Here is a 60,948-nt window from a genome sequence, read left to right as displayed (position 1 = left end):
GTAAATAGTAGAAAGAAGGCTTATTCCCATTTAACAAATGAATTCTGGGTCACAAAGAAGTTGAGTATATGAAAGCTAAGCAACGAGCAGAACTAGGCTTTTAAATTTTGAAATTTTTTAGATCAGTAATTCTGTAGACCAATAATAGATCAGAAACATTGTATTATGAAATAATGCTTGCCAGGATTTGTGTTAAAATGTTTGTGCTTTCCTAGTAAATATCAGACAGGAAGGTGAGAGAACAGCTGATCATTTTCTGTACCTATCATTTACTAAAGGTACATTTGGTGTTTAAAAAATATAACCAAGCCAGTTTTTTTAAAATATGTTTTTGTTAGAATCCAAGATGGCAGCTGACAGGGCAGCAGTGAGGGAGAGAGTGTGAGTGACTGAGGGAGTGAAAGGGGAGTGCATGAATGCATGGGGCATGTGTGTGTATGAATGAGGGACAGTTATATTCCGCAGACCTTTTGGGGGCTGGCAGACCAGGCTCCCCTAGCTGGGCAGCCTCTGCTACTGCTGCAATCTCTCCTGGGGCAGCCGGCTCCGCCACAGAGGCTGTGCCATTTTGAAGGGGAGAGCTGCTGTGACAGGGAGCCCAGCCTCACCTCCACCAGGGGAGCCCTCAGACACCACCTAAGAACCTACAGCCACACTGGCCAGGGACCTGCTGCCTCTGCTGCAAACCCACGAACACCGAGACTCCAGCCTCCTTGGCTGCTGGCTCCTAAAATGTTTGCCCAGAGGGGAGACAAAATGACAGCCAAATAGGCAGACATGTCCTGAGCCTTCTCATGGAGCAGATAGAAGAAACACCTAAATCAAATAACATCCACCTGGACCTGGCGAGTTAGACACAGCTAGTGACACAATCCATGGCCAGAAAGGACGCCTGGAGAATGGTAAGATCAGGGATCTGGGCTGGAGAGAGAGAGACATGCAACCACTGGGACTAGAGGGTCAGAAGGAAATTGCGCTGCACCAAGTCCACATCCCATTGGGACACACGTACACTTGACTGTGAAGGGGGTCCACGGGGCTGCTGGGAGCCAGGGAATCTAGATCTAAGTCCACAGGCATGGGAGGCTGCGCCCCGAAAGGCAGCCTGAAGTTCTGCACCGGCCACGTAGAGCCAGGGGAGAGAAACGTGCAGCTGCGCGGTTGCTCTGTCTTTATATTTTCCTCTTTTACTCGCTAAACCCAGTACATAGTATCTTTCAATTACAAACACTCACCAAGGCTGCAGTGCAGGTGGAGGTGATTTTGTGGAGACTGGGGAGCAAAGCAGGGAGAGGCGACCAGGAATCCAGCTCTGGGACAGTCTGGTCCCTCCAACCCTATACAGCCATTTTTCTCCTGAAAAGCCAGCTCCTCCTAGCAGTGCAGCCGCACCTGGCCTGGAACTCTGCATGGAAACAAGGTTTCTGAATAACCCCAGGGAGCCTTCGGGGATTGGGTCGAGGGGCCATTTGGTCCCAGAAACTAATACAGCAACACCCCTACCCAGAGCCTGTGTCAGAAATAGATGCCTGTGTAAATACAACTGAAAGCAAATAGACAAACAATGTGGGAAGATAGGTCCTGCGTGCCTGAAACCAAGGCTATGGAGCAGACACAGAAGAGCAGTGGATCAGATGGTGCTGAAATCCTAACAGGAAACTGCGAAGTGCCAGAAAAGACAGTGGAGAGGGATCTTAAACCAGTCCCCATGGGGCATTAAAACAGCTGAAATGAACAACACTTCACTACTTCACTTTTTTATCGTTTACTTAAGGAAGAAAGGGAAAAGAAAAAAAAATTTGTTCACTTTATTTTAATTTTGCAATTCTTTATTTATTATTATTTTTTAACCTTTTATTTTTTGGATTAGTGTTCTACATTCTATTTTTATTTTTATCATTATTTTACTTTATCTCATTTTTTCCTTTTTGCCAACCTTTTCTTCCTCACTGATTCCTTTTTCATACTGTTTTTCTTCTCCTGTTCCTACTTTAGTTTTTCTCTCTCCTTTCTTTTTATTCCTTGTTAAAAATAGATCTTCTTTATCTGCTTTATTGACACATTACTATTATAGTAGTCTCTGTTGGCTTAATCATATATATAATTTCCTCTTCCCTGCTCCAAGTCCATGCACCCTTCTCTTTTCTCTTTCTTCACTAGCCAATTTTTTTTCTTTTCTTTCTTTTTGTTTTTGTTTTTCCTCTCCTTGCTTGCTCTCTTCTTTCCTTAATTGCTTTTTATCCATTCAGCCACTCGATGTCTTTTGGTTGGAGCATTTAGTCCGTTTACGTTTAAAGTTATTATTGAAAGGTACTTGTTTGTAGCCATTTCTTTTTTTGTGTGGCTGTTTTCTTTCTGAGCTTTTTATTTCTTATTTTTATACCAGTCCCTTTAGCATTCCTTGCAATGCTGGCTTGGTGGTGACAAACTCCCTTAGCCTTTTTTTGTCTGTGAAGCTTCTTATTTCCCCTTCAAGTTTGAATGATAGCCTTGCTGGATAGAGTATTCTTGGATTCAGTCCTTTGCTTTGCATCACTTTGTAAATTTCAGTCCATTCTTTTCTTGCCTGATGTGTTTCTGTTGAGAAGTCATTTGACAATCTAATGGGAGATCCCTTGTATGTAACTTTCCGTCTCTCTCTTGCAGCCTGTAAGATTCTCTCTTTGTCCTGAACATTTGCCATGGTGATTATGATGTGTCTTGGTGTGGGTCTTTTCGGGTTCACCTTGTTTGGGACTCTCTGGGCTTGTGTGACTTTTTTCTTCCCCACCTCAGGAAAGTTTTCTGATATTATTTCTTCTATTAGGTTTTCTAATCCTTGTTCATCCTTCTGTTGTTCTGGTACTCCTATTATTCGTATGTTGTTTCGTTTCATGTTGTCCCAAAGCTCCCTTAGGCTCTCCTCCTGTCTTTTAATTTTTTTCTCCAATTGCAGTACATTTTGGGTGTGTTTTGCTTCCTTGTCTTCTAATTCACTAATTCGGTCCTCCGCTTCTCCTAGTCTACTGTTGATACTTTCAATGGAGTTTTTCATTGCAGCTATATCACTCTTCATTTCTTCTTGGGTCTTACTTAGGTTGTTGATTTTTTCATCTGTTTCTTCTAGCTTCTTCCATATGTTATCGATTTTTTCATCTGTTTCTTCTAGCTTCTTCCATATGTTATCGATTTTTTCATCTGTTTCTTCTTGCTTCTTGCAGAGGTTGTCAATTTTTTCCTCCATCCGGTTTATGCACTCTAGGATCCTTATTCTGAATTCTTTATCTGTCATGTTGCATGCCTCTGTATTACTTAGCTGCTTTTCTGGAGAGTCCTCCTTCTCTTTCCTTTGTGGGTTTCTTTGTCTACCCATGTTTGATCTCACTGACATATCTAGACGTTGAGTTGTTCAGTGGTTGCTCCCTTGGTGGCAGTGACTCCTTGGTCTGTGGTTGCTCTTCGGGCGGTTGTGGTAGCAGCTGCTCTTCAGTTGTCAGCAGCTCCTCTGGTGGGTGCTGTTCACAGTTGTGGTGGCTCTTCTGGCTGGTGGGGCGAGGTTTCACGTACAGCTGCTGTTCCTCAGCAGAGGATGTGGTGCTCAGGAGGTTGCTGTTGCTTGGATCTGCTGCGTTGATTTAAAGGCACAAAATACAACACAACAAGGCACCACGTACCAGGCACTATACACAAATATATTCACGATATTAATAACCCCAATTAAAGGTGACCACCTGAATTAAGAGAATTAGGGGATAAGGAAGAAGGAAGAGAAAAAGATAAAAGAGAGAAAGGAAAAGAAAAGTAGGGACCAAAAAAAGGGAGTGCAAAAATGAAGTTGGGAAAAAGGAAGGGGGAAAATAAAAGTGAGAAAAGAAAAGAAAAAAAAAAGAGCGAAAAGAGAGAATGAAGTGGAAGAGGGGAAGAGACTTTTTATATGAGGAGAATACTCCTATAGAACAGCCATTAATCCCAACAAATTCCAGCAACAACTCCCTGGATATGAATGCAAACTAGAAACAACCAATACTATAACGATGAAAATAGAATGGTGAACACTAATCCCAAAATAAAATAAAGAAAAAATAAAATGGCACTTTAAAAAATGGTAAAATGGTAGCAGTAATAATACTGGTTAAAAATAAGAAGGTAGTAATTAAAAGGGTAAAATCAGGTGATGGAAAAAGAAGAAAAGAGAAAAAAAAAAGAACAGAAAAAAAGTGAAAAAAAAATTGGTTTCTTAGTTAAAAAGTGAAAAAAGAAAAAAAAAATTGCAGTAGTGAATGTCCTTCGTTTCTTCTATTCTTCAGTGTGGCTCGCCTTAGACCTTCCAGGTATTCAGGAGAGTGTTGAGTTTCCCTGCAATATACTGTTCCTCTGTGTTGTAAACCACAGTCCTTATTTTAAAGCATGCCGCATTTATTTCCCAGACTGCCTTATTTTGTGTTTAGCAAAGAGTCAGTTTGTGGGTCAGCCTCTGGGTGGCAGTGTTCTGGGGTTGGCCTCTGAGGCTATAGGGCCTCTCTGCCCAGTGGAAGTTCACTGCCCAGAGCTGACTGCGTAATAGTTAGTTACCGGCGCTATGTTGTTGCTGGGATTGAAAATCCCCCTATAGGCCAGACCCTGTTAACTCCCAGGGACTGATCAGGTTATCTTAATCCTTGATCTCGTACAGGGTGGAATCTGGGTGTGGCTGTGCTCCTTGCCTGGGGGCTGGGGGGAGGAGACTCACTCTCAGGAGCGGGTGGCTGCCCCAGTCCTGGGCTCAGGGGTGTCTCAGCACTCAATTCACTACCACCTCTCCCGGCTCCCCCTCTTTCCCCAGTCTCTCCCCAGATTCCACTCCTCAGCACACTCTCCCTCTTCAGCACAGGTGAGTGTCTGTATCCGAAATGTCCCATGAACAGGATTCAGTGTAAACAAACAAACAAATGCCGGCCGCGGAAACGGGGAGGGCTTGGTTTCTGTAAGCTTCTTCTCTTACCGGGACTGCATGGTCAGGTCAGCTCTTCAGGCTGCCCCCTTTAGGCTCAGTCCTCCGTGATCACAGAACCCAGCTCTCAATTTCCCTGGCGGCGCCAGGAATCCCGCGGTTCTCCTTTCCCCCGTCAGGGGCTGTGCCTGTCCCAAGGGACGCGGCTGTCTGCCACGCGGTCTCCCTCCGACTCTCTGGGCTCAGAGGTCAGGCAAACTTTCCTGCCCAAATCCCTGGTTTTTTTTTACCTTTCCAGGGGAGTTCTGCTCTTCCCGGCTGCAAACCCTCTCACCAGCTGAGCAATTTCACCAATTCAGTGTGAGTGTTACTAGCTTCAGCTGCTCGCTCCATTTGCTCCGGGACACGACCTGGGACTCATCTGCCTATATCGTCGCCATCTTGGTTCCCCCTTAATTGCTTAATTAGTTTCACTCACCAAATTCAAGCCTATTTGCTCTCTACTCTCTTCTCCTTTTCTATAGACGAATATATAGATAGAAAGATTAAAGAAAGGGAAATTTTTTGATATTTTGTTTTTTACTTTTCTTCTTATCCAATCATTCTCTTTTTACCACTTCTATACTGAACCTTGGCCATTCTCCCATTCATTCAATTCCTTTATCTTACTTTCTGGAAATAAGCTCTTTCTCTTCAGATTCAGTTCCCTTCTTTTTTTCTGGGTGTTTGTTGTTTGCATTGCTTGGGTTATTTGTTTGTTTTCTCCCCATATATGTATGGGGAGAAAACTCCACCTTCTTTTTTCCCCCTTCTTTTTTCTTCTGGTTCTTCACTCTCTTACCCTTTTTCCTTTTCTCAATATCATTTTTGTGCTCTTTTATCTCCCCTAATTCTCTCTTCTCTGGTGTTCACCTTTATTGGCATTATTGGTGTCTTGAATACACTTGTGTTTTGTTCCCCCTGTGTTGTGTCCTGTTGAATTGTATTTTGTGCCTTTCGGTCAACATGGTAGAGAGTGAGCCACATAACCAGACACCCTGAGAGGAACAAAAATGGGGAGGCAAAAAAACAGCCCCCATATGAAAGAAAAGGAGGAATCACCAGAAAAGGAAGTAAATAAAATAGATACAAGCAATTTGTCAGAGAAAGAATTCAGAGCAATGGTCATAAGGACACTGAAAAGGATGGAAGACAAGTTCAACAACATATGTAAAAATCAAGAGGAAATGAAGAAGAACCAGGAGGAAATGAAGAATGACATAGTTGCAATAAAGAACACAACAGAAAGCATCAACAGTAGACTAGAAGAAGCTGCAGACTGCAACAGTGAGCTAGAAAACAAGGTAGTAAAAAAAACACCCAAGCAGAGCAGCAACTGGGGGGGGGGGGACAAAACATAAAAAGCAGGAGGAGAGCCTAAGGGAGCTTTGGCACAACACAAAACGAAACAACATCCACATAATAGTGGCGGCTGAAGGAGAGGAAACTGAGCAAGGAATAGAAAACCTGTTTGAGGAAATAATGACAAAAAACTTCCATCATAATTAAATTGGCAAACACCAATGGCAAAGTAAGAATCTTAAAGGCTGCCAGAGAGAGACAGACACTTACCTACAAGGGATCTCCCATTAGACTATCAACTGATCTCTCAACAGAAACACATCAGGCCAGAAAGAAATGGGATGAAATATACAAAGTGATGGAAAACAACGGGCTTAATCCAAGAATACTATAACCAGCAAGGCTATTATTCAAAATTGAAGGTGAAATAAGGAGCTTCATAGACAAAAAAAACAAAAAAAAGACTAAGGGAGTTTATTTCCACCAAGCCACCAATGCAAGAAATGCTAAAGGGACTACTGTAAAAAGAAGAAATAGGAAAGGAAGAAGGAACACCAGTATAAAGAATAAAAATGGTGACTAACAAGTACCTATCAATAATAATCTTAAACTTAAATGGATTAAACGCTCCAATCAAAAGACATAGGGTAGCTATACAACCGCTATATCTGCTGTCTACAAGAGACCCACCTCAGAACAAAGGACTTACACAGACTGATAGTGAAGGGATGGAAAAAAAATTTCAGGCAAATGAAAAAAAAACCTGGGGTAGCAATACTTATATCTGACAAAATAGACCTCAAAGTGAAGGCCATAACAAGAGATAAGGAAGGCCACTTCATAATACTAAAGGGAGCAATTCAACAAGAGGATATAACTCTGGTAAACATATATGCACCCAATACAGGAGCACCCAAATATGTAAAGAAACTTCTGGAAGATATCAAGGGAGAGATCAACAGCAATAAAGTCATAGTAGGGGACTTCAATACTCCATTGATGTCACTGGATAAATCCTCTAAACAAAAAAATCAGCAAAGAAACATCAATCCTCACTAGATCAGATGGAATTAATTGACATCTTCAGAACATTTTACCCCAAAGCTACAGAATATACATTCTTCTCAAGTGCACACAGGACATTTTCAAAGATAGACCACATATTGGGACACAGGCAAAATCTCTTCAAATTCAAGAAAATAGAAATCATATCAAGCATCTTCTCAGATCATGATGGCATAAAATTAGAAATCAACTACAATAAAAACAATGAAAAAATCAAACACTTGGAGGCTAAATAGCGTGCTAGTAAACAATGATTGGGTTACCAAAGAGATCAAAGTAGAAATAAAAAGAATCCTGGTAACAAAGGACAATGAAAACAAACAAGCCAAAATCTATGAGACACAGTGAAAGCAGTCCTGAGAGGGAAGTTCATAGCATTACAGTCCTAACTAAAAAAAAAACACCAAGAAAAAATGGTAATAAATTATCGAACCCTACAACTTAAAGAATTAGAAAGAGAGCAATAAGAAAAGCCCATAGTAAGCAGAAGGTAGGAAATAATAAAGATCAGAGGAGAAATAAATGACATAGAGACCAAAAAATACAATACAAAAGATCAATAAAACCAAAAGCTGGTTCTTTGAACAGATAAACAAAATTAACTAGCCAGGCTTACCAAGAAACAAAGAGAAAGGACTCAAATAAACAAAATCAGAAATGAAAGAGGTGAAGTAACAACAGACACCACAGAAATACAAAGGATTGTAAAAAAAAAAAAAATACTACCAACAACTCTACTCCATAAATTGGACAACCTAGATGAAATGCACATATTTATAGAAAAATACAAGCTTCCAAAACTCAATCAGAAGAAAAATATCTGAATAGGCTTATTACTGCCGATGAAATTGAAGCAGTAACCAAAAATCTTCCAGCAAACAAAAGCCCTGGTCTGGACAGATTTACAGGGGAGTTCTACCAAACATTCAAAGAGGAACTAAAACCTATCCTCCTCAGACTATTCCAAAAAAATTCAAGAGGATGGCACACTTTCAAGCTCTTTCTATGAATCTAGCATTACCCTAATTCCAAAACCAGATAAAGACACCACAAGAAAGAGACCTACAATATCCCTGATGAACACAGATGCTAAAATCCTCAACAAAATGCTAGCAAATCAGATCCAGCATTACATTAGAAAGATCATACACCATGACCAAGTGGGATTTATTCTGGGGATGCAAGGATGGTACAATATCCGCAAATCAATAAATGTGATACATCACATAAACAAATTGAGAGACAAAAATCACATAATCATATCAATCCATGCTGAAAAAGCATTTGACAAAATCCAACACCCTTTCTGACAAAAACTCTCAGCAAAGTGGAATAGAGGAATCATACCTCAACATAATAAAAGCCTTATATGACAAACCTACAGCCAACATCATACTCAATGGGTAAAAACTAAAACCATTTCCCCTAAGAACAGGAACAAGACAAGGATGCCCACTCTCACCACTCCTGTTCGACATAGTACTGGAAGTGCTAGCCATAGCGATCAGAGAAGAAGAAGAAATAAAAGGCATCCAAAATGCTCAATTAATATTTGACAAAGGAGGCAAGAGCATACAATGGAGTCAACACAGTCTCTTCAATCAGTGGTGCTGGGAAAATTGGTCAGATACATGCAAAAAAAATGAAACTAGACCACCAACTTACACCATACACAAAAATAAACTCAAAATGATTAAAGGACTTAGATGTAAGATGGGAAGACATAAAAATCTTAGAAGACTCCATAGGCAGCAAAATAGCAGACATATGTCACAGCAATATCTTTACTGGTACAGTTCCTAGGGCAATGGAGACTAAGGAGAAAATAAATATATGGGACTACATCAAAATAAAAAGCTTCTTCACAGCAAAAGAAACCATCAACAAAACAACAAGAAAGCCCACTGCATGGGAGAACATATTTGCCAAGACTTTCTCAGATAAGGGTTTAATCTCCAAAATTTACAGGGAACTCATACAATGTAACAAAAGGAAGATAAACAATCCAATAAAAAAAAATGGGCAAAGCATCTAAATAAACACTTTCTGAAAGACAACATACAGAAGGCTGAAAGACAGATGAAAACATGCTCAAAGTCACTAATCATCTGAGAGATGCAAATCAAAACAACAATGAAGTACCATCTCACACCTGTCAGAATCAATAAATCGACAAATGACAAGTGCTGGCTGAGGATGTGGAGAAAAAGGAATCCTCCTGCACTGCTAGTGGGAATGCAAACTGGTACAGCCACTGTGGAGAACAGTATGGAGATTCCTCAAAAAATTAAAAATGGAGCTCCCATTCAACCCAGTAATCCCACTTCCGGGAATATACCCCAAGAAACCAGAAACACCAATCAGAAAGGACATATGCACCCCGATGTTCATAGCAGCACAATTAGCTGAGATTTGGAAACAGCCTAAGTGCCCATCAACAGATGAATTAAAAAAAACTGTGGTACATCTACACAATGGAATACTACGCTGCTATAATAAACAAGAAGGAACTCTTACCATTTGCAACAGCTTGGATGGACCTGAAGGGCATTATGCTAAGCAAAATAAGCCAATCAGAGAAAGACAAATATCACATGATCTCACTCCTTTGTGGAATATAATGAACAACATAAACTGATTATCAAAAATAGATCCAGAGACTAAGAAACACTGAACTGACCGTCCAACCTCAGAGAGAAGACAGGGGAAAGGGAGGGTAAGAGATCAACCAAAGGACTTGTATGCATGCATATTAGCCTAACCAATGGACATGAACACTGGGGTGATGGGGGCTTGTCCTAGGGGGCAGGAGTGGCAGGGCGAGGCAGTCAATTGGGGAAAAAGGAGACATATGCAATTCTTTAAACAAAAGAACTATAGCAAGTAAACAGATAATCAAAGACATCCAAATAAGTAAGAAAAAAATATGTTTTTATTGATTTCAGAGGAAGAGGGAGAGAGGGATAGAAACAAAATTGATGAGAGAGAAACATTGATCAGCTGCCTCCTGCATGCCCCCAACTAGGGATTGAGCCCACAACCCAGGCACATGCCCTAACCGGGAATCAAACTGTGACCTCCTGGTTCATGGGTTGACATTCAACCAGTGAACCTCACCATCTGGGCCAAACCAGTTTTATTTTCTAAACATTTATAAGCCTTTAAAAAGCCTTATGTGTAAAAATTTAGTCTATCACAAATATTGCCAGCACCATGATTTTTAAAGGGCAATAAAAGAAATTTTAGTTATGTGGTTAGCTGCACTATATCAGTTTTTCCCTTGCAACTTCTATCAATAAAAAGAAAATGTGGTCATTGAAGTTTCCGGAGTATATTAACCTAGTTTGACTTTTCCCCAAAGGTATTGGAGAAAGCCAATGTTTTCTCAAACTGCCCTAGACGATTAGACTTAATAATAACCAAGAGCCAAGAGAAATACAATTTTGTTCCAGAATGGTTCAGGGAGAAGATTCCCCTCACAGCAACCATGCAAATAAAAGCTGGCCCACAGTTTCATGTCCTAGATGAAATGGGGAAGTGGCGTGGACATAGTTTAACCACAGTTGAGACACTTCTCAATACTATCCCTCTAGTTTTTCATCAAGATGTTCTTGTGCATCAGCATGCAACAGCAATGACTCCAGCAGGGCCCTGGAATCCACAGCTAGCCACACTGTGTTCAGAATCCTCAGTAAAACCATTCCCATTTACAGCTGGGGAAGCAGATGCCCAATTATGGGTGGAGGCTAATGGGTGGCTATGGTCACAGTTAGGGACTGCCACCACTTTGGTTTCCTTAGTATGAAAGAAGCAAAAGGTCCATGGAAGTGACTTCAGCAGAAAGTCTGATGCTTACCTTTGGTGGCGATAAAGGTCAAGATGGCAGCCAGGATGTTAAGAACATGATGCTCCCACTAAGCCACATGGATGTAACCCTCGTTGCACCTGTTAGCTTTCTTTTCCTTCGTTATTGCTTACAGCGCCCAACCCTTCCAGGCACCTGAAAATGCAAAGGTCAGGGAAGAGGCTGCAGGGAGGTCCAGCCAAATCCATCCAGGCCCATATCCTACTAGCAGTGGCATCTTCCTTTGCCAAGCGAAACAGAGCTCATCATTTTAACTGTTTTACACCTATTATGGATTAAGACAGTAGAAAAAACTTAAATCTTCCCCACCTGATACACCAGTGGGGCAGGAAGCAGAAGAGAAAGGGTGAACGTTTTATATGAGTAGTTAAGCTCTGTGTCCAATATGATGGCTATCAGCCACATGTGGCTATGAGCACTGGAAATGTGGCCAGGAAGACTGAGAGACTGGATTTTCAAGTATATTTCATTTTAATTCATTTAAATTTAAATAGTCACATGTGGTTGGACACCACTGAGTTGGAGAAAGAGAAACCATTGACCCAGCAAAATAGTTGTTATTTCTCTGCCATCATTGATGTCGAGTTTCTCCTCTGAGTCTCATAGCATTGCCCGTTGTGCTGGAGGAGCAGGTAATATTCCTGCATTTTAAGCAGACATATAAAGGATAAACAGGCTCCTTTAGAGTCATTCGGTAGTTTGTAACAGAAGCATGCTTCCAACTCACAGGTTATGACAGCTAGCCCTGGTATCTGTACAATGATGACGACAACAATACATTAACGACATAACCAACATGGACGGCTCGCTCTGTCAGGGAACTCAGGGCTTCCCAGCAGCTGCACGTGGTGGTGCTCAAGGAAAACAGTACTTCAGACATGGCCCACGGAGGTGGGGAGGGGGCTGGGTAAGCTGCACCCCTCCAGCGTGCCATCTGAAACCCTCCGTTACACTCAGTTTACATTCTGTAATTAAGATAAAAATAGAAGGAAAAAGGAAAAGTGTAGGTATTCAATGTTGATTTGTAAAGAACTTTCAAATGTTTCATGAAAAACTCCAGCTTGCTTTCTTAACCATGTCGTTGTATGTCTGAAATAGCGATTCAGAATTCCACCCTTTTACAGGTGTTCCTGGAACCGTGCGTGATGCTCACCATTATGTTGCCAGCCCCCCAGGTACTGCTCGTGACCTAAGGCTGGTGGCTGGCACCTCCCAGCAAACTGCACATTGGCACACAGATCGGGAAGCTTGGCAATGTCTTATTTAATCCTTACAGCAATCCTATTACTATTAGCATACCCATTTCAGAGGTGAGAACATTGAGACTTAGAATGGCCCAGCGACCTCCCAATGGCCAAACAGCTCTAGGAAGCTGCTGGGTTCCCATACAACTGTCTGGCGCAGAGACTGAGTCCCACAGGCTGCCAGCTGTCAGTCCTGGGCTTCATAATTATTAATATGAGGAAATATCACAAGGAAGGCGACGTAAGAGCAGATTCAGAGAGCTGCTCTGAAAAATATATTTTTAAAACAACATCTTGATAAGATGAAACTCAAGAGACCTTTCTAATTGTCAAAAACACAAAATACAAACTAAAATGGTTCTGGCACATTCACAGCATTTCTCAGATTTTAAACATAAAACACTGACTGGCTTGTACAACTTTTGGCTTATGAAAACGGAAAGGCTGGCCAGTAACTTTCCAGCAACCACAGCACTCTGACCCGCTATGGCAGCCCCTATTCACATCCAAGTCTTGCCACCCACAGCCCCCTCAGTGTTGGTGGTGTTTGCTGGGCCTGACTGTGGTTGCTTCTTTGACTCCAACACAACGCTGTGAAGGCCTGAGGTAAGGTTTGTGGTCCTGCACATGCCCTCCAGCCAGCCCCTTATACCAGTGATTTTCAACCTTTTTGTCTCACGGCACACATAAACTAATTACTAAAATTGTGCTGCTCACCAAAAAATATATTATGTTTTTAGCTGATCTGAAAAAATAGGTATAATTTTGGTTGTGTCGGCTGCTGTCTTTTTGTTTTTGTTGTTAATCATCACCTGAGGATATTTTTTCCATTGATTTTATAGAGAGAGTAGAAGGGAAGGAGGAAGAAGGCGAGAGAGAGAGAGAAAAATCAATGTGAGAGAGACACATCGATTGGTTGCCTCCTGTATGCATCCAGGTTCAGGCCCAGGGATGGAACCTGCAACTCAGATACATGCCCTTGACCCAGAATATAACCCATGGCCCTTTAGTGCACAGGCCAATGCTCTAATTACTGAGCACACTGGCCAGGGCAGGTATTGCATGTTTTAAATTTTTTGTGGCATACCACCTGAAAATTGCTGCCATGTACATGTCACAAATACATATTCATATATACATGTGCATACATGCACACTAACCTATATGCACACATGTGTATGCATGCATTTGCACACATGTACACTTTCAACACCAGTGTACATAACATACACAGATACACAATACACATGCACACATAATACACACCTCTATATACACATATATATACACACATACACATGACACATGTGTGCTCAAATCCATGCATGCACACACACTGTAAAGATACATGTGTATATGCACATGTACATGCACAGATCCATGTACACACACAAAGATACATACTTCTGCACATACACATGTAGACAGACACACTTATCCAATACACCCACACATAGGCATGTACACAGACCTGTGTACACATATACACGATACATTCACACGTATGCACACACACATGCAGCTCTGGGCAGGCTGGCCCTCCGGGAGGAACTGTGTCCATGCAGTCTGAACACCGCAGGACACAGCACTCTTTCTCTGACCATTGTTCTCTGCACAAAGACAAACTCCCAGCCAAGTTCGGGCTTTCTTTCGTGATTTGCATGCAACTTCCATCGGAGCGCTGCTGGAAAGACTCTTGGACTTGACAGGCAGAAACTGGAAGAAGCTGCTGTCACTTCTGTGAGTTGTTGCAGATGTCCTGAGTGGGTCAATGGCAAGGCCCGGACATCAGAGGCCAAGCTGCCTTGCCCTCCCGCAGGTCCTCTGTGAGGCCTTGCACAGCCTGCTGCTGCCATCAGACCCCATTCTCTGCTGTGCTGCTCAGAGCCGGCCCTCACGCTCGGAGCAGCCCCTGCCTCCCCGGGCTGTGGTCACAGCCTCCAGATCCTCTCTTTTCTAGACCCAGGAGCCTTGGAAGAACAAAGACTTTTATGACAAGTTTTATTAGCGACGCCTCCTGTGCTCACTCTCTGGGACAGGTCAATGCTATCAACCCCATTTCACAGAGAGGAAAACAGCCCAGAGAGATCAGATGCTCCACTCAAGGTCACACAGCACGTGTGAGGCAGAGATAGGACAATTAGCCCCAGCCTATCTGTTGGGACAAAGCACAACGATTTGTGATACAGGACTCCAGGGCAGTTGCTCTGAAGGTCCTGGAAGTCAGGCCTTAGGAAGCCAGATAGATATAAGCATGGGGGCAGCATACAAAGTTTTATTTCTGGGTGACACCCCCCAGCCCGCTCTGACCCACCTCCCACCACCATCTCTCTTCTTCCCTTGGTTCCACTAGCTGGTGGAATATTCCAGTTGCCCCCGTGTAGCTAGGTTGCAGCTTAGAAAGGACTTCAGCAGCTACAGGCTCTTCTGGTGTCACCAGGTAGAGTCCAAAGGCCGAGCAGAGGAAACTAGATTCTATTCTGTTGACTTCCCCACTCACGATGCTGGACCACACGCAGCTCCCATTGAATCTCTGGCCCCTCACAGGCAGGGGCGGGGGGTGTTGCATTGACACTCTGTGCTCCTCTCCTTGGTCCCCCAGCTCTTGGTTTGCGGCTGAATATAAGCAAGAGGTGGTACCTACTTGTAAAAAGGAAATAAAAGAAGAAGGCGAGGTGAGGATGACAGCTGGGCAAATGAGGGAAGCACAAAAGCCACAGGCCGCAAACCTCAGCTCAGAAAGCAGGTCCCCCGAGTCAAAGCACAGGCTCTGCCGCCTCTCCCAGGGAGCTGCACGGCTGGCAAGGCAGCCCAGGCGCCGGTGGCCTCATGTCCTGGGAAGGAGCCCAGGCCCGCGGGTGTGCACCGTGGAGCTTGTGAATTTCGGTTGCCAGGGGCACGTGTGCTTGCCAAGTCTGATTGGGTCCTTCCAGATTTGGAGGTTCCCAAGAATATACAGGCACAGGACTCCCAGGCTTCTCCACACAGATTAAAGGTGCATTGGGGGGTCATCTGCAGGAGCCCTCAAACGTCCTCCTATTTAAAACAATGTCCTTCCTCATCCTCCCAGTCTTTCTTCCTGAAGATCCTCCTTCAGCCTCAGACGCGTTGGGGTGGGAGAGCATGGGGTGCAATTGTGACCCATTTCAACTCCCCAATATCCCAACCCTTTCCCTGGTTGGGCACTTCTCTGTATGAGTCAGCTCAACTGCCATAAGCAATAGCACAGGCTGGGGGCTAAAGCAACAGACACTTATTGCCTCACAATTCTGGAGGCTGGAAGTCCAAGATCAAAGTGTCACACACACACACACACACACACACACACACACACACGCACGCACACACACATGCCATAGTGGCAATGTGCAGATGGCTGCGTGCTCACTGTGCCTCACATGGTCTGTCCTCTGTGCGTGCATGCCTTGTATCTCTCTTTGTGTCCAGCTTCCCTCTTCCTTATAAGAACACCAGTTAGATTGAATCAGGTCCACCTAATGGCCTCATTTTAACTTACTCACCTCATTAAAGGCCCCATCTTCAAATGTATACACATTCTAAAGCACCGGGAGTTAGGGCTTTGGGGGCTGGGGGATTGCAATTCAGCCCATAACACCTTCTTATAAGTCTGAATAGGAGACAGAGTCAGATTTCCACAGTGGAAGCTTAAGATGCCCTGCTCTCTCTGTTCCCGCCTCCCTTGCCGCTGGGCTGAGCGGGGGGGGGGGGGGGGGTGGACTCACACTCTGCTATTGGAAGCTCATGCTCTGGACGTGGGGTCTGAAGGAAGTGAGGTGGGCACCAGGGCAGAGGGGCTCTCACTCCCATTGGTGCCATGGGCAGCAGGGCAGGAGCAACCAGACCATGTTCCTGGCACAGAAGAGGGGAGGGGAGGCCATGTCAGTAAGTCTGTGTTCCTGCCCTAGCACTGAGCACAGTGGTGTCTGGTGCTTAGTTCAACTACAGAGATTCCAGTTTCCACAGCATGGTTTTGGGCACGGTTCCTGGCTGCTTAGCCTCAAACTCTGGTTCTCTAGCCCCCCCTGTAATTCTGAGAGCTGCCTGAATGCTTTCTAGTGAGTTCCCTTTCTGCTTAAAGCAGCTAGAGCTGAATTCTGTTGCTTACAGTTGTGAAAACTCACACAGAGGGGAAACTTTTTACTTTATAGTCAGATCTCAATCTGACTTTAAATAAAATAAAAAAAGAGAATACAGTCAACTTTCGTTGTAATTCAGGGACAAAAAAGACTTTTGACATAACTATTAATTGCATTGCGTATCAAAAATAAATAAAAGTTTTACCTCTGGACCAATCTTTATAAAACACTTCCCCTCAGGAACCTGTGATGGCTCCCTATTGCCCATGGTTTCAGCTTTAAGCTCCTTTGTTTGGCTTTGAGAACCCTCCGGAGTATAATTGCAGCCTGTCTAGCCCCTCTCACACCGACTGCTGAGGCCGGCTGCGGTTACAAGGGCCTCCGCTTAGCGGTGAAGCTCACAGGCTTTCCCGTCAGGCTGCTCGGGTTGGAACACAGGCAATGCGACCTTTGATGCTTGCACCCTCTCAGCCCCAGTCTCCTCGTGTGCACAGCAGAGGTGATGATGGCCATGGAAGGCAGTTAGCTTGACCTCTGTGCCATGCCAGCAGATGAGTGTGACCAGCATGTGTCAACAGCAGTTGCAGGATCAGCAGCAGCATCACCTGGGAACTTGCTAGAAATGCCAGGCTTGGGCCCATCCCAGACCGGCAGTGCTGGGCCATTGGGGATGAAGCCAGGGGACCACGCTCTGGGCTAATACTAGTTCCATCACCACTGCTGACAGCTGGTTTAAGAACAGTCATGACTAATGCCAGCAAGACTCAAGGAAAAAGTTGCCGTGGCTTCTAGAAAAGAAGCTCCTTGCCTCTCGGTAGAAAGCCATGGGACGCCGCCTCCCTCTCCCCAGGAGGGCAGAGGATGCGCTGCTCTCCTGTCTGAGGGGAACTGAAGCCGATGCGTGGGGCGGGCAGGACGAGGAAGTACACTGAGAAACGGGAGCTGGAGCCAGACTATGACAAAACCCTGCCCGCAGCCCACCCTACGTCCAGATATCCAGCTACATGAGCCAAGAGAATCCTTATCTCTGAACTGAGTTGAGGTTTCTGTGACTTGCAGCCAAAAGGACTCTAATGATTTATCTCCTAGGATTGCTGTGAGGTGAGATGATTCACGTTGAGCGCTTAGCACATTCTCTGACACCTTGGAAACTCTCGTTATGTGTCTATCATCATCACTATTCATATTATTTTCATTATTTGTATTACATACATTCCAGATGCATTAAAACAAACTGTGTCTTGACCTATCCTAATTCTCCAGCTGTGAGCCTTCGAAGTCCCACCTCCCTATTTCAAGACCCGCCTCAAATGGGACCTTCCTGAAGCCGTTGGAATTACTGAAGCCAATCCAACTCCCTCCACTGAATTCTTGTATCCACAACTGTGCCTAAGTTGTACCAGGGTTGGCATGTGTCAATCAGAGAGGGGCCGAGTACACAGGCGGGCAGTTGGGCACCACTGCCATGTGGGGTAGGCCTGTGTGGCACACCTTTGCTCTCTCTCCCAACTAGAACACAAGCTCCTTGTAAAAGACACCCATGTGTCATTTCTTTTGTTTCTCTACGAAACCTAGCATGAAGCTGAGTACCTGGGTGAAGGAACCAAGTGCCCAGCCGGCACCATGTGAATGGCTCACCTGTAATCTCAAATCTGACTCTTACGCAGTTCTATGAGGTAGTTACTGTTTTCCATGTTCCTCCAACCACACCAGCATGGCAGTAAAAATAGTCACAGTAGGATTTTTTTCTAAAGAAAATCACTTTATTCTCATTGATTCATAGAAAGTAACATCACAAAAGCTGATTTAAGGAGATCTCACAAACATTTGTCCAGCCCCAAACTCAATACCATCTCAGTAAACTTCTATACAGTAAAACACCTTCTTCCATTGCCATACTTTTTTTTTAACACTTTGCCCAGCTAGCATGGCTCAGTGGTTGAGTATCAACCTATGAATTAGGAGGTCATGGCTTGATTCCCGGTCAGGACACATGTCCGGGTTGCAGGCTCGATTCCCAGTGTGGGGTGTGCAGGAAGCAGCCGATCAGTGATTCTTTCTTATCATTGACTAAAGGCCTGGTACACAAAATTTGTGCATGGGGGGGGGGGGGGCGCTGTCCCTCAGCCCGGCCTGCAATGATGCCAGCATCCCACGCCCTGGTCTCTGGCCAGAGGCCCCTCCCTCCACACGGCCAGAGCATGGGATGCTGGGCCCCTGGCCCCTCCCTCCACTCGGCCGGGGTGCAGAATGCTGGGCTCGTATAGCCAGGGCAACGCCGCCAGCGTTCCCCCCTCTCCCCCACCACTATGGGCGCCGCCATCTTTGTCACAGAGTGATGGTTAATTTGCATATTACTCTTTTATTAGATAGGCTGTTTCTCTCTCTCTCTCCCTCTCCCTTCCCTCTCTGAAATCAATTTTAAAAATGTTTTATTGGTTTTTAGAGAGAGAGAGAAAAGGAAAGATAAAAACATTGATGAGAGAAACATCTACAGCTGCCTCCTGCACTCCCTCTGCTGGAGATCGAGCCCACAACCTGGGCATGTGCACCAACCAGGAATCAAGACAGTGACCTCTTGGTTCATGGTCGATGCTCAATCACTGAGCAACACTGGCCGGGTCCATTGCAATTCTGAGGCAAGGAAACTACTAGTAATAATGATAGAGAAGAGGTTTAACTGATAGTTTTATACTTTCCCTATGAATTATATTTTTACACTAAATGAAGTTGATCATGAGAGATGATTTCCCATGTCTTCAATCTTAACCTCTTGATTAGGCTAATCTATTTGTAGAATTGCACTGTTTCAGCACTTCGCTGAGGTCTCCCTGGTTCTGGGCACATGCTAAACACTGTTTCATCTCGTGGTGACCACACTAGCCTGTTGTTGCTGCTGGTGGTGGTTAGCCGGCTGAGTTCCCTGAGGCTCCTGGGTGAGGTCAGGCCTGGAGGACTCAGCATTCCTTCCTCACGGAAGCCCCAGCAATGGCATGAACTAGTGTGGGGCCGACAGCAGAGCCCACAGCCACACCAGCTGCAGTGGTTGCCATCTGGGCCATCAGATCTGGCTGCTAGGGTGCAACAGCAGGTGAGCCAACAGCAGATGGTGCAGCCCTGGGTGCAGCTCTCATCTGAGGTGCCCAGCTGGCCAGAGGGACCAAGGGGGAGGTATGACTTTGGCTTTCATGTGGCATCACAACTGCCAGGCGGTTCTGTGTTTGCAAGTTTGAAACTCGGAGATGACCCCCACAATAGGAATCTCAAAAGACTATATTTTCTGGCTTCAGCCTTATTGGGAATTCCAGACCACCTTGGATTCCCCCAAATCGTTCTGAGATCCGCAAAGTGTGGACCATCCTCTTGGTTCACCCAGGCATCAGCCATCTTACTTCTCATCCTCCCCAAACCTCACCTCCATGACCATGCTGTCCCCACCACCGACAGAGTCTGAGTGTCCGGCCCCTGTGCCATGTGGAAGCTTGGGATCGAGAACAGAGCCCCAAGTCACTACTGAAGCCTCAGACCCACCTGCTACAGGTGGCCCATCACAAACACATTCCTTCCTGCTTCCTCATCTGAATGTGCTGTCTTCCTCCTCCTGGCTTCTCGTCCCATCGCTCACCTTGTGACTTCACTCACCTCTTCCTTTTTGATGACTCCTACCCAGGGAACCCAGCGTGGCTTGACTTCATCTCCTCCTTTCCTGCTGCAGAGCACGGTGAAGAAAAGCCACAAACCCGTTGTCTGCATGTGTCCCCATGGACGCTTGGTAATTCTTTAATTCATTTTCTGCTATCAAATGCCTCCAGGTCTCTTGTCTGAAGACTCCTGGCCATTCACTGTTTTCCACTCTTAGGAATAACTTCATCTCCAATTTCACTGAGTCACTGGATCTTGTTATCTTGCCTTGGCCGGCCCATCTCTCTGAATCCTCACCTTCCTCTTCTCTAATGTTGTGGACTCTGCCAAGGATGGCACTGTCCTCTTTGCCAAAGCCAACCTCTCACCCAGTGCTTCTCACCAGCCACAGTCTATCACCTCTCTGCCCACTCTCGTTGGCTTCTTCTCGCCTGATTGTACCTCCTTCCTCGTGTTTAAAAAGGATCATGGTTACTCTCTACTAAAATGAAACCAAAGCCCTTTTCCTTCACCCACTTCTTCCACAGGCTTCTGCTCCCTGCTCTTAACCACCCAACTTCTGAAAACGACAGTCACTTTCGCCATCCCCTCTCCCTTACTCTCCCTCACCTTCTCCATTGGTCTCTCCCCGCGACTCTCTTGAAACTGCTTTGCTTTCTCAAGGTGAGGCAATGATCCTCTGAGCACCACCCACCACCCTGTCCTTGGTGGACCTGAGCACACAGAATAGCATCTCCTTTGTGAGTTTCTGCACATCCCCCACCTGCTGCCGTCCCAGGAGCACCTCCTGTTTCTGCCTTCGGCTCTCTTCCCTGTCTTTTCACACTCCTTCCCTCGGTGAACTCACTCACACCACAGTTACAGCTCTCACTTCTCCCAACAAGATGAAGCCCTCTCCTTCTCTCTTGCCGACGTCCTCCCCAGCCCCAAACCTGCAGGCAAGCTCCTTCCAGAAGTGGCCCCACTAGTTTTCTTCTTCTGATCTTACATGAGAAGGAGACTTTAATGTAAAGTAAATCATTGTCTAGTCTAAACTCTGATCCAGTGCAGGACCACCTATCACTGTACTTGGGGGAAGATTGTCATCAGGCCTTGGGTTAAATATTTGCAGGGGTGAGAGGCTCAGTATTTCATGAAGTGCCTTGTTCCATTTTAACCCAACATGGGTACCCCATGAGGCTCTATCCAGGCGACTAGAGGAGCACAGGGCTAGGCCCCAGGAAGTACCCGCTCCTTTTCACACCGTTGGAGAGAACGCGGGGCCTTGAGTCTGTGCCACTTTTCCTACTGGTTCTCTGAGTCCTGTGGACAATGACTGAGGAGACAACCATGCGGGACACATCTAGAGACAAAAAAGAAGAAAAATATTCACTAAATGGCAATTGGGTTCACCTACCTACAAAGAGCCGCCCTGGTATAATGTGCTCTTTTCCTTTTCTGCCTCGCATCCTTCCCAGACTTTTGCCACGTTGGCTTACTCTCTGTTGCCCAAACTTGTCCCTCTTTCCTGCTTCCACACTCTCCTTTTTGTTGATTGTTATCAGAAATGTCTGGGCCCCTCAGCCTTTCCATGCTGCCAGGTAGCGAGGATAGCAGCTCCCATAGGAAAATGTCCTGATCTCACCAACTAAATCCTCATCCTCCCCTCTGAAACCCTAAAAACACTTTCTTTATACTTCTTATCCACTTATCTCTCATTCTATTCATTCATTTACTCATTCCACAATATTTCTTGAATGCAGGGTGGCCCAGGCTCTGTTCTGGGCATGGGAGACCTGGCAGAGAATACGGTATGGAGTTCCTGCCGGGAAGGCAGTATACGGTGGTCACCATGAAATGTAATGTTTGTTAGGAAAGGAGCCATCAGGATGCTTTGGGAGGCGTGACAAGAGGTTCTAACCTAGCCCAGGTCTGAGCGCATTTCTGAACATGTGCAGCAGTTGTCAGGGAAGGAGTGATGGTGTCCAGGCACCGTAACCGCAGGGGCAAGTGTCCAGAGATAAGCGTGTCACCTTCCAGGATCTGAAAGAAGTGCTCCATGGCTGGCATTCAGAAGATAAGAGGGAAAATAGCAACACATCTTGGAGGACTTGGATTCCAAGAGCACTGTTAATCTTGAAGGTATTTGGAAGCCCCTGCAGGACTTTACAGAACAGTGACACAATCGGTTTGTATGCCTTTGACACTTCCCTCTTGTGTTCTGCCTTCATCATAGGTATGATAATGGGCCTTTTCTCTCCCTCATTCTGTTTCAACTTCCTTGCATGCCGGTCTAGGCCTTTTTAGTCCCCCAAATCCTGATGGATGGCAGAGCAGCTGTGGTAATTAATAAATGTTTATAGAAGTGGATATGGGAAAGAAAATATCTTTAGTCACTATATTCTGAAAGATGAAAGCTAATAACTGCATGACTATAGGTTATGGAACCAAAAAGGGCAACAGTAAGTTACATGCATGTATTGGTTCATTGAAATATTAAAGATGAGCCCTGGCTGGTGTGTCTTGGTTGGAGCATCGTCCTGTACATAACAAAAAAGGGGCCCAGCCAGTGTTGCTCAGTGGTTGAGCATCAACCTATGAACCAGGAGGTCATGGTTTGATTCCCAGTTAGGTCACATGCCCGGGTTGCAGGCTAGATCCCCAGTATAGGGCGTGTGGGAGGCAGCCAATCAATGGTTCTCTCTCATCATTGATGTTTCTATCTCTCTCTCCCTCTCCCGTTCTCTCTTAAATCAAACAAGATATATTTTAAAAATAAAAATAAAGAGAGCAATATTGGAGAACGAAGATGGTGACATAGCCTGTACTCACTGCCTCCCAAAACCACATCAAAATTACAACTAAAATACAGAACAATCATCATCCAGAACCACCTGAAAGTTGGCTGAATGGAAGTCCTATGACTAGAGAATTAAAGAAGAAAGCACACTGAGACTAGTAGTGGGTGCAGAGGCGCTGAATGGGCTGGTACAGCACTCGCTTGTGCCACTTTTTTAATCAGGAGTTCATCTCTGTGGAGGCCCCCCTGAGGAACAAGGGGTCCCAGCCCCACACCAGATCCCCAGCCCAGGCACCCAGTGCTGGGAAAAGAAGTCCCCATAACTACAGGCAGTAAAAACCAGCAGGGATTGGGTCTCAGTGACACAGAGGCTGCTGGAGACCCAGCTGTTCCTCTTAAAGGGCCAGCACATGAACTGAATTTACAATTCCTCTGAGCTCCAGCATCAGGGCAAGGCTCTGGGGGGCTCAGGCACATACAAGAAGGAGCTGGACTGTCTGGCATTGAGCAGGAACTCAAGGGCAGCTTTCTCCCAGATGGAAGTGCTTACAGGGGTCATTGGTCCTATGCTGGGACCTCTCCAGTTGCAGGGCTGACTGGAAGCCACTTCTGTTTGCTCCACCCTGGTGATTCCCTGAGACCCTATCAATAAAAGGCCCAAGACCCGGCACCGGCACCAGCCCGCCTTGCTTCACACCTGGGCCTCGCCTGGACACTTCTAAACCAATATAAATAGGAGGAATCTGCAGATCTCATTGTAGCTCTTGTCAGGTGCCCCAGGCAGTGGCTGACTTTGCACCTTCCTAGAAACCCAAGAACCAGTGCACCCAGTGGTCAGCATCAGAACATATCAGATTACAACTCTACACATCCATAAACAACACACTCAAGGGGCAGACTCAGTGAGCACCAAAGCCCCAGTGAAGCAAGTCCTGCCCCATAGTGGTGGCTCCTGCATAGCAGCTCTCCCACTGTAGCCACAGCTGGTCCTCACAGCCAGTTGGCCTGGAGATCAATTCCTCCCAGTGACATCAACAGCAATCAAGTCTCAACTACAACAAGACTGTGCACACAGCCCACAAAGGGATGCACCTAGAGTGCCCAGCTCAGGTGACTGGGAAGGCTAAGCCACTGGGCACTATAGGACACCTACTACACAAGATGACTCTACCAATTCAAGGAGACATAGCAGCTCTACCCAATACATAGTAACAAACACAGGGAAGCAGCCAAAATGTGGAGACAAAGAAACATGTTACAAATGAAAGAAAACAAACTACTGGATATAGAGTTCAAAACAACGGTTATAAGGTTACTCAAGAATCTTCATGAGACCGTCAATGAGACTTAGTGATACTTGCACAGATCTAAGTAAGAATGCAAAAAAAAAAAAAAAGAAAAAAAAAGAAAAAAGAAAAGGACCAGTCAGAAATTAAGCATACATGGACCGAAATAAAGAATAATAAATATACAGGGATTCAATGGTAGAGTAGAGAGGATTCAGAGAATCAAATCAATGACTTGAAATATGAGGAAGCAAAAAACATCAATCAGAAAAGCAAAAAGAAAAAGAATCCAAAAATATAAAGATAGTGTAAGGAGCCTCTGGGACAACTTCAAATGTACCAACATTTGCATTATGGGGGTGCCAGAAGAGAGAGAGCAAGATATTGAAAACCAATTTGAAGAAATGATGACAGAAAGCTTCCCCTACCTGGTTAAAGAAATAGACTTACAAGTGCAGGAAGCACAGAGAACCCCAAACAAGAGGAACCCAAAGAGTACCCCACCAAGACACATTATAATTAAAATGCCAAGGGCTAACAAAAAAGAGAGAATCTTAAAAGCAGCAAGAGGAAAACAGTTAGTTACCTACAAGGGAGTGCCCATATGACTGTCAGCTGATTTCTCAACAGAAATTATGCAGGACAGAGGGAGTGGCAAGAAATATTCAAAGGGACAAATAGCAAGGACCTACAACCAAGATTACTCTACCCAGCAAAGCTATTATTTAGAATTGATGGTCAGATAAGGAGTTTCAAAGACAACAAAAAGCTAAAGAAGCTAATCACCACCAAACCAGTATTACATGAAATGTTGAAAAGTATTCTTTAAGAAGAGAAAGAAGAAAACGATAAAGATAAAAAATATAAACAATAAAAAATTCAAGAGGAAGGAACACTTCCAAGCTCTTTCTATGAAGCCAGCATTACCTTAATCCCAAAACCAGATAAAGACACCACAAAGAAAGAGAATTACAGGTCAATATCCCTGATGAACATATATGCTAAAATACTCAACAAAATTCTAGCAAATCAGATCCAGCATTACATTAGAAAGATCTTACATCATGGCCAAGTAGGATTTATTCTAGGGATGCAAGGATGGTACAATATCCACAAATCAATAAATGTTACACATCACATAAACAAACTGAAAGACAAAAATCACATAATTATATCAATTGATGCAGAAAAAGCATTTGACAAAATTCAACACCCATTCCTGATAAAAACTCCCAGAAAGTGGAAATGGAGGGATCATACCTCAACATAATAAAAGCCTTATATGACAAACCTACAACCAACATCTTACTCAATGGGCAAGAACTAAAACCATTTCCCCTAAGAACAGGAACAAGACAGAGATGCCCACTTTCACCACTCCTGTTTGACATAGTACTCAAAGTGCTAGCCATAGCAATCAGACAAGAAGAAGAAATCAAAGGCATCCAAATTGGAAAAGAAGAAGTAAAACTGTCATTATTCCTAGATGACATTATATTGTATATAGAAAGCCCTGAAGACTCCACCAAAAAACTACTCTCCTTAATAAACAATTTTGGCAATGTAGCAGGTTACAAAATTAACACTCAGAAATCTATGGCTTTTTTTATACACCAATAATGAACTTACAGAAAGAGAAACAAAAAAACAAACAAAACAATCCCATTTACCATTGCACCAAAAAATTAAGATACCTAGGAATAAACTTAACTAAGAGATGCAAATCAAAATGACAATGAGGTACCATGTCACACCTGTCAAAATGGCTATCATCAACAAATTGACAAATGACAAGTGCTGGCTGAGGATGGGGAGTAAAAGGAACCCTCGTGCACTGCTGGTGGGAATGAAGACTGGTGTGGCCACTGTGGAAAACAGTATTGCATTTCCTCAAAAAATTAAAAATGGAACTCCCATTTGACCCAGTAATCCCACTTCTAGGAATATAGCCCAAAGAATCAGAAACATCAATCAGAAAGGATATATGCACCCCTATACTCATAGCAGCAAAATTTGTAATAGCTGAGATTTGGAAACAGCTTAAGTGCCCATCAGCAGACCAGTGGATTAAAAAACTATGGTACATCTACACAATGGAATATCATGCTACTGTGAAAAAGAAGGAACTTTTACCATTTGCAACAGCCTGGATGGACCTGGAGAGCATTATGCTAAGCAAAATAAGCCAGTCAGAGAAAGATAAATATCACATGATCTCACTCATTTGTGGAATATAATGAACAACATAAACTGATGAACAAAAATGGATCCAGAGACATAGAAGCATTGAACAGATCACTCAATCTCAGAGGGACAGTGGAGGGCAAGGGGGTTAAGAGAGTAACCAAAGGACATGTATGCATGCATATAAGCATAACCAATGGACACAGGCAGTAGGGGAGTGAGGGCATGTGCTGGGAGGTCGGAGCGGCCAGGGAGAGGTCAATGGGGGAAAAAGGAGACATATGTAATACTTTAAACAATAAAGAATTTTTTAACAATCTGAAAAGCAAAATCTTATATAATAGAGGTGATATGCAAATTAACCCTCAGGCCCTCACAAGATGGCTGCCTATGACCAGGCCTGCAGGGGGGTTAGGGAGGGACAACCAAATGACTAAACAGCAGGCTGCATGGGGAGACCAGGCCGGCGGGGGGTGGGGGGGGCAGTTAGGGGCCACCAGGCAGGCAGACAGATGAGCAATTAGGAGCCAGCAGTCCAGGATTGTGAGAGGGATGTCTGACTGCTGGTTTAGGCCCAATTCCAGGGATTGGAACCCGCTCCATGCACAAATTTCATGCACCAGGCCCCTCATATATATATAAGAAAAAGGCAATAAATACATATCTATCAACAATTGAATCTAAAAATCAAAATAAACAAAAAAGAAATCTAATGAACAGAAAGGGAACAGACTGACGATTCTCAGCAGGAAGGGGTGGAGGGCGGGAAAAGTTTAAATAAAGATCTTATATGAATATATGCATTACCTATGGACACAGACAATAGGGTGGCAAAGGCCTGGGGCGAGGCAGGAACCAGGTGGAGGGGACCAATGTGGGGACAAAAGAGGGACATCTATACTCTCAACAATAAAGATTAATTTTAAAAATTATAATAAATAAATAAAAAGAAAGAAATATTAATGAACAGGAAGTACTCCCAAAACCTAACGGCTATTTGGTGCATGTTAGTTAATCCTTTGAGATAGATGTCTTGGGAGCAACTTCTGTCTGAACATGGGATTTGATGGGGTATCCAGGTCTGGCTCCCGCTTTGGGCAAATAGAACTGGGCTTTAGACTGGACTGGGATGCCTGAGGGGAGGGTCAGCAAGTGGGCAGGCCTAGCCCCTGGGACTCAGGTCAGTGGGGAAGTGCTGCCATGTCGCTTGTCTTAGTTCTGACAAATGTGCCATGATAATGTAAAATATAAATAATGGGGGAACCTGAAAGTGGCCGAGGAGTACATGGAAACTGTCCAATATGTTTGCAACTTTTTTGTTAATCTAAAATTAATTTTTTTTAAAGTTGATTTAGGTGGCTCTCTCTCTGAAGCACACCCATGCCTTTCCCCACCCCTTTCTCCCCCGAAGGGCTCTCTGTCCAGAGCATTCCCAAACCTGTCCTCCCTCTTTCACGCTCGCTCAAGGTCCATCTCTCTCCCTGTTTCTCCTAAGTGCCAAGGGCCCTCCTACTACCTCTGTAACTTTCTAAATAAACTTTCCTTAAGAATTTTAAAAAACAGTTTATTAAAAGGAGTTGGAGTGGGAGATTAAAAATAAGAACAATAATAAATAATACTCTCAGCAATAAAGATAAATTTTTAAATAAATAAATAAAGTGGAAGGGAGTGAAAATTGGGGACCCAAATGAGGGCAGGGTGGTGCTGCAGTCACCAGGTGCCAGACCTGTCAGGTCAGGAAACGCAGCACAGGGAGCCAAGCTCCCCAGAGGCACTGAGCAGAGCATGGAGCTGGTGCCTAGTGGGAAAAGTTGGACAGGTCTTGCTCTCACCTTAAGAAGCACCTCAATTAATGTTCACTTCTTAACAACTTAGCATTCAGCATCTGTCTACATGTAGACTGAATTGTGCCAATGGCATAAAATCATTAGTTTTTACAAGTGTCAATAATGATGGAAATAAATAATTGAATAAATAAATAAATGGGGAGAAGGGATATATCTTGCTTATAGAGGAATTCCAATTATTATATACTAGGGGCCCGGTGCACGAAATTCGTGCACTGGGTGTGTGTGTGTGGGGGGGGGAGTGTTCCTCAGCCCAGCCTCCCCCCTCTCACATACTGGGAGCCCTCAGGCGTAGACCCCCATCACCCTCCGATCGCCTGATCAGCCCCTTGCCCAGGCCTGACGCCTCCGCCAGAGGTGTCAGGCTTGGACAGGGGACCCCCATCTACCTCTGATCACTGGCTCTGGCCCCCACCCAGGCCTGAGGCCTCTGGCCCAGGAATCATGCCTGGGCAGGGGACCCCCATCTCCCTCTGATCGCTTGCTCCACCCCCCGCCCAAGCCTGACGCCTCTGACCCAGGCTTCAGGCCTGGGCAAGGGGACCATCATATCCCCCCAATCCCCGGCTCAGCCCCCCGCCCAGGCCTGATGCCTCAGCCAGAGGAGTTGACCCTCATCACCCTCCGATCACCAATCACCGGATCGGCCCCTTGACCAGGCCTGAGGCCTCCGGCAGAGGTGTCAGGTCTGGGCAGGGGACCTCCAGCTCCCCGCGGTTGCAGGCTCCGCCCCTGCTCAGGCCTAACACCTCTGGCCTAGGCGTCTGGCTCGGGCAGCGGGGACCCGCAGTGGCAGCGGCCCCGCGATCGTGGGCTCCGCTTTAGGCCCAGGCAAGGGACCCCTAGCTCCCGGGACTGCCAGCTTCGACCGTGCCCAGCTCCCATCGCTGGCTCCACCCCTACTTCCTGCTATCACTGGCCAGGGCGGCAAAGGCACCTGATTCTCCGATCATGGCTGGGGGGCAGGGCAAAGGCGGCCCTGGGGCCGCCTTTGCCCTGCCCCCCAGCTCTTAGCTCCCCCCTGGGTTTCCGATCACTGTCAGAGGCAGGGGGCTTCTTCCTGCTTTCCCTTTCACCTCCCTGCATTGTGCTTACATATGCAAATTAACCGCCATCTTGTTGGCAGTTAACTGCCAATCTTAGTTGGCAGTTAATTTGCATATAGCCCTGAGTAGCCAATGAAAAGGGTATCGTCGTACGCCAATTACCATTTTTCTCTTTTATTAGATAGGACTAGAGGCCCGGTGCACAAAATTCATGCATGGAGGGGGTTGTCCCTCAGCCCAGCCTGCACCTTCTCTAATCTGGGACCCCTCGGGGGATGTCTGACTGCCAGTTTAGGCCCAATCCCTGTGGATTGCGAGAGGGATGTTACCTGTCTGCCTGCCTGATTGCCCCTCGCCCAGTGGTTCTCAACCTGTGGGTCACGACCCCTTTGGGGGTCAAACGATCCTTTCACAGGGGTCGCCTAAATACATCCTGTATATCAGATATTTACATTATGATTCATAACAGTAACAAAATTACAGTTATGAAGTAGCAACAAAAATAATTTTATGGTTGGGGGTCACCACAACATGAGGAACTGTGTTAAAGGGTCGTGGCATTAGGAAGGTTGAGAACCACTGCCCTAACCGCTTCTGCCTGCCAGCCTGATCACCATCTAACCACTCCCCTGCAGGCCTGGTCCCCCCAAAGTGCCCTTCCATGCCGGCCTGGTCACGCCCAACAGCCCTCCCCTGCAGACCTGGTCGCCTCCAACTTCCCTCCCCTGCAGGCTTGGTCACCCCTAACTGCCCTCCCCTGCTGGCCTGATCGCCCACAACTACCCTCCCCTGCAGGCCTGGTCCACCCCAACTGCCCTCCCCTGCAGGCCTGGTCCACCCCAACTGCCCTCCCCTGCAGGCCTGGTCCACCCCAACTGCCCTCCCCTGCAGGCCTGGTCCACCCCAACTACCCTCCCCTGCAGGCCTGGTCCACCCCAACTGCCCTCCCCTGCAGACCTAGTCCCGCCCAACTGCCCTCCCCTGCCATCCTGGTCACCCACAACTGCCCTCCCCTGCTGGCCATCTTGTGGTGGCCATTTTGTGACCACATGGGGGTGGCCATCTTGTGTAAGGGTATGACAGTCAATTTGCATATCACCTCTTTATTATACAGGGCTAGAGGCCTGGTGCACAAATTTTTGCACTGGTGGGGTCCAGCCAGCCTGCCCCAATGGGGGTCATTTGGGGATGGCCGGCTGGGGCAGGAGGGCCCTGGGTGGTTTGCTGGCAAGCCCTGCCTCCGATCGGGATGGGGGGCCACTGGGGGGCAAGGCCAGGCAGGGCAAGGGGTCACAGGCATTCCGGTAATTCTGCCGTTCGGTCTATTTGCATATTACCTTTTATTATATAGGATAGACACCAACCCCCTCCAGGAGGTTGGTGTGGGATTAGTGAGTTGCTTCCAAAGAAGAGACAAGGAAGGGGGAAACAGTAACTTTAGAATAGGGAGACCCAGGAAACGTGACCTTAACCAGGTGGTCAAGTTAGCATCACCCAAGATGCCCTGAGGCCATCCTGTGATGAGACCAGTGCTCCATGCCAATAAGCACCTTTCTAAATCCCCAGGTCCCCACTCTAATCATGAGGAAGGTATCGGGCAAAGCCATATTGGGGGGCACTCTAAGAAATACCTGACCAGTTCTTCTCAAGAATGTCCAGATAATTAACAACAAGGAGAAACTGAGACGCTCTCACAGCCTGGAAGAGGCTAAGAAGATGTAATAACTCAGTGCAGTGTGCGACTTAATTGGATCCTGGAACAGAAAAGGACAGAAATGGAAAAGCTGCTGAAATCCAAACAAAGTCTGGGGTTTGGTCAACACTAACACACCAATGCCAGTTCCTCAGTTTTGACAAATGTTCCATCGCAATGTAAGATGGTCACGTTAAGAGAAGCTGGGTGAAGGGTGTATAGGAACTCTCTACTATCTGTGCAAGTTTTCTGTAAATCAAAAATGAATTCAAAATAAAGTTTATTTAAAAACAAGATGTAGAAGACGCAAATAAATAAAATGTTTCATTAAGTATTATTTTAAATTGTGACAGTGGCAAATTCTTGTGATTAACAGTCTTGTCATCAGAGAAGATCCTTCGGCCATACAGGGGAAGTCTGTCCTCGAACGTCCTGGCAGAAGAGTGGGAACGGGATCGTCCTGGTTTTAAGCCTGATTTTTTATTCTTCTGATGATATAAAATTCCAGTGAAATTATATAGTAGGTCCAAACAAACAGGACAGGGGTTTGATCATGGCTAGCGTGTGTTTCGACAACCTGGCATCATGCCCAGATGCAGAACATTCTGGTTCCTAAACCCCGGCTGAATTTTTTAAGGGGCCCGAGGGCTCATGGTGAAGAGTGGCTGACAGGGCAGGACCACAACGTTTTTAGTGACACCGCCCCTTCAGCATCTCATGTGCCTTCACGTTTATAAAATTCACAATTCAAGGGGAGGCAAGTCTAATTGACACAGGACCTTCCCCTACAAAATAAATAAGTGTAGAATGAGTGAGTGCCTCAAATCATTTCAGTCCATCCAGGTGCATTCAGCTTGCTCACTGGTGCTCTGCCTTGTGCCAGGCACTGTCCCGCAATGTTTGCATTCTGGCTGGGGAGTCAGATTAGAAACACAGAAATAAACAAGAAAGATGACTTCTGGTTATACTAGTCTTCTCGGGCTGTCGTAACAAAATACCGCAGATTAAGTGGATTAAGCAGCAGAAACACAGCTCTGGGGAGGCTGGGCGTCCAAGATGGAGGTGGTGGCAGGGTTGGTTTCTGCTGAGGCCTCTCTCCTGGGCTTGCAGATGGCCACCTTTTGCTGTGTTCTCTCATGGCTTTTGCTCTGTGCCTGTGCATTCCTGGTGTCTCTTCCCCTTCTTATAAGGACAACAGTCCTATTGAACTAGAGCCCCACTCTTTTATTATTTTTTTTTTACTAGGGGCCCGGTGCACGAAATTCGTGCACTGGGTGTGTGTGGGGGAGGGGAGTGTCCCTCAGCCCAGCCTGCCCCCTCTCACATACTGAGAGTCCTCAGGCGTTGACCCCCATCACCCTCCAATCGCAGGATCGGCCCCTTGCCCAGGCCTGACGCCTCTGGCTGAGGTGTCCGGCCCGGGCAGCGGGGACCCACAGCTGCAGCGGCCCCACGATCGTGGGCTTCGCTTTAGGCCCAGGCAAGGGACCCCTAGCTCCTGGGACTGCCAGCTCCACCGTGCTCAGCTCCCATCGCTGGCTCCACCCCTACTTCCTGCTATCACTGGCCAGGGAGGAAAAGGAACCTGATTCTCCAATCATGGCTGGGGGGCAGGGCAAAGGCGGCCCCAGGGCCGCCTTTGCCCTGCCCCCCAGCTCTTAGCTCCCCCTGGGTTTCCGATCACTGTCAGTGGCAGGGGGCTTCTTCCTGCTTTCCCTTTCACCTCCCTGCATTGTGCCTACATATGCAAATTAGCCGCCATCTTGTTGGCAGTTAATTTGCATATAGCCCTGATTAGCCAATGAAAAGGGTAGCTCGTACGCCAATTACCATTTTTCTCTTTTGTTAGTGTTGATTTTATAAGAGAAAGGAAGGGAGAGAGAGAAAGAAACATCGATGTGAGAACAAAACATTGATTGGTTGCCTCTTGCACACCCCCTACAGGAATTGAACTGGCAACCTTTCAGTGCTGGTGCATGGTAAGACACTCAGCTGAGTCACACCAGCCAGGGCAGGGCCCCACTCTTATCATCTCATTTAACCTCAATTACCTCCTGAAAAGCCCTATCTCCAAGTAGAGTCAGATTGGAGGTTAGGGTTTCAACATATGAATTCGGGGGGGGGGGGCCGGTGAGACACAGTCAGTCCATAACACTGGGAGTAACAAATAATATGAAGAAAATAAATCTAAGACTGAGGGTGAGGACACAGGGTGAGGGGTTTAGATAGGACGGCCAAGGAAGGCATCCCCAGGAGAGCAGAAACATTACTGAGGAGAGCCTGTTCTTGTAATGCCACTTACAAGATAAGCTGGCATTAGACCATCATAAAAATTAGATGGTGGAAGAATCTTACAGCTCTGCTAGTCCAAATCCCTCACTACACAGACAATTGAAGTCCAGAAGAGATAAACAATAACTTACAATTGTTTAGCACTTTACAATACCTCCCTCCATCCTTACACCATCCTTGTACTGAAAGAATTGGTTCTAGTCATTTATTACGGAACTAGAGGCCCAGTGCACAAAATTCGTGCACTGGGGGGGGGGGTTGTCCCCCAGCCCAGCCTGTGCCCTCCACAGTACAGGACCCCTCAGGGGATGTAAGCCAGCAGTCAGACACCCCTCTTGCAGTCCAGGGCTCTCGCTCCTTACCACCCACCTGCAGCTGTAGTGGTGGCTGCGATTGCCAGCCGTGAGCCCAGCTTCTGGCTGAGCAGCGCTCCCCCTGTGGAAGCGTGCTGACCACCAAGAGGGAGCTTCTGCATTGAGTGTCTGCCCCTGGTGGTCAGTGCGTGTGATAGTGACCGGCCGTTCTGCTGTTTGGTCGATTTGCATATTAGGGTTTTATTATATAGAATATTTTAAACATACAAAAGAGTAGGCACACTAATATGAACGCTCACTCATTTTCAAACTTTAGCTCTTCTTTCTTCCACTCCCCTTCTGTCCCCCTATAAATAAATAAATTCTACATCTGGTTTCAGCAGTAAATGTTTTAGCCTGCATCACCAACGAATAAAAAAGAGTTCTTTCTTGTCGCTGTTGTTCTATAACTAGTCAGGTAAGTATTACTGTGACCCCCAGTGAGGAAACTGAGGCCCCACGCCACAGGAAGAGCCACGTCCCCAAAATGCCTTTTTCAGCTCCACATTCATGGCTTTTCCTACTACACAGATAAATGGTAGGAATCATTGCCAATGTTTGAGAATCATTTCCCTAAGTGTGTAAGGTGAGTTTAGAAACACAGTCAAATAAATGAGGAAACATCAGTGGTCGGCTTTTTTTTTTTTTCCTGCTTTTTCTTAAGCTGAATATAAAGTGGCAGAGAAAAGGGAATTCTTGTAGTAGAAACTGAAATATCTAGGTGAGGAATCAATAGGCCTTGTGTTAATTTGCCTGCAGGATATTGGCATTAATGCCAAAATCTGCCTCCTTGCCAAGGCTGGGGACAATTTGCCTGGACTGGGGCGCCATCTAGTGGACATTTCCACATCCTCTTCGGTACCAGCCTGCAGAGAGCTAGCAGCACACTGAACGCAAGATGGCCTGCTGGTTCTCTCAAGGTTTCTCGACAGTGCTTTTGGGGTAAAAGCTGATTTTAATTTAAAAACAAAAACAAACAAAAAAAACATATGTCAGTATTTCTTTTCTTTATTTGTAAGATGCATTTGCATATAGTTTCCTCAAAACTTAAGTTATGAGTTTCAATTTCTGGGTTTTGGGAGATTTTTTTGTTGCTTGCTATAAAAAGGCCCCGTTGATCCTGGACGTGTGTGTGTGTGTGTGTGTGTGTGTGTGTGTGCGCGCGCGTGTGTGTCTGTGTGTGCGTGTGTGTGCAGATTAATGATTTGCAGCAGCATGACTGGTAGGGTACCATGCCCAGAGCAGCTAGTGCAAATGGAACCACCCTGAGACAGCCCACCCGGGAGCCTGTGGGCAGCAATGCTGTGATATGTGCAATTTTCTCAAGCCAGGCCTGGCAGGTACCCAGCCTGATCTTTCCCACAGGCTCATGCATCCCCTGCAGTGGCTGGGTCACTGCAGGGACTGTTCCCAGTGTGTGTGACCTCAGAGAGAACCTTTCTGCAGATGTCTAGCCCACGATGACAGTTCATGCACACTGCTAAGCCGCTCAGAACACCCAAGAATAGGTGATGCTTCCGGCCGGTGAATGTTATTAGCACATAACCTCCACCTGGGGTTCTTTCTTCACCAATAACCTCTGAAGCACTTGGGAAGGGAGAAAGCTTTCCTTCCTAAAATCTAGGTCTGAGGGAGTGTTTAAGTGAATAAAATATTTTTTTTCTTGGTAAAAACCTATTTTCAGGAGTATATTTTAGTAAAGATAATGTTTCTTAATTGGGGAGGAGGGTGGTTATAGAATCATCTCAGAGTTTGATTAAAATTATGGGTCATCTCTCTAAAAATTAGGCTCAAATATACAACATTTTGATTCACTGCCTCCCAAAGGAGCTTAAAACTCTGTCGCCAGAGAAAGGGAGTCTGTGGTGCAGTGGTTCCCCACCTCGCCAGCATCCGAGCTTCCTGTCAATTCCGCTTCATTTAATCAATCACGGGAGTGCCTGCCGGGCACCGGGCACTGAGCTTGGTGCTGAGCACACAGAAATAAGTAGACACGGTCCGTGCCAGCAAGAAACGCCATAACATTTTCTCATCTTCTTGCTTTTCTTCCATAGCCCTCATGTTTTGAAAGAATTTATTCATTAAACTTCAATTATTGGTTATTCCCTATTTGTGTTTTCCTAGGATAGCCAATGTCCCTGCCATGAAGGACCTAGTACACAGCAGGTGCCCAATCAATGCTCAATTATATTGAATGGTAAAATTCTAGTCAAAAGTTTAAAAAATATATAGTTAACATTTTGAGTTTTGTAGTGAATAAACCTTTTTTTCTAAAGGATAAACTAATGTCTAAAAATCCTTTTAAAATATTGCAACTAGTCTCTGAATATTGTTTAACCTAAGGATACCAGTTTCCAAGGGCCATCTTGCCCAGGTCCGCCCCACCGGCCACCTTCTAATTAATTTCCTTTCAATGTGCACGAATCCGTGCACCAGGGCACTAGTAATATATAAAAAAGAGAGATCACTGGATCTTGTGCGCCTCCTGATAGAGTAACACACAGCTACTGTGAAGAAGTATTGCCAAAAGTATCAAAACCAAATCTCATCAAGCCTCTAAACTCCACTACCAATTTACAGGAAATCAGAAACCAAATTAAATGACACAATGCATGTAGCTCACAAGTCTAAATGACGCAAATTTAAGACATGAAAAAAAAAATCAAGCAAATAATACAGTTCCTTCAACAGATAAATCTCAGAGGGTGGGGATGGATAAAAAGATAAAAGGGGCCCTGGCCAGTTTGACTCAGTGGATAGAGCATCGACCTGTGGACTGAAGGGTCCCAAGTTCGATTGGGGTCAAGGGCTCGCCCCCAGGTTGTGGGCTCCATCCCCAATAGGGGGCGTGCAGGAGGCAGCTGATAAATGGTTCTCTCTCATCATTGATGTTTCTCTTTCTCTCTCCCTCACCCTTCCTCTCTGAAATCAATAAAAATACATATTTTTTAAAAAGATAAAGGGGAAGCCTTTCAAGTACTATAGACTTAAAGGACATATCAACCAAAGACTTCCACATTAGACAAAAGGATAGACACTGGAATTGCCTCCCTAAAACACACAACTATAAAATAAACCTAGACAAAATGTATGAAGCAACCGTTCTTAAATATTGTGCAATAGACAGAGAAGGACTGTGATTCTTAAGAAAAGAAGCACATCAGGTGAAGCCCTCAGTGGCCCTGGCTTTCAGTTGAGGGGAATGTTCCTGACCAGGGTGCGGGGATGGAGCTTGAGCAGAACATGGCAATCTCACTGAGCTGAGGAGACAGAGATTTGAGTTTAGGGCTATGAAAGGAGCTAGATTTTCCAGGACAGAGTCCACTGGGATGGGGTGGGAAGCACAGAAGTTTGCACGAGGCTCCCCTGTGAGCAGTTGGCCATACTGTGCACGTACCAAGTGAGATTCCATTGGGCTTAACAAACAACAATCGCTGTGGGGTGGAGAGCTGAAGGGATAGCAGAGTTTGTGCCTCTGAAGGAAGCTGAAGTTTCAGCCTGTTACATAATAGAGAGACCTCATTGAGAATCTTGGGCACTTATTTAGTTGAGACCCTGAAGGCCAAACCTTTAAAAATGCCCCACACCCTAGAGGTGCGGTTGACAAATATTTTCTATGGAGAGCCAAATGGCAAATATTTTAGACTTGTGAGCTACATGCAATCTTGGTCTATTCTTCTTTTTGCTCTTCTATTTTTTTCTTTTAATATTTCCTTTTAAAATGTAAAAAACTATTGCTGGTTTATAAGCTCCACAAAAATAAGCCCTAGGTTGGATTTAGTGCACAAGCCAAAGTTTGCTGACTCCTATCTAGAGTAAGGGCAATGCTCTAAAGCTAAAGATAAAGTGCGAATAATCTCAGCAAAGAATGACAACAACCTGACAGGATCGAAAACAAAACTCATCAATTTTAGTGGTGGATAACATAATCTAGGATCTATGTCATATCATTCACACTGTCCAGCATACAATAAAAAATTACTGGATATACAAAGAAATGAGAAAGTGTGCCTTATGATAATAATTTTTTAAAAATAGAAAGACTCCAAGATGACCCAGATGTTGGAATGGGCAGAAAAGAACTTTAAATTATTATACTCCCATTATAAAGATGTTCAAGGATCTAGAAGAAAAAACAGACATAACAAGGAAACAGATGAGGAATCTAAACTGAGAAATGAACATTACAAATGGAAATAAAATAAAAATTCTAGAATTATTAAAAATTCTCATGTTCTGTGATACCTGAAATGAAAAGTTTACTGGATGTGCATAACGACAGAAGGAATGATCAGTGACAGATGAATACAAATTGTCCAAACCAAAAAAACAGAAAAGACATTTAGGGAAAAAATTAATAGAGCCTTAATGACCTTTGGGGAAATATAAAGTCATCTAAGATATTAGTGAATAGAGGTAGAGAAAGAAAGGAGGAAAAGAAAAAGAAAAAATTGAAGAAATAATTATCAAAATTTGTTCAAAATAATGAAAAGCACCAATTTATAAATCAAAGCTCAGTAAACCCCTAGAAGAAGAAATACAAAGAAAAAACCACCTTAGAACATCATAGCCAAACTCTTGAAAATGCCAAAGAGAAAAACCTAAGAAACAGTCAGAGAAAGAGAGAAAAGACGTTACATCCAGAGAAACAATGATCCAAAATATGGCTGGCTTTTATGAGAAATAAGGGAGGCCATAAGCTAAGGGTCTGACATCTTTAAAGCGGTAAAGAGAAATAATCTCTTCATCCAGAATTCTACATCCAATGAGAATATTCTTCAAAAATGAGACTGTCATAAAAAATCATTAGATAAACAAAAGCTAAAATAACTTTTTAAATAAACACTCTCTACCGTAAATGTCAAATAAAGCTCTTCAGGTTGCAGGGAACTGATTCTGGGTCTACAGATTATGGATTTACAGGAAGAGATGAAAAATATTGGAAAGGGTAAATAAAATAATAAATATAAAGTGTTATCTTCTTTTTCTTCTCTCGGTTTGTTTAAAAGGCAACTGACTGTTTAAAGCAACTGATTGTTTAAAGCAAATAGAATAGCACAGTTTCATAACCTATCCAGAAATAAAATACTTGGCAACAATAGTAAAAAGGACACTTGTGGTAATTTATATATATTTTTTAATGTCCACAAAAATATTAGTTCCACATGCCCTTCCAGACTCTAGATAATTTCTTTTAAAAGTTGGTGTCTAACCTCTCCTTGAATATGAGCTGGACTTTATGACTTCCTTAATCATTAGAATGTGGTTAAAGATATTATATTTTTATTTTATGTTTTGACATCTTAGGGTGCTGTGCAGGCTGAAGACAGACTGCTCTTCGTAGGTCTCGCCAATTCCCAAGATAATAAAAAATCGGGTGGAAACATGCCTTTATATGCGAACCAACCATGTCCGAGTCCATATTCTCAAACACCTCCTTTATCTAATTCTTACACACACAGCCAAATTTTTCCCTGCTCTGAATCACCTAGAGTCAGATACTACTAGTAGACAACTAAAAACCACACCTACAGTCCAGAGCCCACTGACACTCACACTCTTCAATCCTAAACTGTTTTCCCTGGCCTTCCCGGCCTTTTCTACAGAAAACACAGTAAGAACTCTCAGCCATGCTTTCCCCTTGCCCCGCTTCTGCCTCCTAACCAAACCTGGTGCTTCCCCGCCTGGTCTTGAATAGCATGGCATGCTCCCTTCTCTTGAAAACTGTAAGGAATAACTTCTTCTTTCAATGACATTGACTTCTCAATATCATCCCTCAGTCAATTCTATGTAATAAAATCCTGTGAGTATATCACTGATACAGATGTACTGCAACTCCCAAAGCTAAGGCATAAAGGGCAGTGTGCCTCTCACCTGGTTCTCTGTCTCTAGGGAGGCTCCCTCTTGAAACCCTTGAAAGCACGCTGCGAAGAGGCCCAGGCCACTTGGAAGCCCAGGTGCAAGTGTTCCAGCCGATAGCATCAGCCAATGTCCCGGCCAAGAACCAGCATCAACTGCCAGGCATAGGAATGAAAGATCTTTCGGAAGTTTCCAGGCCCCACCTTTCAAGTCCTCTGGCTGAGTTCCCAACATTAGGAAGCAAAAACAAGCTATCCCCATTGTCTCCTGTCCCAGTTCTAGATCCACAAAATTCATGAGCATAATAAATGTTTACTTATGTCACTAAATTTTTGGTTAATTTGCTATGCAACCAAATTTACTGGAACAGAGAATAGGGTGCTTTGTAATAACAAAACAATCTAATTAAACAAAGGCATGTGGGAATGGCTTTGGGACCACACAGTGGGTAGAGGCTGGGGGGATCTTGAGAAGAGTGTTAATGAAAGTGTAAAGGGCCTCAGGAACTATTAACAGAAGTCTGATGACTCTTCAGGAATTTGTCCTTAAGGACTTAAAGACACATAGAGGAAATATTGGAAATTGAAGAAAAGAGCTTTGTTATACATTAGTAGAAAAACCTGCAACGCTGTTGCGTGTGATAATGTGTAAAATGTAAAGTGATCTAATAATCTCTGATGCATCTAAGCATTCCAGGTTGGGTGTTGTAAGTGCTGCCTACATTCTTCTAGCTTCCTATAGTAAAATGAGAGAGGACAGAGATGAGCTAAAAAATGAATTACTCCATTTTCAAGTGAAATATATAGAAAATATGAAGGATCCAGGACTTACTGGGTTAAAAAATCTGGTTTATATTCCCAATCTGTTAAGACCTCAGAAAGATCTAAGTGGGTACTTCTAAGAATTCATCAGACCAAAGGCTCTCTTAAGAACGTGCTACAAATATTTTCCTGTAACAATAATGTGTCTAAGAATTTTAAGGGTTTTGGCCCTTGACAGTCTTACAGAAATCTACAAAAAGAGAATAATTTATTTTGATGAAATTTCAGTGTATGACTTTTGTATAATAATTCTATATATATAAAACCCTAATATGCAAATAGACTGAAAAGTGTAACAACCAAACAACTGAACAACAAGTCACGATGATGTACGCTGACCACCAGGGGGCGCGCGTGGAACATGGCAGGTGCTGGCCGCAGCGGGATGGTGGAACAGGTGAGCAGGAGTGCCAGACCAAGGTGGGGCACCGGTCACTGTCATCGGGGTGAGCCTCTGGTGATTACTGAAAATTCTTTGCTCCCACACACCATGGTCCCAGCTGGCACTGCACCCACTGCCTGCACCCACTGCCGGCACCCAGCGCTGGTCCCAATCGCTCGGCGCCATCAGCGGGTGTGAGTGGCAGCTGCCGGCCCTGATCACCCCTGAGGGCTTCTCTGCCTCCCCCTGCTCCTGAGGGGCAATCGGGGCCTGCAGCTGCTGCTCGCACCCACTGCTGGCTCCAGCCCCAATCGCTCCTCGCCATCGGTGAGTGCAAGTGGGACCAGTGCCGTCAGCAAGTGGGAGAGGAGGCAGTGGGAGCGGGGCTGCCGGCAGAGAGGGGACTAGGGGCCACGACAGGAGGGGCCAGGCAGGGGTGCGGAGGATGGGCCAAGACCCACCCCTGTGCCCACCTCAGCCTCACGACCCACAGTTCCCCTCAAGGTGCATGAATTCGTTCACTGGGCCCCTAGTCTATATACATAACCCTAATATACAGATAGACCGGACGGCGGAACAACCGAACAACCAAACAACCAGTTGCTATGACGTGTGCTGACCACCAGGAAGTGCACGCAGAACATGGCAGGCATCGGCCACAGTGGGATAGTGGAGCAGGTGAGCAGGGGCGCCAGACCAAGGCGGAGCACCAGTTGCTGTCATCGGAGGAGCCTCTGAAAATTCTTTGTTCCCATGCACTGTGGTCCCACCAGCGCTCACACCCGCTGCTGGCACTGGAGCCACTGATGGCACCCGCTGCCAGCACCCAATGCTGGCCCTGATCGCTCAGCGCTGTCAGCAGGTGTGAGTGTGGCTGCTGGCCCCAATTGCACCCAAGGGCTTCTCCACCTCCCTCTGCTCCTGTGGGGCAATCAGGGCAGCAGCTACCACTTGCACCTGCTGATGGCACCGGCCCCAATCGCTCTGCACCATCAGCACGTGGGAGAGGTGGCGGTGGGAGCAGGGCTGTTGGCAGACATGGGACCAGGGGAAGCAGCAGGAGGGGCTGGATGGGGGTGAGGATGGGCCGAGATGCACCCCTGTGCCCACTGCAGCCTCATGGCCCACAGTTCCTTTCAAGGTGCATGAATTCATGCACAGTGCCCCTAGGGTGATCTATAATAAATTCATAGAAAGATCTCAAAGTTGTAACAAGAATTGTAGTGAAAACACTATGGGCTTGAATTAAAAGAGACATAAAAATGAAAAGAAGCCCATAGACCTCAAACCACTACAAGAAACAGCTGAAAAACTACAGCTGCAAGCACTAGGTATTTCTTATTAAAAGGAAAGGATGACTTAAAGAGCAGGACAATGGAAATTCATTCTCAGACAGAAGGGCAGGAATCTGATCAAGGAAATGGAAATGTGTCTGGTAGGATTTCAGAATTACCACGGACCAGTGATTTTTGTGTGCCTCCCACGTTCTCCCCCCTTTTGAATGACAATGTCTGTACTACTTAGCATGTGTCTGTCCCACCACTATTTGTTTGGTGTGGGGGGGGCAGAAAACTGTGCCTTTAATTTACAGGCTTCAGCTCAAGATATGATAGGTGCACACCTACAGCACCTCATCCACAGCTGGACCTGATTTGGGTGACGAGATCCTAGACACGGAGGCTGAGCCTGATGCCATAAATGATGACTTTAGGAAGTCATGGAGGAGTTCGTATATTTGGCGTGTGAGACAGATGTATTGTTGTAGCTAGAGGACAGACTGCGGTAGATTATATTTTTCAAAAAAAGCCATAACAATACTTCTGGTCCTTGAGCTGGTCCTTGACACTCCTTCCATAAGAGAGTGGAGTCTAAGTCCCTCCCCTTGAATATGGCCTGGTCTACACTGCAGCTGCCTTGACAGATAGAATGTGGCAAAATATAGCCTGCATGACTTCCAGAGTGAGGTCAGAGAGGGTAGTTTAGTTTTCACCTGACTCTATGTTTCTCTCAAAATAACTATCCTTCTGATGCAGCCCTAATGCTGCCGCTCAAGCCACATGGAGAGGCCATGTGTAGGTGTTCCAGCTGACAGATCCAGCTAGGGTACCAACCAACAGCCAGAGTCAACTGCCATATATACAAATTAGTGAGCCCTTGGATAATTCCAGCCCCAGCATTCAAGTCTTCTGGCTGAGCTCCTGGACGTTAAAAAACAGAGACAATTTATCCTCACTCTTCCTTCTCCAAATTCCTAACTGCAATATTGTGACTTATAAGAGATACTAGAGGCCTGGTGCACGAAATTTGTGCACAGTGGGGGGAGGGTCCCCTCAGCCCAGCCTGCACCCTCTCCAATCCAGGACCCTTCGGGGGATGTCTGACTGCCTGTTTAGGCCCGATCCCCAACAGTCGTACATCCCTCTCACAATCCTGGACTGTTGGCTCCTAATCACTCACCTGCCAGCCTACCTGGTCACACCTAACTGCTCCCCCGCCCCCCGCTGGCCTGGTCGCCCCCAACTGCCTGCCTCTGCCAGCCAGGTTGCCCCCAACTGCCCTCCCACCAACCTAGTCATCCCTCACTGCCCTCCCCTGCCAGCCTAATTGCCCTCAACTGCCTCCCCTGCTGGCCTGGTCACCCCTAACTGCCCCCCCACAGGCCTGGTCACCTCTTACTGCCCCCCTGCTGGCCTGGTTGCCCCCAAATGCCCCCCTGTGCTGGCCTGGTCACCCCCAACTGCCCCCCTCTGCTGGCCTGGTCACCCCTCATGGCCCCCCCCACCAGCCTGGTCGCCCCACGCAGCCTGCTTGTTCAGTCATTTGGCCATCCGCCATTAACCCCCCTGCCAGCCTTGTCACCCCATGCAGCCTGCTTGTACAGTTGTTTGGTCATTCCTCACTAACCCCACTGCCGGCCTGGTCATAGGCAGCCATCTTGTGAGGGCATGAGGGTTAATTTGCATATTACCTCTTTATTATATAGGATAAGTCACATGACCAAAATATATTTTTCCTGCCTATTTGGTCTTCATCCACAATTCCTGACTCACAGCTTCCCCAGCTCTTGGAATGTCCTAAGTCTTGAGAGTGGAAAAGGGTGTCTTTTGTTTTGTTAAATGAGGTAACTTTTACTAAGCATCTAAGGAGGGGGGTGCTGGTTGCCAGGAGAACCAACCATGTAATTAGAGGGAAGAGGGGCTGGAGGTTGACTCAATTGCCCAATGGCCAGTGATTTAATCAGTCATGACTATATAATAAAGCCCCCATAAGAATCCAAAAGGGCAGGATTTGGTGAAGGTCCTAGGAGAGAGGCATCCCCAGGGAGGGCCTGGAAGCCTTGTGCCCCTTCCCACAAACCTTGCCCTATGTATTTCTTCTATCCAGCTGTTTTTGAGTTATATCCTTTTATAATTAACTGGTGATCTAGTAAGTAATTTTCTTCTGAGTTTTGTGAGCTATTTTAACAAATTAATTAAAACCAAGGAGAGGGTCGAGAGAACCTCTGATTTATAGGCAGATGGTTAGAAGTACAGGTAACAACCTGGACTTGTGATTGCCATTCTGAGTTGGGAGGAGTTTTTGGAACCTCCAATCTAGAACTTGTTGGTCAGAAGCATGGGTAAGAGCCTAGGCTTGTGGCTAACATCTGAAATATGGTGGTAGTGGTGTGTGGGGAGGAGAGGGGGAGGGAGTATAGTCTTGCAGAACTGAATCCTTAACCTGTGGAATCTGATGCAATCTCAGGGTATATAGTGTCAGAATTGAGTTCAATTCTGAGACACCTGCTGATGTCCAAGATTGTGCGTTGACCCCATGTTGGAATTGGGTCCAGGAACCCTATTTACTGACCCAAAGAATCCACAAGCATAATAAATGTCTGTTTGTTACTAAATTTTGGGATCACTTATTAAGAAGACATAATAACTAGAACAACTGCAGCAAATGGAACTAATTTTTTGTAAGATATTTATATTTTATGTGAAATAGTACAATATTAACTCTAAGATAAGTAAATGATGCATAATGTAACTTTTAGAGTGACCACTAAAAAAAAATAAAAAGTGTAGGTTAAAAGCCTAATAAATGAATTAAAATTGAATACTAAACAAAATTTTATTTACTCAAAAGCAGACAGGAAAGGAGAAACAGAGGAATCAAAAATAGATTAAACAAATAATAACAATTTGGTAGACTTCAACCCATACCATATCAAATGGATTAAACATAACCTTCACCCATACTTTACACCATACACACAAAACCTGAACTGGAACAGAGATCTAAATATACAAGCTAAAATTACAAATCTTCTAGAAAAAAAAAAATGAGCCTATGATTGGCAAAGGTTTCTTAGATGAGGCACAAATAATACATACTACAAGAAAAAAAAAAGATTAAATTATATTTTATCAAATTAAAAATGGCTGTTCTTTGATGGAAACCATTAAGAAATGGAAAAGACAAGCCACAGGCTGGGAGAAAATATTCATAAATTTTAAAAATTAGGTGTCCAGATTATTAAAAGAATTCTTACTGCTCAATAATAAAACAACTTACTTTTAATGGGCAAAAGATTTTAGCAGACACTTAATAAAAGATGTATAAGCACATGAAAAATTGTCCAAAGTCATTAAACCACAATGAGCTACCATTACACACCAATTAGTATGGCTAAAATTGAAAAGACTGATAATACAACTGGGATTATTACATAGCACTAATGTAAATAAAGTGACTCAACTACTTTGGGAAAAGTTTGGCAATTTCTTTTAAAGGTAAGCACACACTTTTCAGACAACCCAATTCTACTCTTAGGGGTTTAACCAAGAGAAATGAAGACATACAGGGTGTCCCCCTAAAAATGTATACACACTTTAACAGCTGACAGCTCAATTTTAAAAATGAAATGTATTTTAATGAACACTGCCTTTAAAGTGTGTGTATCCATTTTTCGTAACACACTATGTATCTACATATAGACTTGTACACAAATATTTATAGTAGCTTTATTTGCAATCACCAAAAAACTGGAAACCATCCAATTTTGCATCAATTGATGAATGGCTGAACAAAATGTCATATATTCTTATGATGAAATACTGTTGGGCAATAAAAAGGAATAAACTGTTGATACACAAAACAACACGGATTAATCACAATAGACAGTCATGCACTGCACAGCGATGTGTCAGTCAGCGACGGACCACACATGACAGTGATGTCATGTGACATCAGATTAAAATGGAGCCAAAAAGTCCCTATTGTCCACTGACATCACAGCCATTCTAAGGTTGTAGCGCAAAGATTGCACAAATCAACAAGGTGTAGTTGAGACAGCAAACAACTGTAACCTGGGTGTGGATGAGGGTGACACTGAGGAGCTCCTCGAGGCGGTTCCTAAGGAGCTGGCTAATGAGGAGATGTTGGAACTGGAGCAGGAATGCATAGCTGAAGAAGAGGCAAGAGAAAAGGAAACTGCAGGAGGACAAGGAGAACCCTCAAGAAAGTTCATAGTAAAGTGGTTAGCAGAGTCTGGCCGGGGTGGCTCAGTGCCTGAGCATCGACCTATGAACCAGGAGGTCACGGTTCAATTCCTGGTCAGGGCCCATACTTGGATTGCAGACTCGATTCCCAGTAGGGGAGTGCAAGAGGTAGCCAATCACTGGTTCTCTCTCATCATTGATGTTTCTATCTCCCGAGAGGTAGACTTCCCTCCTCTCTGAAATCAATAAATATATATATATATATACCTTTAAAAATGTTTAGCAGAATCTGGGGCAGAACTCAACAAGCTCCTTTAAAATTTTGAAAACATGGACCCCAACACTGAAAAGCTAAGGACTGTTAATGGTGCATTACCTACTTACAAGCAAATCTGTGGTTTAAAAAAAGAGAACGGAACCAAGCAAACCACCATGGACATATTTCTGAAGAGTGACGCCCCCTCCGGCAGGTCCTCCAGGGGGAGCTCCAGGAGGAGGCGCTGCCATCACAGGGCAGGGCAGCTCCAGGAGTGTTTACTGCCCCATCACCCTCCGTGGGGCCAGGTGTGCAGGTGGAAGACAGTGATGGTGATGATCCTGACGCTGCTAGGCCTGGGCTAATGAGCGTGCTTGTGTCTTAGATTTTAAGAAAAAAGTTTAAAAGCTAAAAAAAAAAAAAATTAATAGAAAATGATCATAGAATAGGACATAAAGAAAGAAAATATCTTTGTACATTTGTATCATGTACAAATTGTGTATTAAGCTAGTGTCAAAAATTTTTTTAGTTAAAAGGGTTATAAAGTTAAAAAGTTACAGTCAGCTAAAGTTAATTTATTATTGAAGAAAGAAAATTTTTTAATTAAATTTAGCCCTAGCCAGTTTTGCTCAGTGGATAGAGCATCGGCCTGCAGACAAAAGGGTCCTGGGTTCGATTCTGGTCAAGGACACAGATGTCGGTTGCAGGGTGCATGCAGGAGGCCACCAATTGATGTGCCTCTTTCACAACGATGTTTCTCTCTGTCTCTCCCTTTCCTTTCCACTGTCTCTCTAAAAAAAAAAAAATCAATGAAAAATATCCTCAGGTGAGGATTAACTAAAACTAACTAAATAAATAAATTCAGTGTAGCCCAAGTGTACAGTGTTATAACGTTTACTGGTACAGCAGTGCATAATAGTGTCCTGGGCCTTCACACTCACCACTCACTCACTGACGGCCAGTCCTATAAGCTCCATTCGTGATAAGTGCCCTACATAGGTGTTCCATTTTTTATTTTTTATACCATATTTTTACTGTATCTTCTCTATGTTTAGATATGTTTATATACACGAATACTTACCATTGTACTGTAATTGCCTGCAGTATTCGGTACAGTAACATGATGTACAAGCTGGGAGCCCAGGATCAATAGGCACCATCTAGCTTAGGTGTGCAGTAGGCAATACCATCTTGGTTTGTGTAAAATTGCCTAATAACACATTTCTTAGAACATACCCCTGTCTTTAAGCAACACATGACTATAATTATTTTGAGTTATATAATTATGTTCTTTAGAAGCCAGACCCAAAAAAGTACATATTGTATGATTCACTTAACGTGAAACTCTTAAAATGACAATTCTGATATATAGTAAAAGAAATCAGATAAACCTTTTCCTGGAACTAGGGTTGGGAGATTGATTGAAAAAAAAAGTGTATCTTCACAATCGCTTGTGTGTGGTCTTTTCTGTTCAGATTCTGCAAATGCTGCACTTAAGCAAGTTTCCCTGATAGAACCGCCAGAAATCTATTCCTGTCGGGCACCATGTAGTAGTAGCCCCTGTTTTTCACTACTCCTTCTTTGTATTCTTTACTTCCTCTCTTTAGGAAAACTTCATCACCAACAATTTATGGTTTTCAATAAACGTCAGCAAGTAAAGAAGAGTTCACCGACCACCAGCCTTGCTGCAGAGGGATGGAGGAGCAGGAGGGCTTATGAATGGGGTGCATGCTGAGAGCTGAGCGAACAGCCAGACTGCCTTCACTCACTCCCGAGAGAGGAGCATCTCTTCCCAGAAAAGCTCTGAAAATGCTGCCACTGCCATCCTCGCTTCCCGCTCTAGTTCCAGGAGTCATCAGTGTCAAGATGGAAGCCTGTTTTTTTTTTTTTCTTCTTAATCACAGTCATTATTGTGAGGCTCAGAATACCAGTCTTTGATAGGAGCAGACAGAGCACCCTGTGGAGGATTCACTTTTTTGTTGGGTTCCTATTCTAGAAATGAAAGGGATGATCATGCCTGTGTTGGAATGGGGTGCTGTACTGGCCTTTTGTGATGAAGGGTCCAAAAGGAGAAGTACGCAGATGGGGCGGGCTGGCCTTTGGTGTTTTATTTATTTACTAGAGTCCCGGTGCACAAATTCATGCATGGGTGGGGTCTCTGGGCCTGGCCAGCGACTGGGGCCGATCAGGACTGGCCAGCTGGCGGGAGGGACTGAGGGAGGTTGGCTGTGGGAGTGCACTGACCCCCTGGTGGTCAGTGCATCGTCATATGACCAGTTGTCAGTCGACCAGTTGTAATGGTCACTTTGGCCTTTAGATAGATAGATAGATAGATAGATAGATAGATAGATAGATAGATAGATAGATAGATAGATAGATTTATTTATTTTCGTCTTTATTGGGTGGTGTGTGTTTTTTGTTTTTTAATAATTCTCTATTGTTGAAAGTATTACATATGTCTCCTTTTCCCCCCATTGACCTCTTTTAACCCACCCCCACACTCCATCCCAGGCCTTCACCACACTATTGTCTGTGTCCATAGGTTATACATATATGCATACAAGTTCTTTGGTTGATACCTTCCCACCCATCCACCATCCCCCCCCCCTTCCCTTTGAGATTCCACAGTCTGTTCCATGCTTCTATGTCTCTGGATCTATTTTGTTCATCAGTTTATTTGGTTCATTAGATTCCATATATAAATGAGATCATGTGATATATATTTTTCTCTGACTGGCTTATTTCATTAAGCATAATACTCTCCAGGTCCCTCCATGCTGTCTCAAAGGGTAAAAGATCCTTCTTTTTTACTGCTGCATAATATTCCATAGTATAAGTGTACCACAGCTTTTTTATCCATTCATCTACTGATGGGCACTTGGGCTGTTTCCTAATTATAGCTATTATAAATTGTGCTGCTATGAACATAGGGGGTGCATACATTCTTTCTGATTGGTATTTCAGGTTTCTTAGTATATATTCCTAGAAGTGGGATCGCTGGGTCAAATGGCAGATCCATATTTAATTTTTTGAGGAAGCTCCACACTGTTTTCCACAGTGGCTGCACCAGTCTGCATTCCCACCAGCAGTGTACTAGGGTTCCCTTTTCTCCACATCTTCATCAGCACTTGTCATTTGTTGATTTGTTGATGGTAGCCATTCTGACAGGTGTGAGGTGATACCTCATCATCGTTTTAATTTGCATCTCTCTGATGATCAGTGACTGAACATTTTTTCATATGTCTCTTGGCCTTCTGTATGTCTCCTTTGGAAAAGTGTCTATTTAAGTCCTTGGCCCATTTTTTAAAAATATTTTTTAATTGATTTCAGAGAGAAAGGGAGAGGGAGAAAGAGATAGAAACATCAATGATGAGAGAGAATCATTGATTGGCTGTCTCCTGCGCACACCCCCTACTGGGGATCGAGTTCACAACCTGGGCATGTGCCCTTGGTGGGAATCAAACCCAGGACCCTTCAGTCCGCAGGCAGATGCTCTACCCACTGAACCAAACCAGCTAGAGCTGCCCATTTTTTAATTGAATTGTTTGTCTTCCTTTTGTTAAGTTGTATGAGTTCCTTATATATTTTAGAGATTAACCGTTTATCAGATGTATCATTGGCAAATATGATCTCTTATAGAGTGGGCTCCCTTTTCATTTTGTTAATGGTTTCTTTCTCTGTGCAGGAGCTTTTTATTTTGATACTAGAGGCCTGGTGCACGAATTCGTGCATAAGTGAGGTCCCTCAGCTTGGCCAGTGATTGGGGCCAATCGGGGCCAGCCGGCCGGGGGAGGGACCATGGGAGGTTGGCCGGCCACAGGAGGTTGGCTGTGGGAGCGCACTGACCACCAGGGGGCAGCTCCTGCATTGAGTGTCTGCCTCCTGGTGGTCAGTGTGCATCATAGCTACCGACTGGTTGTCTGGCCATCTGGTCGTAATGGTCGCTTAGGCTTTTATATAGATAGATAGTTCCATTTGTTTATTTTCGCCTTAGTTTCCTTGGCCTTTGGTTTTTAAAATGCCAATTACACTCTATCTCCTGGGAAAGAGTAAAACCTTTCCTGTGTTTCAGAGGCCTTCAGTAGAGGAGGGAGTAGTATCCTGGGGCCAAACCAGCACAAGGGAGTGGGCGGGGTGGGGGGCAGAAAGGAAGTCTGGGTCCCTGAGCCCCCTCCTGAAACAGCAATTCCAGTATTATTCTGCCACCCAGGAGGTGTCAGTGCTTCTGAGCAGAGTAAGGACAGTTGGGGACAGGCATCACCTGGTGACTGAGGCTCAGAATCTCCAAGTTCAGTTGCAGGTCATATACCCCACAACCACAGGAGAGACACTGCTGTTGGAGTCTATAGGAATGCTCCTCCCTGGAGCTGTGCGGTGCTTAAACTTCACAGTCATTCACAGCTATTCTGCCAAGGCAACAGTCAGGACAAACACCAGGCCAGAGGTTCACCTTCTAGGAGATGACTTGCCTGAGTAGGTGGCCATTCTGCAGTTGGATGCTGGCCTCTTTCTGAGCTGGACACCCTACTGGCCAACATATTGCTCATCACAATGTGATGCCTCCCGGTATGGATTGCTTTTACTTACAAGCTATGGGGACCACTATGAGCACAAGCAACACAGCAGAAAAAGTGGACAGCTGGGGCGTTTTACACAGTCCAAGCTGTGTAAAATAAGTTAAGATAATTAACTTAATTAGAAACAGCAGCAAAAAAAATAAAACCATTCTGAAAGGAGGTAGGAAGGGCTGAAAAACATGGCAAGCTCATGTTACTACTAAGCAAAGCAGTAGTATCGGGAGGGTGGGATGCGGCAAGAAGAGTTTCATGGCAGTAATGGAGAGGGACACAGGCAGAGCAGAGTGGCACTCTGTAAGATTAGCCAAGAAGCACCAGATGACCAGCTAGTGACTAGGGCTCTTCTTAGTTCTCCTGCCTCTGAGGATGTAACTAGCAAGAACTAAACAGACAATCAGGACTGTTGCCAAGTTCCGTTGCTTCATAGCAAAACCCAGCTTCTTCAGGGAGCTTCAGGCAGTAGGTAGAGAAATTGGGAAAACTATAGAAAATGAACCAGGACAGAATCCCAACAGTGTGAGTTAGGTCAACACTGGGAGGAAGGAGCCCTGTGCATGGAGCCTGGGCTGGCACCCTGGGCTTGCTCCTCAGAGTGGGTTGGGTGCCGGGGATAAAGTTATGGATATAATTCCTACATTAGGTTCAGACCTAGGAGTGGAAACTATCAGGAGACCCAGTAGCAGGAGCTAGAGAAGACAATCCAGGGAAATGAGGAAGAGAATGACATGACTCGTCACTTGGGTAAATCTGCAAATGATGGGCTCAAGAATAGGCCTGAGGAGGAAGGAAACATAATTCTGGAAGAAGACAGAGTATACTAGTAAACAGGTACTGAAAATGTCCATGAGAAGAGAACTTTCCCTGTGAGTATCCAGTGTCCGAAGTGTGTGTGTGTGTGGGCAGACGGGGGGGTGGGGGGGGGACTGGGGGGGGGGCGGCAGGGAGAGAGATGTAGAAGCAGTACAAGCATCAAATGAGACCAAGGTGCTCTCTTAGACTCTGAAAAGCTCCCTCTCCTGAAACCATAATTAATTCAGGTACAATTCAATATGGCATTTTGAAATACTGTAAAACCTTGATTTGTTGATGCTCTTCTCTTTTCAAAGTAATCCCTTCCCAAAGCATGAATTGCTACTTGTAAGGGGTATATCCAGCCATTCGTGTGGTGCATTGGCCAGGTTTCTGATTAGGAGTCCCAGGCAAGCAAGTATGACAGCAGATGCTGTGGCCACTGGGTTCCATTCCTGAAACATGGCATCTGCTTGGCTCATTTGCCTGGGCCTCAGCCTCAGTTCCCAGTTCCCATGCTTTTCACCCACTTGCCCCCAAGGCCCGTGTCCTGCGCTGAACCTGGCCTGCTTGGCTTTGCTCCCAATGCCTCTGTCAGCTCCCCTGAGTATCAAAGCTCACTGCCTATTTCCTGCTTTCCCTGCCCTTGAGGGGTTAACGTTACAAATGTACATATATTCCTCTAGCTCAGCGATTTTCAACCTTTTTTTTGTCTCATGGCACAGATTAACAAATCATTAAAATTCTGCGGCACACCAAAAAATATATCTTTTGCCAATCTGACAAAAAAAATAGGTATAATTTTGATTCGTTCACACCGGAAAGCTATTACTGTGTTGGCTGTTGTCATTTTTTCATTTGACTGTCTAAGGGAAAGCTCTTGCTGCACACCAGTTGAAAACTGCTGCTCTAGCTGGAGGCACATGTCTGGAATCGCTAGCTGTCATACACCGCTCCCTGGTCTGGACATACAAGTTTTGATCCTTAGTAAAATGCAGCCTAAGCTTGCCAGGCATCTGGGACATTGTGCCTTATACTGTGATTCACCTTGGTGGACAACTGATCCAGTGCTCCTACCCAAGCCATACCCTGCCCCTGAGTCCATACCAGCTCATCCTTCCTCTGCTCTCTTGCCTCTCTGCTCCAGCCTGCTTTGTTCTAGATCTCGCACAAGGGTTACACTTACGTAAGTGGTTTTCTTTAAAACAATCAAAAAGTCTAGATGCTTTCCAATTTGTAGTCACTTCGGAGGATAAAAATATCTTCAGAATAATAAACAAATGCAACTGATAAAGCTGCAAGTATTTTTTTCTGATGGGTGGTGCCCTTTTCTTCTTCTTCTGAAATACCGACTTCTCACATGGACCACGAAGTTTCAATCGCACTGTACGTGCACGCCCGCACATGGTATTTTGTGGAAGAGCCACACTCAAGGGGCCAAAGAGCCGCATGTGGCTCGCGAGCCACTGTTTGCCAACCACGGTATTCCTTTGAATCATTTATGAAATTTTTCACTATTTTTGGCACACAATTCTATGAATATTTTACCTCACACATATTCTTGTAACCACCATAACTAGACAGGACACAGAACCATTCTAAAACTTTAAAGAACTCCTTTGTGTTGCCCCTTTTATATTTTGTTTGTTTGTTTTTGCATCTTTTAAATAAATGTTTATTAATTTATTGGGTTACACAGATCAATAAAGTTCCAGGTTTCAGGTGTATAATTCTATAACTTATCATCTTATTGTATTGTGTGCTCATGATGGGTGGTACTCCTAATGTCACTGCAGCCCAGTGCACAGCCTAGGAGCGCCAACTAGAGGGGAATAAGCTGCCTACCATGGAAATGCCGAAAAATAAAATGGAGAGGGGATTAAATGTCTTTTACTGACATTAAAGAGGTTTGGAATCCTATAAGAAAAAAAATTACTCTGCTAAAAACAGGAAAGAAGTTTAATTTCTAAAGATACAAAATCATTGGATAAAACTATTTTGGGTACCTTTATGGAATGAGTATATGAATGTTTTAGGTAGACAATCTGTACATTGTTAAAATATTACATAATTGCACTCTATACTCCCTATTTTTAGGCAAATGTACAAATTACAAGGTAAAAATTTATAATAGTTCTTTTCTGAAGGAAATTATGTTAGAGAATCAAAACATTTTAGGTTCACCTCCTACTTTCTATAGCTTCCACACAAATATTATTGAGGTTCATAGTGGGGAATTTAGAGCAGTAGTTCTCAAGTAGTGCATGCAAGAGCCACATTTTAAAATATGGAAGTGTGTTCTCAAATCCAAGTTCCTGGTCTCGAATCCCAATGACTCAGTTTCACTGGTCTGGATTGGGGCCCAGAAAACTGCATTTTTAACAAGCACACTAAGGGATTCTAACACATGTGGCCTCGTAACATGCTCGCAGAGATGATTTAAGGCACCGTAAAAGGCCGCAGCTCCTATGCGGCCCTTCCTCCTCAGCTATTCAGAGCACTGATTCACATCCTTGGCTATCAGTACAATCATTACAAAAGCTTTATAAGATTCCAATGCCTACCCATCTGCATTTACAAAAACTGAATCCAAATGGATCAAAGACCTAAATGTAAGAACAAAAACAATAAAATTCCAAGAAGAAAACATATGGGTAACTCATCATGACCTTGGATTTGGAAGTAGATTCATAGACATGACAATAAAAGCAATGAAAAAAAGTAGAGAATTTGGATTTCATCAAAATTTAAAACTTTAATGCATCAAAGAGCACTATCAAGAAAGTGAAAAGACCACCTACAGAATGGAAGAAATATTGTAAGTCATGTATTCTAACCTAGCCTGCAGTGAAGTCACCTGGACAGCTTCACAATATACTGCTGCCTAGGTCTCACGCAGAAATCCAGTTAATAGGTCCGACTCCCGACTCAGAGTGGAGAGATCCTAAGAATGCTGAGAGGGAGAGAGGGGTCCAGTCCTCCAAAACCCTCCAGAACTTTCTAGAACCTTCCTGATCCCTACCCAGGGTCTGACACATGGGTGAAGTCATCCTAGACCCGTGGTTCTCAACCTTGGCTGCACATTAGAATCACCTGGGAATCTTTTTAAAATCCTGATTTCTGGGCCTCATCCTCCGGAAATTCTGTTTCTTTGTTATGGGGTGAGACCACAACATTAATAACAAAGAAACAGAATTTCCCGAGGCTGAGGCCCAGAAATCAGGATTTTAAAAAGATTCCCAGGTGATTCTAATGTACCGCCAAGGTTGAGAACCACTGTCCTAGATCCTCAGCTGAATACCAGAATGTGACTGACATTGGCACCACCTGGAATAGAAGAATTGCTCATTTGAGCCCTGCCCAAATTCCTAACCCACAAAATTGTGGTAAATAATGAAATGGTTGTTGTTTTAAACTGCTAAACTGTGAGGTAATCTGTTATGCAGCAGCATAGAACTGGAACACAGTCCAAAGGAATGACTGATGAGAGAGCACTAAGGCAGAAACAACTTTTGGAGTGTCCCAGGCACCAAAATAAGACCAGTGTGGCTAAAGCCAATAAAAGGATAGAGAAGAGTAGGAGATGAGCTGGGAGAGTTAGGTAGAGACAGATGGTGTGCTATCTGGTGGGCCATGCTGTGGATGGCCATTGAAGGGATTTTAGTGGGTGAGGTCTGAATTAAGAAAGTTCTTTCTGGCAAATGGACTATAGTGGGGCAAGAGTGGACAGAGAGCAACCCATTAGGAGACTGTTGCAACTGGTGATTTTTCTGGGCTGGGAATTTGGCCCAATATGTAGAAATTAACCTTGCAACACTGTCATTGACTTCCTGACCTTTGTTTGAGTTCAAGCGAGTGAACCTCTGCCTTAGTTCCGTAACTTGTCCTTCACTTTGCATCAGTTCTACCGATTGTGTCTCTGTCTTGCTCCCCAGTGTCCCATGTTAACGAAGGCAGCAAGGAGGGGAATTTTTCCTCCTTCTGCTGGTTCCTTGTATGTACTAGTAGTGAAACGCCACTGGTATACCCTTGTGGAGGAGGGTAACTTATTTGAGAATAAAAAACATGTTGAGCATAATCAGCTCAGCTTCCAGCTGCCCATAGATAGCACGAGTCTTGCTCTACTTTCTTCTGTGTGATGCAATAGTCCTGTCCCCCATAGGATAGGCCAGGGTGGCCAACGGCTGCTGTGACTGGAGGAAAGTCCACCTTATTCTGGGATTCAGTGTTAGGAAGCTCCCTCACCTACTAATATAAGCCACATTCCTCAAAGCTTCGTCAGTAAGAAAGATGATACTTTGGCCTCCATTGCCTGATTTTTGTCTCTCAAATAGACCCAAACTCAGGTAGAGAAAAGGGCCTATTTATCAGCACCCTAAGTCCCTAACATCTGAGATCCTGCATCAATAATATGCCTGGTAGTCAGAACCCTCGCTTTGCTCACTAGTGCTCTGAGGAATGACCTGCCCCAGAACTCTCTACTGGTGAACACCTGGTTGCTCCATTATATTTTTTGTTTCCAGGCTTTTCCTTTGTCATATAACCTCCACCTGTCCCAAAGACTGCCCCTCACCTCTAGTTGGAATTCCCAGAATGGCCTGCTTCCCAGCCCATCACCTAACTCTAGAACTGGGCATGGACTTCCTTGTACTAACATCAGCTGGGACTACTCCTGTAGGTCTGTTCTGAGGTGGAGTGCAATATGTGTGTCATTCACATGTTTTAATCCCTCCTCCTGGCCAACACACAGCCTATGATCTATGAGCTCCCATCCTTAAAACACAAATAAGAAAAGACAATGCTGAGGGATCTAGAGTTCTACAAGATCTTAACTTTATGTCCTTCATCTAGTTTCTCAATCTCTCCATGCCTGTTTCTTCATCTATGAAATGGGGGTAGTGATGATAGCACCTACAGTCAAACTTCAGTTCTCAAACATCTCTCATTTCAAACAATACAGTTCTCAACCAAGTTGTTTATGGGGGAAAAAATGTCTTGGTTATTAAACAAAACTCTGGTTCTCGATCTAAGAACCCTTTCATGTTGATACATCAGCATGACCAAAAAGCATCTCTTTTGGTCAAAGGAGAGAGTGTGAGTCACTTTACCGCTAAACCTCATGTTGTTAACATTTCAGGAAATTGTGCTGTGAATATTGTTGTAGATTTTTGGTTGTTTTGTGTTTTTTGTCCTGTTGTTGTTGTGTGTTTTTTTGTGTGTGTTTGTTTGTGGGGGTTTTTTTTTTTTGGGGGGGGGGCTCTGTTGTTGTTGGCAAAATAAATGTGTAGCACAATTTTAAAACATAAAGAGGCCATCCAGAGTGCTAATGTTCTAAGGGTTTGAAAGAAACAATGATCACAGGCAATTGAAGAGGTAGAAAAACTGTTGATTTGGATAAAGGAAAAGCAGCCCGTGACAGCATTTCAGAGGCCGTGATGCATGAGAAAGTGAAGATGCGGCATACTGACCTCCTGAAAGACACCCCTGGAATGGAAGCTGAAAGTGACTCCTTTAAGGCCAGTAGGGGGTGGGTCAAAAAAGTTAAGAAAAGAAGTGTTGGTTTACAGATTAAACAGTGCATTAGACATGTACTGTATATAGGGAAGGTTAAAACAAAGACTCACTTGGGGTCTGGAATGAATTAATTCAATTTACATGATTTCTAATGGGGAAACATGATTCAAATTTTGATCAACTAACTTCTCAAACAACCTTCTGGAATGAATTAAGATCAGAGATCAAGGTTACATGGTACTTATTTTTGTGAGAATTGATGTCCTTTAAGTGACACAAAGATTTGAGGGGCTGATGCTGCCTCCTCACCCACTGCCAGAAGGAAGCTAGGATGCTGGCAGGATGGTAGAGGGGTCAATAAGGCCAGTGCATGGGAGGACAGAGGGAACAGAGGGAGAACACCTAGGGAAGATGAGCATTTAGATGCCTGGGAGGACCGGACTTCACAGGGGCTTATGGGTGACTATAAGTCTGTGTGATACAACAGTAATATGGTCACTAAATATGTTAACAATATTAAGAAAAAGAGGAACATTATTACCACCAGGTGGCATATTAGTTTGTCAAAACTAAAACAAATAAAAAGAAATTATATTGGCAAAAGTATAAACAAATAGATCCATGGAACAGAACAGAGAGCCCAGAATTAGACCCACATAAATATAGCCAACTGATCTTTGACAGAGGAAAGGCAATACAATGGAGCAAAGATAGTCTGTTCAACAAATGGTGCTGGAACAACTGGATATCCACATGCAAAAAATTAAATCTAGACACACACCCTATACCCTTCACAAAAGTTAACTCAAAATGGATCACAGATGTAAATGTAAAACACAAAACGATGAAACTCCTAGAAGATAACATAAGAGAAAATCTCCATGACTTTGCATTTGGCAATGACTTCATAGATAAGATAACAAAGGCATAATCCATATGAAGGAAAAAATTGGTAAGCTGAACTTTATTAAAATTAACTTTTTCTGCTTTGTGAAAGACAATGTCAAGAGAATGAAAAGACAAGCCACAAACTGGGAGAAAATATTTGCAAAATACATACTTGATACAGGACTGTTAACCAAAATATACAAAGAACTCTTAAAACTTAATAAGAAAACAACCAACCCAATTTAAATGAATTTAATAGATACTTTATCATAGAAGAGAATATGAATGGCAAAAACAAACAAACAAAAAACATGAAAAGATGCTCTACATCATATGTCATCAGAGAAATGCAAATTAAAACAACAATGAGATACCACTACACACCTATTAGAATAGCCAAAATCCAGAACACCGACCACACCAGATGGTGGAGAGGATGTGGAGCAACAAGAACGCTCATTCATTACTGATGGGAATGCAAAATGGTACAGCCACTTTGAAAACAGTATGACAGTTTCTTATAAAACTCATCATACCCTTACCATAGGACCCAGCAATCACACTCCTTGGTATTCACCCAAAGAAGATGAAACTTATGTTCACACAAAAACCTGCACACAGTTGTTTATTCATAATTGCCAAGACTTGGAAGCAACCAAGATCCCCTTCAGTAGGTGAATGGATAAATACACTGTGGTTCATTCAGACAGAGAAAAATTATTCAAAGCTAGAAAGAAATGATATATCAAGCCATGATAATATGTGGAAGAACCTTAAATGCATAATATGAAAAAGCTACATACTGTATTATTCTGACTATATGACATTCTGGATGTTGGGGGATGTTGGTAACCGGAGAGGCTATGAGTGTGTGGGGGTCTATGGAAAATCTTTATATCCTCCTCTCAATTTTAGTGTGAACCTAAAATCTGTTCTAAAAAATACTATTTTTAAAAAATTAATTAATTAAAAATTAATAACTCCTGTAATAGAAGTTTTTAGATTCAGGAAAAAAATCATTACTTGAGTTCTAAAACTATGAAAATATATATATATTACCTTGGTCTACGCAGTTCTGCCTAGAAGGTAGAAAAAAAATGTGTGTGTATTTTTTAATTATCTTAGCCCAGAGTTCCAAACATATAAAATAAAGCCATTTTTAGCTAGACTATATCAGCATCAGTTCTTATTTTAGGTGGCCATAACACTAACAACAAAACAAAGTGAAACATGCTATCCATGGGTAGGAGGATAGAAACAAGAAAGGTATTTTCTGCCCTAGCCAGTTTTGCTCAATGGGTAGAGCGTTGGCCTACGGACTGAAGGGTCCCGGGTTTGATTCTGGTCAAGGGCACATGCCTGGTTTGCAGGCTCAATCCCCAGTAAGAAGTGTGCAGGAGGCAGCCAATCAATGATTCTCTCTCATCATCGATGTTTCTATCTCTCTCTCCCCTCCTTTCCTCTCTGAAATCAATAAAGATAACCTAAAACAAAAAAATGTGCCACACTTTTTAAAAGAAAGGAAGGAAGGAAGGAAGGAAGGAAGGAAGGAAGGAAGGAAGGAAGGAAGGAAGGAAGGAAGGAAGAAAGAAAGAAAGAAAGAAAGAAAGAAAGAAAGAAAGAAAGAAAGAAAGAAAGAAAGAAAGAAAGAAAGAAAGAAAGAAAGAAAGAAAGAAAGAAAGAAAGAAAGGTGTTTTCTGGCCCGAGGAAGGAGTTGAAGCAAAAGAAGAATAGCTGAGGAAAGACCCCATGTGTTGAGTTGTATCCAAGGCAGTAGAATTATCCAGAAAGCACACAGCCCATGTGAATTCCTGAGTTTGAGCCCAAACCAAGAAAGACTTTTACTTTGAGAACTTTTTAGAGGATGATTTACTCAAGCCTGTGTTCTTAATTTGGATTTATCTTTAAGTTGGCAGTATTAAGCCTTTTTTTTCCCCAAGAAAAATACATTGGTGATATAAGATAATGTTTTTTATCTTTCTCATTCAAAACTTCTTCCAGGAAGTGAGATGTTTCAGAGACTCATTTTGAATCATGATGATTCTTTTCTATTCACATACTCAATACTTTTTTCAAAAAGCTGTCTTCAATTTTATCCTTTTTAATTGAATTTATTGGGGTGACATTGGCTCAATTTCAACTTTGATTATTGCTTCTGTTTTCACTGTTCTGTTTCTTAAGGAGTCCCCGAAACCTGGGGTTGAATCTTCAAACTCTATCATCCATTTTTATTATCTTAATCATCCCTCACACTTATCTCCTTCTTTATACTTTTCAAGAGCTTTTCAGATTGGTTTCTCACATCACTAATGAAGCTCCTTCACTGTATCAGCTCTAGAGCTTTGTAGCTTCAAATGAAGGCTTTCATTTTGCGGTTCCTCTGATTACATTCCCAAACTTAAGCTGTCACTGATGACAATTAACCAAAAATCCTGGCTTGATTTGTTTACATGGTAAGGAAAACTATTATTTCACATAACTAGGACTTCTCAAACCCTCAGTTGGCTATTGGGACGATGTAGATGACTACTAACCCATTTCCTTTCCCTAGGAAGTCATCATCTACTCAGTCTTTACTGGATTAAATGGAATCCTATTCCACCTCCTCTGCCTGTTTCTTTTTAATTATTAATTGAAATACATAAGGGACCAACCCTCCTCCTGTCTCTGACTTTACCTACGGTATTTCCTTGAGGGGACTCGTTGTTCTTTGTAGGATACTTCTGTTCCTTCTTA

General features: G+C 44.2%; 1 pseudogene; it reads left to right on the top strand.

Annotated features, from left to right (window-relative positions):
• The first annotated feature begins 21,320 nt into the window (after positions 1-21,320).
• Positions 21,321-21,507, top strand: LOC132236275 (small nucleolar RNA SNORA73 family; annotated as a pseudogene).
• The last annotated feature ends 39,441 nt before the right edge of the window (positions 21,508-60,948 follow it).

Source organism: Myotis daubentonii, chromosome 5 (genome assembly GCF_963259705.1).
Source record: "Myotis daubentonii chromosome 5, mMyoDau2.1, whole genome shotgun sequence".
Taxonomy (NCBI): domain Eukaryota; kingdom Metazoa; phylum Chordata; class Mammalia; order Chiroptera; family Vespertilionidae; genus Myotis; species Myotis daubentonii.
This window is presented reverse-complemented; position numbering and strand designations above follow the sequence as displayed.